Consider the following 72,089-nt stretch of genomic DNA (forward strand, 5'->3'; position numbering starts at 1 on the left):
ACAGCAGCACCATTCACAACAATATGCCCAAAGTAGTCCAATCTGTGAGCAGCAGCACCATTCACAACAATATGTCAAATAGTAGTCCAATCTGTGAACAGCAGCACCATTCACAACAATATGTCCAATAGTATTCCAATCTGTGAACAGCAGCACCATTCACAACAATATGTCCAATATTAGTCCAATCTGTGAACAGCTTCACCATTCACAACAATATGTCCAATATTAGTCCAATCTATGAACATCACCATTCACAACAATATGTCTAATATTAGTCCAATCTGTGAACAGCAGCATCATTCACAACAATATGTCCAATAGTATTCCAATCTGTGAACAGCAGCACCATTCACAACAATATGTCCAATATTAGTCCAATCTGTGAACAGCTTCACCATTCACAACAATATGTCCAATATTAGTCCAATCTGTGAACAGCAGCACCATTCACAACAATATGTCCAATAGTGGTCCAATCTGTGAACAGCAGCACCATTCACAACAATATGTCCAATAGTAGTCCAATCTGTGAAAAGCAGCACCATTCACATCAATATGTCCAATAGTAGCCCAATCTGTGAGCAGCCGCACCATTCACAACAATATGTCCAATAGTAATTCAATCTGTGAACAGCAGCACCATTCACAACAATATGTCCAATCATAGTCCAATCTGTGAACAGCTTCACCATTCACAACAATATGTCCAATAGTAGTCCAATCTGTGAGCAGCAGCACCATTCACAACAATATGTCTAATAGTAGTCCAATCTGTGAGCAGCAACACCATTCACAACAATATGTCCAATCATAGTCCAATCTGTGAACAGCTTCACCATTCACAACAATATGTCCAATAGTAGTCCAATCTGTGAGAAGCAACACCATTCACAACAATATGTCAAATAGTAGTCCAATCTGTGAGCATCAGCACCATTCACAACAATATGTCCAATAGAAGTCCAATCTGTGAGCACCAGCAACATTCACAACAATATGTCGAATAGTAGTCCAATCTGTGAACAGCAGCACCATTCACAACAATATGTCCAATAGTAGTCCAATCTGTGAACAGCAGCACCATTCACATCAATATGTCCAATAGTAGTCCAGTCTGTGACCAACAGCACCATTCCCAACAATATTTCCAATACTAGTCCAATCTGTGAACAACAGCACCATTCACAACAATATGTCCAATAGTAGTCCAATCTGTGAGCAGCAGCACCATTCACAACAATATGTCCAATAGTAGTCCAATCTGTGAACAGCAGCACCTTTCACAACAATATGTCCAATATTAGTCCAATCTGTGAGCATCAGAACCATTCACAACAATATGTCTAATAGTTGTACAATCTGTGAACAGCAGCACCATTCACAACAATATGTTTAATAGCAGTCCAATCTGTGAACAGCAACACCATTCACAACAATATGTCCAATAGTAGTCCAATCTGTGAACAGCAGCACCATTCACAACAATATGTGCAATAATAGTCCCATCTGTGAACAGCAGCACCATTCACAACAATATGTCTAATAGTAGTCCAATCTGTGAACAGCAGCATCATTCACAACAATATGCCCAATATTAGTCCAGTCTGTAAATAGCAGCACCATTCACAACAATATGTCCAATAGTCGTCCAATTCTGTGAACACCAGCAACAGTCACAACAATTTGTCCAATAGTAGTCCAATCTGTGAACAGCAGCACCATTCACAACAATATGTCTAATAGTAGTCGAATCTGTGAGCAGCAGCATCATTCACAACAATATGTCCAATATTAGTCCAATCTCTGAGCAACAGCACCATTCACAACAATATGTCCAACATTAGTCCAATCTATGAACATCACCATTCACAACAATATGTCTAATCAGAGCCCAATCTGTGAACAGCTTCACCATTCACGACAATATGTCCAATATTAGTCCAATCTGTGAGCAACAGCAGCATTCACAACAACATGTCCAATAGTGGTCCAATCTGTGAACAGCAGCACCATTCACAACAATATGTCCAATGGTAGTGCAATCTGTGAAAAGCAGCACTATTCACAACAATATGTCCAATAGTAGTCCAATCTGTGAGCAGCAGCACCATTCACAACAATATGTCCAATAGTAGTCCAATCTGTGAGCAACAGCACCATTCACAACAACATGTCCAATAGTGGTCCAATCTGTGAACAGCAGCACCATTCACAACAATATGTCCAATGGTAGTCCAATCTGTGAACAGCAGCACCATTCACAACAATATGTACAATAGTAGTCCAATCTGTGAGCAGCAGCACCATTCACAACAATATGTCCAATAGCAGTCCAATCTGTGACCAGCAGCACCATTCACAACAATATGTCCAATAGTAGTCCAATCTGTGAACAGCAGCACCATTCACAACAATATGTCCAATAGTAGTCCAATCTGTGAACAGCAGCACCATTCACAACAATATGTCTAATAGTAGTCCAATCTGTGAACATCAGCACCATTCACAACAATATGTCCAATATTAGTCCAATCTGTGAGCAGCAGCACCATTCACAACAATATGTTCAATAGTAGTCCAATCTGTGAACAGCAGCACCATTCACAACAATATGTCCAATAGTAGTCCAATCTGTGAGCATCAGAACCATTCACAACAATATGTCTAATAGTTGTCCAATCTATGAACAGGAGCACCATTCACAACAATATGTCGAATAGTAGTCCAATCTGTGAACAGCAACACCATTCACAACAATATGTCCAATAGTAGTCCAATCTGTGAACAGCAGCACCATTCACAACAATATGTCCAATAGTAGTCCAATCTGTGAACAGCAGCACCATTCACAACAATATGTCTAATAGTAGTCCAATCTGTGAGAAGCAACACCATTCACAACAATATGTCTAATAGTAGTCCAATCTGTGAGCAACAGCACCATTCACAACAATATGTCCAATAGAAGTCCAATCTGTGAGCACCAGCAACATTCACAACAATATGTCGAATAGTAGTCCAATCTGTGAACAGCAGCACCATTCACAACAATATGTCCAATAGTAGTCCAATCTGTGAACAGCAGCACCATTCACATCAATATGTCCAATAGTAGTCCAGTCTGTGACCAACAGCACCATTCCCAACAATATTTCCAATACTAGTCCAATCTGTGAACAACAGCACCATTCACAACAATATGTCCAATAGTAGTCCAATCTGTGAGCAGCAGCACCTTTCACAACAATATGTCCAATATTAGTCCAATCTGTGAGCATCAGAACCATTCACAACAATATGTCTAATGGTTGTACAATCTGTGAACAGCAGCACCATTCACAACAATATGTTTAATAGCAGTCCAATCTGTGAACAGCAACACCATTCACAACAATATGTCCAATAGTAGTCCAATCTGTGAACAGCAGCACCATTCACAACAATATGTCCAATAATAGTCCCATCTGTGAACAGCAGCACCATTCACAACAATATGTCTAATAGTAGTCCAATCTGTGAACAGCAGCATCATTCACAACAATATGCCCAATATTTGTCCAGTCTGTAAATAGCAGCACCATTCACAACAATATGTCCAATAGTCGTCCAATTCTGTGAACACCAGCAACAGTCACAACAATTTGTCCAATAGTAGTCCAATCTGTGAACAGCAGCACCATTCACAACAATATGTCTAATAGTAGTCGAATCTGTGAGCAGCAGCATCATTCACAACAATATGTCCAATATTAGTCCAATCTATGAGCAACAGCACCATTCACAACAATATGTCCAACATTAGTCCAATCTGTGAACATCACCATTCACAACAATATGTCTAATCATAGCCCAATCTGTGAACAGCTTCACCATTCACAACAATATGTCCAATATTAGTCCAATCTGTGAGCAACAGCACCATTCACAACAACATGTCCAATAGTGGTCCAATCTGTGAACAGCAGCACCATTCACAACAATATGTCCAATGGTAGTCCAATCTGTGAAAAGCAGCACTATTCACAACAATATGTCCAATAGTAGTCCAATCTGTGAGCAGCAGCACCATTCACAACAATAAGTCCAATAGTAGTCCAATCTGTGAGCAACAGCACCATTCACAACAACATGTCCAATAGTGGTCCAATCTGTGAACAGCAGCACCATTCACAACAATATGTCCAATGGTAGTCCAATCTGTGAACAGCAGCACCATTCACAACAATATGTACAATAGTAGTCCAATCTGTGAGCAGCAGCACCATTCACAAGAATATGTCCAATAGCAGTCCAATCTGTGACCAGCAGCACCATTCACAACAATATGTCCAATAGTAGTCCAATCTGTGAACAGCAGCACCATTCACAACAATATGTCCAATAGTAGTCCAATCTGTGAACAGCAGCACCATTCACAACAATATGTCTAATAGTAGTCCAATCTGTGAACAGCAGCACCATTCACAACAATATGTCCAATATTAATCCAATCTGTGAGCAGCAGCACCATTCACAACAATATGTTCAATAGTAGTCCAATCTGTGAACAGCAGCACCATTCACAACAATATGTCCAATAGTAGTCCAATCTGTGAGCATCAGAACCATTCACAACAATATGTCTAATAGTTGTCCAATCTATGAACAGGAGCACCATTCACAACAATATGTCTAATAGTCGTCCAATCAGTGAACAGCAACACCATTCACAACAATCTGTCCAATAGTAGTCCAATCTGTGAACAGCAGCACCATTCACAACAATATGTCCAATAGTAGTCCAATCTGTGAACAGCAGCACCATTCACAACAATATGTCTAATAGTTGTCCAAACTGTGAACAGCAGAACCATTCACAACAATATGTCTAATAGTCGTCCAATCTGTGAACAGCAGCACCATTCACAACAATATGTCCAATAGTAGTCCAATCTGTGAACAGCAGCACCATTCACACCAATATGTCCAATAGTAGTCCAATCTGTGAACAGCAGCACCATTCACAACAATATGTCCAATAGTAGTCCAATCTGGGAACAGCAGCACCAGTCACAACAATATGTCTAATAGTTGTCTAATCTGTGAACTGCAGTACCATTCACAACAATATGTCCAATAGTAGTCCAATCTGTGAACAGCAGCACCATTCACAACAATATGTCTAATAGTTGTCCAATCTGTAAACAGCAGCACCATTCACAACAGTATGTCTAATAGTAGTCCAATCTGTGAACAGCAACACGATTCAGAACAATATGCCCAATAGTAGTCCAATCTGTGAGCAGCAGAACCATTCACAACAATATGTCTCCAAGTAGTCCAATCTGTGAACAGCTGCACCATTCACAACAATATGTCTAATAGTAGTCCAATCTGTGAGCAGCAGCACCATTCACAACAATATGTTCAATAGTCGTCCAATCTGTGAACAGCAGCACATTTCACAACAATCTGTTCAATAGTAGTCCAATCTGTGAACAGCAGCACCATTCACAACAATATGTCCAATAGTAGTCCAATCTGTGAACAGCAGCACCATTCACAACAATATGTCCAATCATAGTCCAATCTGTGAACAGCAGCACCATTCACAACAATATGTCCAATAGTAGTCCAATCTGTGAGCAGCAGCACGATTCACAACAATATGTCTAATTTTAGTCCAATCTGTGAATAGCACCATTCACAACAATATGTCCAAAAGGTAGTCCAATCTGTTAACAGCAGCACCATTCACAACAATATGTCCAATAGTAGACCAATCTGTGAGCAGCAGCACCATTCACAACAATATGTCCAATCATAGTCCAATCTGTGAACAGCAGCACCATTCACAACAATATGTCCTATCGTAGTCCAATCTGTGAACAGCAGCACCATTCACAACAATATGTCCAATAGTCGTCCAATCTGTGAGCAGCAGCACCATTCACAACAATATGTTCAATAGTAGTCCTATCTGTGAACAGCAGCGCCATTCACAACAATATGTCCAATAGTAGTCCAATCTGTGAGCAGCAGCACCATTCACAACAATATGTTCAATAGTAGTCCAATCTGTTAACAGCAGCACCATTCACAACAATATGTTCAATAGTATTCCAATCTGTGAACAGCAGCACCATTCACAACAATATGTTCAATAGTAGTCCAATCTGTGAACAGCAGCACCATTCACAACAATATGTCCAATAGTAGTCAAATATGTGAGCAGCAGCACCATTCACAACAATGTGTCCAATAGTAGTCCAATCTGTGAGCAGCAGCACCATTCACAACAATATGTCTAATAGTAGTCCAGTCTGTGAGCAACAGCACCATTCACAACAATATGTCCAATCGTAGTCCAATCTGTGAGCAGCAGCACCATTCACAACAATATGCTCAATAGTAGTCCAATCTGTGAACAGCAGCACCATTCACAACAATATGTCAATAGTAGTCCAATCTGTGAACAGCAGCACCATTCACAACAATATGTCCAATAGTAGTCCAATCTGTGAACAGCAACACGATTCAGAACAATATGCCCAATAGTAGTCCAATCTGTGAGCAGCAGAACCATTCACAACAATATGTCTCATAGTAGTCCAATCTGTGAACAGCTGCACCATTCACAACAATATGTCTAATAGTAGTCCAATCTGTGAGCAGCAGCACCATTCACAACAATATGTTCAATAGTCGTCCAATCTGTGAACAGCAGCACATTTCACAACAATCTGTTCAATAGTAGTCCAATCTGTGAACAGCAGCACCATTCACAACAATATGTCCAATAGTAGTCCAATCTGTGAACAGCAGCACCATTCACAACAATATGTCCAATCATAGTCCAATCTGTGAACAGCAGCACCATTCACAACAATATGTCCAATAGTAGTCCAATCTGTGAGCAGCAGCACGATTCACAACAATATGTCTAATTTTAGTCCAATCTGTGAATAGCACCATTCACAACAATATGTCCAAAAGGTAGTCCAATCTGTGAACAGCAGCACCATTCACAACAATATGTCCAATAGTAGACCAATCTGTGAGCAGCAGCACCATTCACAACAATATGTCCAATCATAGTCCAATCTGTGAACAGCAGCACCATTCACAACAATATGTCCTATCGTAGTCCAATCTGTGAACAGCAGCACCATTCACAACAATATGTCCAATAGTCGTCCAATCTGTGAGCAGCAGCACCATTCACAACAATATGTTCAATAGTAGTCCTATCTGTGAACAGCAGCGCCATTCACAACAATATGTCCAATAGTAGTCCAATCTGTGAGCAACAGCACCATTCACAACAATATGTCCAATCGTAGTCCAATCTGTGAGCAGCAGCACCATTCACAACAATATGCTCAATAGTAGTCCAATCTGTGAACAGCAGCACCATTCACAACAATATGTCAATAGTAGTCCAATCTGTGAACAGCAGCACCATTCACAACAATATGTCCAATAGTAGTCCAAACTGTGAGCAGCAGCACCATTCACAACAATATGTATAATAGTAGTCCAATCTGTGAGCAGCAGCACCATTCACAACAATATGTCCAATAGTAGTCCAATCTGTGAGCAGCAGCACCATTTACAACAATATGTCCAATAGTAGTCCAATCTGTGAGCAGCAGCACCATTCACAACAATATGTCCAATAGTAGTCCAATCTGTGAGCAGCAGCACCATTCACAACAATATGTTCAATAGTCGTCCAATCTGTGAGCAGCAGCACCATTCACAACAAGATGTCCAATAGTAGTCCAATCTGTGAACAGCAGCACCATTCACACCAATATGTCCAATAGTAGTCCAATCTGTGAACAGCAGCACCATTCACAACAATATGTCCAATAGTAGTCCAATCTGGGAACAGCAGCACCAGTCACAACAATATGTCTAATAGTTGTCTAATCTGTGAACTGCAGCACCATTCACAACAATATGTCCAATAGTAGTCCAATCTGTGAACAGCAGCACCATTCACAACAATATGTCTAATAGTTGTCCAATCTGTAAACAGCAGCACCATTCACAACAGTATGTCTAATAGTAGTCCAATCTGTGAACAGCAACACGATTCAGAACAATATGCCCAATAGTAGTCCAATCTGTGAGCAGCAGAACCATTCACGACAATATGTCTCCAAGTAGTCCAATCTGTGAACAGCTGCACCATTCACAACAATATGTCTAATAGTAGTCCAATCTGTGAGCAGCAGCACCATTCACAACAATATGTTCAATAGTCGTCCAATCTGTGAACAGCAGCACATTTCACAACAATCTGTTCAATAGTAGTCCAATCTGTGAACAGCAGCACCATTCACAACAATATGTCCAATAGTAGTCCAATCTGTGAGCAGCAGCACGATTCACAACAATATGTCTAATTTTAGTCCAATCTGTGAATAGCACCATTCACAACAATATGTCCAAAAGGTAGTCCAATCTGTTAACAGCAGCACCATTCACAACAATATGTCCAATAGTAGACCAATCTGTGAGCAGCAGCACCATTCACAACAATATGTCCAATCATAGTCCAATCTGTGAACAGCAGCACCATTCACAACAATATGTCCTATCGTAGTCCAATCTGTGAACAGCAGCACCATTCACAACAATATGTCCAATAGTCGTCCAATCTGTGAGCAGCAGCACCATTCACAACAATATGTTCAATAGTAGTCCTATCTGTGAACAGCAGCGCCATTCACAACAATATGTCCAATAGTAGTCCAATCTGTGAGCAGCAGCACCATTCACAACAATATGTTCAATAGTAGTCCAATCTGTTAACAGCAGCACCATTCACAACAATATGTTCAATAGTATTCCAATCTGTGAACAGCAGCACCATTCACAACAATATGTTCAATAGTAGTCCAATCTGTGAACAGCAGCACCATTCACAACAATATGTCCAATAGTAGTCAAATATGTGAGCAGCAGCACCATTCACAACAATGTGTCCAATAGTAGTCCAATCTGTGAGCAGCAGCACCATTCACAACAATATGTCTAATAGTAGTCCAGTCTGTGAGCAACAGCACCATTCACAACAATATGTCCAATCGTAGTCCAATCTGTGAGCAGCAGCACCATTCACAACAATATGCTCAATAGTAGTCCAATCTGTGAACAGCAGCACCATTCACAACAATATGTCAATAGTAGTCCAATCTGTGAACAGCAGCACCATTCACAACAATATGTCCAATAGTAGTCCAATCTGTGAACAGCAACACGATTCAGAACAATATGCCCAATAGTAGTCCAATCTGTGAGCAGCAGAACCATTCACAACAATATGTCTCATAGTAGTCCAATCTGTGAACAGCTGCACCATTCACAACAATATGTCTAATAGTAGTCCAATCTGTGAGCAGCAGCACCATTCACAACAATATGTTCAATAGTCGTCCAATCTGTGAACAGTAGCACATTTCACAACAATCTGTTCAATAGTAGTCCAATCTGTGAACAGCAGCACCATTCACAACAATATGTCCAATAGTAGTCCAATCTGTGAACAGCAGCACCATTCACAACAATATGTCCAATCATAGTCCAATCTGTGAACAGCAGCACCATTCACAACAATATGTCCAATAGTAGTCCAATCTGTGAGCAGCAGCACGATTCACAACAATATGTCTAATTTTAGTCCAATCTGTGAATAGCACCATTCACAACAATATGTCCAAAAGGTAGTCCAATCTGTGAACAGCAGCACCATTCACAACAATATGTCCAATAGTAGACCAATCTGTGAGCAGCAGCACCATTCACAACAATATGTCCAATCATAGTCCAATCTGTGAACAGCAGCACCATTCACAACAATATGTCCTATCGTAGTCCAATCTGTGAACAGCAGCACCATTCACAACAATATGTCCAATAGTCGTCCAATCTGTGAGCAGCAGCACCATTCACAACAATATGTTCAATAGTAGTCCTATCTGTGAACAGCAGCGCCATTCACAACAATATGTCCAATAGTAGTCCAATCTGTGAGCAACAGCACCATTCACAACAATATGTCCAATCGTAGTCCAATCTGTGAGCAGCAGCACCATTCACAACAATATGCTCAATAGTAGTCCAATCTGTGAACAGCAGCACCATTCACAACAATATGTCAATAGTAGTCCAATCTGTGAACAGCAGCACCATTCACAACAATATGTCCAATAGTAGTCCAAACTGTGAGCAGCAGCACCATTCACAACAATATGTATAATAGTAGTCCAATCTGTGAGCAGCAGCACCATTCACAACAATATGTCCAATAGTAGTCCAATCTGTGAGCAGCAGCACCATTTACAACAATATGTCCAATAGTAGTCCAATCTGTGAGCAGCAGCACCATTCACAACAATATGTCCAATAGTAGTCCAATCTGTGAGCAGCAGCACCATTCACAACAATATGTTCAATAGTCGTCCAATCTGTGAGCAGCAGCACCATTCACAACAAGATGTTCAATCGTAGTCCAATCTGTGAACAGTAGCACAATTCACAACAATATGTCCAATAGTAGTCCAATCTGTGAGCAGCAGCACCATTCACAACAATATGCTCAATAGTAGTCCAATCTGTGAACATCAGCACCATTCACAACAATATGTCAATAGTAGTCCAATCTGTGAACAGCAGCACCATTCACAACAATATGTCCAATAGTAGTCCAATCTGTGAGCAGCAGCACCATTCACAACAATATGTTCAATAGTAGTCCAATCTGTGAACAGCAGCACGATTCACAACAATATGTTCAATAGGAGTCCAATCTGTGAGCAGCAGAACCATTCACAACAATATGTCCAATATTAGTCCAATCTGTGAACAGCTGCACCATTCACAACAATATGTCCAATAGTTGTCCAATCTGTGAGCAGCAGCACCATTCACAACAATATGTCCAATAGTAGTCCAATCTGTGAACAGCAGCACCATTCACAACAATATGTCCAATAGTAGTCCAATCTGTGAACAGCAGCACCATTCACAACAATATGTCCAATCATAGTCCAATCTGTGAACAGCAGCACCATTCACAACAATATGTCCAATAGTAGTCCAATCTGTGAGCAGCAGCACGATTCACAACCATATGTCTAATTTTAGTCCAATCTGTGAATAGCACCATTCACAACAATATGTCCAAAAGGTAGTCCAATCTGTGAACAGCAGCACCATTCACAACAATATGTCCAATAGTAGATCAATCTGTGAGCAGCAGCAACATTCACAACAATATGTCCAATCATAGTCCAATCTGTGAACAGCAGCACCATTCACAACAATATGTCCTATCGTAGTCCAATCTGTGAACAGCAGCACCATTCACAACAATATGTCCAATAGTCGTCCAATCTGTGAGCAGCAGCACCATTCACAACAATATGTTCAATAGTAGTCCAATCTGTGAACAGCAGCGCCATTCACAACAATATGTCCAATAGTAGTCCAATCTGTGAGCAGCAGCACCATTCACAACAATATGTTCAATAGTCGTCCAATCTGTGAACAGCAGCACCATTCACAACAATATGTTCAATAGTAGTCCAATCTGTGAACAGCAGCACCATTCACAACAATATGTTCAAAAGTAGTCCAATCTGTGAACAGCAGCACCACTCACAACAATATGTCCAATAGTAGTCAAATCTGTGAGCAGCAGCACCATTCACAACAATGTGTCCAATAATAGTCCAATCTGTGAGCAGCAGCACCATTCACAACAATATGTCTAATAGTAGTCCAGTCTGTGAGCAACAGCACCATTCACAACAATATGTCCAATCGTAGTCCAATCTGTGAACAGCAGCACCATTCACAACAATATGTCCAATAGTAGTCCAATCTGTGAACAGTAGCACCAGTCACAACAATATGTCTAATTTGTCCAATCTGTGAACTGCAGCACCATTCACAACAATATGTCCAATAGTAGTCCAATCTGTGAGCAGCAGCACGATTCACAACCATATGTCTAATTTTAGTCCAATCTGTGAATAGCACCATTCACAACAATATGTCCAAAAGGTAGTCCAATCTGTGAACAGCAGCACCATTCACAACAATATGTCCAATAGTAGACCAATCTGTGAGCAGCAGCACCATTCACAACAATATGTCCAATCATAGTCCAATCTGTGAACAGCAGCACCATTCACAACAATATGTCCTATCGTAGTCCAATCTGTGAACAGCAGCACCATTCACAACAATATGTCCAATAGTCGTCCAATCTGTGAGCAGCAGCACCATTCACAACAATATGTCTAATAGTTGTCCAAACTATGAACAGGAGCACCATTCACAACAATATGTCTAATAGTAGTCCAATCTGTGAACAGCAACACCATTCACAACAATATGTGCAATAGTAGTCCAATCTGTGAACAGCAGCACCATTCACAACAATATGTCCAATAGTAGTCCAATCTGTGAACAGCAGCACCATTCACAACAATATGTCTAATAGTTGTCCAAAGTGTGAACAGCAGAACCATTCACAACAATATGTCTAATAGTCGTCCAATCTGTGAACAGCAGCACCATTCACAACAATATGTCCAATAGTAGTCCAACCTGTGAACAGCAGCACCATTCACAACAATATGCCCAATAGTAGTCCAATCTGTGAACAGCAGCACCTTTCACACCAATATGTCCAATAGGAGTCCAATCTGTGAACAGCAGCACCATTCACAACAATATGTCCAATAGTAGTCCAATCTGTGAACAGCAGCACCAGTCACAACAATATGTCTAATAGTTGTCCAATCTGTGAACTGCAACACCATTCACAACAATATGTCTATTTGTAGTCCAATCTGTGAACAGCAGCACCATTCACAACAATATGTCTAATAGTTGTCCAATCTGTAAACAGCAGCACCATTCACAACAGTATGTCTAATAGTAGTCCAATCTGTGAACAGCAACACGATTCAGAACAATATGCCCAATAGTAGTCCAATCTGTGAGCAGCAGAACCATTCACAACAATATGTCTCATAGTAGTCCAATCTGTGAACAGCTGCACCATTCACATCAATATGTCTAATAGTAGTCCAATCTGTGAGCAGCAGCACCATTCACAACAATATGTTCAATAGTCGTCCAATCTGTGAACAGCAGCACATTTCACAACAATCTGTTCAATAGTAGTCCAATCTGTGAACAGCAGCACCATTCACAACAATATGTCCAATAGTAGTCCAATCTGTGAACAGCAGCACCATTCACAACAATATGTCCAATCATAGTCCAATCTGTGAACAGCAGCACCATTCACAACAATATGTCCAATAGTAGTCCAATCTGTGAGCAGCCGCACGATTCACAACAATATGTCTAATTTTAGTCCAATCTGTGAATAGCACCATTCACAACAATATGTCCAAAAGGTAGTCCAATCTGTGAACAGCAGCACCATTCACAACAATATGTCCAATAGTAGACCAATCTGTGAGCAGCAGCACCATTCACAACAATATGTCCAATCATAGTCCAATCTGTGAACAGCAGCACCATTCACAACAATATGTCCTATCGTAGTCAAATCTGTGAACAGCAGCACCATTCACAAGAATGTGTCCAATAGTAGTCCAATCTGTGAGCAGCAGCACCATTCACAACAATATGTCTTATAGTAGTCCAGTCTGTGAGCAACAGCACCATTCACAACAATATGTCCAATCGTAGTCCAATCTGTGAGCAGCAGCACCATTCACAACAATATGCTCAATAGTAGTCCAATCTGTGAACAGCAGCACCATTCACAACAATATGTCAATAGTAGTCCAATCTGTGCACAGCAGCACCATTCACAACAATATGTCCAATAGTAGTCCAAACTGTGAGCAGCAGCACCATTCACAACAATATGTATAATAGTAGTCCAATCTGTGAGTAGCAGCACCATTCACAACAATATGTCCAATAGTAGTCCAATCTGTGAGCAGCAGCACCATTTACAACAATATGTCCAATAGTAGTCCAATCTGTGAACAGCAGCACCATTCACAACAATATGTCCAATAGTAGTCCAATCTGTGAGCAGCAGCACCATTCACAACAATATGTTCAATAGTCGTCCAATCTGTGAGCAGCAGCACCATTCACAACAAGATGTTCAATCGTAGTCCAATCTGTGAACAGCAGCACAATTCACAACAATATGTCCAATAGTAGTCCAATCTGTGAGCAGCAGCACCATTCACAACAATATGCTCAATAGTAGTCCAATCTGTGAACATCAGCACCATTCACAACAATATGTCAATAGTAGTCCAATCTGTGAACAGCAGCACCATTCACAACAATATGTCCAATCATAGTCCAATCTGTGAGCAGCAGCACCATTCACAACAATATGTTCAATAGTAGTCCAATCTGTGAACAGCAGCACCATTCACAACAATATGTTCAATAGTAGTCCAATCTGTGAGCAGCAGAACCATTCACAACAATATGTCCAATATTAGTCCAATCTGTGAACAGCTGCACCATTCACAACAATATGTCCAATAGTTGTCCAATCTGTGAGCAGCAGCACCATTCACAACAATATGTCCAATAGTAGTCCAATCTGTGAACAGCAGCACCATTCACAACAATATGTCCAATAGTAGTCCAATCTGTGAACAGCAGCACCATTCACAACAATATGTCCAATCATAGTCCAATCTGTGAACAGCAGCACCATTCACAACAATATGTCCAATAGTAGTCCAATCTGTGAGCAGCAGCACGATTCACAACCATATGTCTAATTTTAGTCCAATCTGTGAATAGCACCATTCACAACAATATGTCCAAAAGGTAGTCCAATCTGTGAACAGCAGCACCATTCACAACAATATGTCCAATAGTAGACCAATCTGTGAGCAGCAGCACCATTCACAACAATATGTCCAATCATAGTCCAATCTGTGAACAGCAGCACAATTCACAACAATATGTCCTATCGTAGTCCAATCTGTGAACAGCAGCACCATTCACAACAATATGTCCAATAGTCGTCCAATCTGTGAGCAGCAGCACCATTCACAACAATATGTTCAATAGTAGTCCAATCTGTGAACAGCAGCACCATTCACAACAATATGTTCAATAGTAGTCCAATCTGTGAACAGCAGCACCATTCACAACAATATGTTCAAAAGTGGTCCAATCTGTGAACAGCAGCACCACTCACAACAATATGTCCAATAGTAGTCAAATCTGTGAGCAGCAGCACCATTCACAACAATGTGTCCAATAATAGTCCAATCTGTGAGCAGCAGCACCATTCACAACAATATGTCTAATAGTAGTCCAGTCTGTGAGCAACAGCACCATTCACAACAATATGTCCAATCGTAGTCCAAACTGTGAGCAGCAGCACCATTCACAACAATATGTCCAATAGTAGTCCAATCTGTGAGCAGCAGCACCATTCACAACAATATGTCCAATAGTAGTCCAATCTGTGAGCAGCAGCACAATTTACAACAATATGTCCAATAGTAGTCCAATCTGTGAGCAGCAGCACCATTCACAACAATATGTCCAATAGTAGTCCAATCTGTGAGCAGCAGCACCATTCACAACAATATGTTCAATAGTCGTCCAATCTGTGAGCAGCAGCACCATTCACAACAAGATGTTCAATCGTAGTCCAATCTGTGAACAGCAGCACAATTCACAACAATATGTCCAATAGTAGTCCAATCTGTGAGCAGCAGCACCATTCACAACAATATGCTCAATAGTAGTCCAATCTGTGAACATCAGCACCATTCACAACAATATGTCAATAGTAGTCCAATCTGTGAACAGCAGCACCATTCACAACAATATGTCCAATAGTAGTCCAATCTGTGAGCAGCAGCACCATTCACAACAATATGTTCAATAGTAGTCCAATCTGTGAACAGCAGCACCATTCACAACAATATGTTCAATAGTAGTCCAATCTGTGAGCAGCAGAACCATTCACAACAATATGTCCAATATTAGTCCAATCTGTGAACAGCTGCACCATTCACAACAATATGTCCAATAGTTGTACAATCTGTGAACAGCAGCACCATTCACAACAATATGTCCAATAGTAATCCAATCTGTGAACAGCAGCACCATTCACAACAATATGTCCAATAGTAGTCCAATTCTGTGAACAGCAGCACCAGTCACAACAATATGTCCAACAGTAGTTCAATCTGTGAACAGCAGCACCATTCACAACAATATGTCTAATAGTCGTCGAATCTGTGAACAGCAGCACCATTCACAATAATATGTCCAATAGTCGTCCAATCTGTGAGCAACAGCAACATTCACAACAATATGTCCAATAGTAGTCCAATCTGTGAGCAACAGCACCATTCACAACAATATGTCCAATTTTCGTCCAATCTATGAACATCACCATTCACAACAATATGTCTAATCGTAGCCCAATCTGTGAACAGCTTCACCATTCACAACAATATGTCCAATAGTAGTCCAATCTGTGAACAGCTGCACCATTCACAACAATATGTCCAATAGTAGTCCAATCTGTGAAAAGCAGCACCATTCACAACAATATGTCCAACAGTAGTCCAATCTGTGAGCAGCAGCACCATTCACAACAATATGTCCAATAGTAGTCCAATCTGTGAACAGCCGCACTATTCACAACAATATGTCCAATCATAGTCCAATCTGTGAACAGCTTCACCATTCACAACAATATGTCCAATAGTAGTCCAATCTGTAAGCAAGAGCACCATTCACAACAATATGTCCAATCGTTGTCCAATCTGTGAGCAGCAGCACCATTCACAACAATATGTCCAATAGTAGTCCAATCTGTGAACAGCAGCACCATTCACAACAATATGTCCAATAGTAGTCAATCTGTGAACAGCAGCACCATTCACAACAATATGTCAGATAGTAGTCCAATCTGTGAGCAGCAGCACCATTCACAACAATATGTCCAATAGTAGTCCAATCTGTGAGCATCAGAACCATTCACAACAATATGTCTCATAATTGTCCAATCTGTGAACAGCAGCACCATTCACAACAATATGTCTAATAGTAGTCCAATCTGTGAACAGCAACACCATTCACAACAATATGTCCAATAGTACTCCAATCTGTGAACAGCAGCACCATTCACAACAATATGTCCAATAGTAGTCCAATCTGTGAACAGCAGCACCATTCACAACAATATGTTCAATAGTAGTCCAATTTGTGAACAGCAGCACCATTCACAACAATATGTTCAATAGTAGTCCAATCTGTGAACAGCAGCACCATTCACAACAATATGTCCAATAGTAGTCCAATCTGTGAACAGCAGCACCATTCACAACAATATGTCCAATAGTAGTCCAATCTGTGAACAGCAGCACCATTCACAACAATATGTCTAATAGTAGTCCAATCTGTGAGCAGCAGCTCCATTCACAACAATATGTCAATAGTAGTCCAATTTGTGAACAGCAGCACCATTCACAACAATATGTTCAATCGTCGTCCAATCTGTGAACAGCAGCACCATTCACAACAATATGTCCAATATTAGTCCAATCTGTGAGCAGCAGCACCATTCACAACAATATGTTCAATTGTAGTCCAATCTGTGAACTACAGCACCAATCACAACAATATGTCCAATAGTAGTCCAATCTGTGAGCAGCAGCACCATTCATAACAATATGTCCAATAGTAGTCCAATCTGTGAGCAGCAGCACCATTCACAACAATATGTTCAATAGTAGTCCAATCTGTGAACAGCAGCACCATTCACAACAATATGTCCAACAGTAGTCCAATCTGTGAGCAGCAGCAACATTCACAACAATATGTTCAATAGTAGTCCAATCTGTGAACAGCAGCACCATTCACAGCAATATGTCCAATAGTAGTCCTCTCTGTGAACAGCAGCACCAGTCACAACAATATGCCCAATAGTTGTCCAATCTGTGACCAGCAGCACCATTCACAACAATATGTCCAATAGTAGTCCAATCTGTGAGCAGGAGCACCATTCACAACAATATGTCCAATAGTAGTCCAATCTGTGAGCAGCAGCACCATTCACAACAATATGTCTAATAGTAGTCCAATCTGTGAACAGCAGCACCATTCACAACAATATGTCTAATAGTAGTCCAATCTGTGAGCAGCAGCACCATTCACAACAGTATGACCAATAGTAGTCCAATCTGTGAACAGCAGCACCATTCACAACAATATATCTAATAGTAGTCCAATCTGTGAACAGCAGCACCATTCACAACAATATGTCCAATAGTAGTCCAATCTGTGAACAGCTGCACCATTCACAACAATATTCTCAATAGTAGTCCAATCTGTGAACAGCAGCACCATTCATAACAATATGTCTAATAGTAGTCCAATCTGTGAACAGCAGCACCATTCACAACAATATGCTCAATAGTAGTCCAATCTGTGAGCAGCAGCACCATTCACAACAATATGTTCAATCATAGTCCAATCTGTGAACAGCAGCACCATTCACAACAATATGTTCAATAGTAGTCCAATCTGTGAACAACACCATTCACAACAATATGTTCAATCATAGTCCAATCTGTGAACAGCAGCACCATTCACAACAATATGTCCAATAGTAGTCCAATCTGTGAGCAGCAGCACCATTCACAACAATATGTTCAATAGTAGTCCAATCTGTGAACAGCAGCACCATTCACAACAATATGTTCAATAGTAGTCCAATCTGTGAACTACAGCACCATTCACAACAATATGTCTAATAGTAGTCCAATCTGTGAACAGCAGCACCATTCACAACAATATGCTCAATAGTAGTCCAATCTGTGAACAGCAGCACCATTCACAACAATATGTCTAATAGTAGTCCAATCTGTGAACAGCAGCACCATTCACAACAAAATGCTCAATCGTAGTCCAATCTGTGAGCAGCAGCACCATTCACAACAATATGTTCAATCATAGTCCAATCTGTGAACAGCAGCACCATTCACAACAATATGTTCAATAGTAGTCCAATCTGTGAACAGCAGCACCATTCACAACAATATGTCTAATAGTTGTCCAATCTGTGAAAAGCAGCACCATTCACAACAATATGTCCAATCGTAGTCCAATCTGTGAACAGCAGCACCATTCACAACAATATGTCTAATAGAAGTCCAATCTGTGAACAGCAGCACCATTCACAACAATATGTATAATAGTAGTCCAATATGTGAACAGCAGCACCATTCACAACAATATGTCCAATAGTAGTCCAATCTGTGAGCAGCAGCAACATTCACAACAATATGTCCAATATTAGTCCAATCTATGAACATCACCTTTCACGACAATATGTCTAATAGTAGTCCAATCTGTGAACAGCACCATTCACAACAATATGTCCAATAGTAGTTCAATCTGTGAACAGCAGCACCATTCACAACAATATGTCTAATAGTAGTCCAATCTGTGAACAGCACCATTCACAACAATATGTTCAATAGTAGTCCAATCTGTGAGCAGTAGCACCATTCACAACAATATGTCCAATAGTAGTCCAATCTGTGAACAGCAGCACCATTCACAACAATATGTCTAATAGTAGTCCAATCTGTGAGCAGCAGCACCATTCACGACAATATTTCCAATAGTGGTCCAATCTGTGAGCGGCAGCACCATTCACAACAATATGTCTAATAGTTGTCCAATCTGTGAACAGCAGCACCATTCACAACAATATGTCCAATAGTTGTCCAATCTGTGAACAGCAGCACCACTCTCAGGAACAATGATTGTACTTGACAAAGCTCATAGCTTTTTTGTGCAGGTAACAGACACGGTAGATTGGAGAATTAAGGATATAAGAAATAGGAGCAGGAGAAGTTTATTCTGCCCCTAGAGCCTGCTCCGCCATTCCATTCTATCATGGCTGACCTTCTCCCTCAGTACTACTCTCCTGCACTATTCCCATCTCTCTTGATTCCATTTATACCCATAAATCTGCCACTCTCTGTCTTGAATTTAATCAACGCGTCCACAACTGCCATGTAGAGAATTCCAAATATTCCCCAATTTCTGAGTGAAGAAATGTAATCTCATCTTAATCCTAAATGTCCGTCTCCTTATTCTGAGACGTTGCGCCTTGTCCTGGACTCTGCAGCCAAGGGAAACATCGTCCTTGTATCTATCCTGTAGAAACCTGTAGGAATTTTACATTTTTTAATGAGATCACCTCTCATTCTTCTTAACTCTAGTGACTATAGGCCTAGTTTGTTCGCATAAAATCATTTCTCCATTCAGGATTGAGTCTGGGGAATGTTCGTTGCACTCACTCAATGGCAAGTTATTCTTCCATAGGTAAGGAGACCACTACTGAACACAATACTCCAAGCGTGGGCTCATCAGGACCCTACGTAATGACAGAAATACATTTTTACTCTGACACTCGAATCCTGCTGTAATAATGGCAAACATACTATTTGCTTTCTTACAAGTTGCAGTACTGGCAATGATAACTGTCAGTCGAACACCCAAGTCCCTCTGAACACCATTTCCAAATCTCTCACCACTTAAGTAATACTCTGCTGTTCTATTTTTGCTACCTAAGTGGCCTTATACCAGAAGGAAAACTACTCATGTCTTCGAATAGCATGGCAGTGTCTCTTGAAATTGCACACAGCATTTATTACACAAAGAACCACGGTATCGGGTGTGGTGGGTAGAGGGCGGAATGTGCAATGCGAAATAAGATGGATTTCTGCCCCGAAACAGACCGCCTTACAGCCTTATAGCTTCCTGACTGGAATGCCATAATGCGCTCCACTGATAGCTGTGAATCGGTGGATGGCACCACAAGGGAGAGAGTCCCATCAGAGCAGGTCCTGGAGACAACAGCTTCAAATCAAGCTGCGCCCCGGGAATCGCATGGAGTTCATGAAATTGTCGATCAAGTAGCCTCTTTATCGACCATTTCTCTGAAAACTTTGCGTGCGCCAAACGTATTGTGGTCCTTGACTTAGAGAATGTAGAGTATGGGGGCGTGGTGAACCGCGATCAGACGGGAAAATGTACGAAGCCAAATCGCAGAGGTTCATGGGTCGGCCGACTCCACGATCTCAGTTGTGAGCCTGGTGCCTATTCTACCAGAGCGCTACAAAGCCAATTGATGTTGGAGCAAATACCGACAGGGCTGCGCGAATTAGGAAATGAATTCACCAGTTGTCGGACCGCAGCCACTTTAGTTAACTGCGAGCAGTGGGTGTAACACTCACATGCCTTGGTTCTGGGCGATTTGTGCATGGACACGACAAAACCGGAAACAGGAGAGCCGATTTGATGACAGCAGAAGCAATGGTCAGACGGTGAAAGGGCAGACAGTGTACAAGGCCTGAACTTCCCTGGAGAAGGCAGCTCGGAGGTGGCTGGTAAGAGATACGGTGTGGAGGACCTGAGTCCGGATGTGGACCAAGATATAGTGGACTGGCGCCTTTGTTTTGATGTCACTATTGCTTTGAGATATGGGGGCCGCGAACCAGTGGGTATTCGAAGCGCATTGATGATTGCCAGATTTCAGGGATCCCTTTATGTGAAAGTGCAAGGGGGTTCGATATGGTCAGAGGTCAACCAGGATTCCACAAACAAGTTCTTCCCCCGCAGGAATCCCAAACAACTCGGTCATAAACAGAACAAATAGAACATTGCAGCTCGGATAGAACACGAACAACACGACCGTGAACCTCTCCAGGAATCAGAAACACCCCTCTCCTCTTCACCTTCCGCCCCACGTGTAGACTCAGCCACTCCCTCCCCGCGGATACCGACTACACCTCTCCCATATATCTGCTGCTCTTTCCTGCTGCTTATTACCCGGACATCCGACTGAATTTGCACCTCCCCGCCCCCCCGTGACAAACCCCTTCCCAAGGAGCGAATTATCCATTCCCTCCGCATCCATTTTGGGGGAAAAAACATGAAGGCAGAATATTATCTGAATGGTGGCAGATTAGGAACAAGGGGAGGTGCAACGAGACCTGGGTGTCATGGTACATCAGTCATTGAAAGTTGACATGCAGGTACAGCAGGCGGTGAAGAAAGCAAATGGTATGTTGGCCTTCAAAGCGAGAGGATTTGAGTATAGGAGCAGGGAGGTCTTACTACAGTTGTACAGGGCCTTGGTGAGGCCTCACGTGGAATATTTTCAGTTTGGTCTCCACATCTGAGGAAGGACATTCTTGCTATTCAGGGACTGAGCGAAGGTTCGCCAGACTGATACCCGGGATGGCAGGACTGACATATGAGGAGAGACTGGATCAACTTGGTCTTTATACATTGGAGTTTAGAAGGATGAGAGGGGATCTCATAGAAATATATAATATCCTGACAGGCCGGAACAGGTTAGATGTGAGTAGAAGGTTCCCGATGTTGGGGAAGTCCAGAAGGAGGGGACAGAGTCTCAGGATAAGGGGGAGGCCATTTGGACAGAGATGAGGAGTAACTTCTTCACTCAGGGAGTTGTTAACTTACAGAATTCCCTTCCACAGAGAGTTGTTGATGCCAGTTCATTGAATATATTCAAGAAGGAGTTAGATATGGCCCTTACGGGTAAGGGGATCAAGGGGTATGCAGAGAAAGCAGGAAAGTGGTACTGAGGTAATGATCAGCCATGATCATAGTGAATGGCTGTGCAGGCTCGAAGGGCCGAATGGCCTACTCCTGCAACTATTTTCTGTGTTTTTATGTCCCAGTACTGAACCCTGGGGAAAATCACTCTATACCTCACATAGACTGGAAAACAGCAGCTGTCTCAGTACTGAACCCTGGAACACTGTATACCTCCCATAGACTGAAAAACAGCAGCTGCCCCAGTTCTGAACCCTGGAACACTGTATACCTCCCATAAACTGAAAAACAGCAGCTGTCCCAGTACTGAACCCTTGGGAACACTGTATACCTCCCATAAACTGAAAAACAGCAGCTGTCCCAGTACTGAACCCTGGAGCACTGTATACCTCCCATAAACTGAAAAACAGCAGCTGTCCCACTACTGAACCCTTGGGAACATCACTGTATACCTCCTATAGACTGAAAAACAGCAGCTGTCCCAGTACTGAACCCTTGGAAACACTGGATACCTCCTATAGACTGAACACAAGCAGTTGTCCCAATACTGAACCCTGGGGAACATCACTGTATACCTCCCATAGACTGAAAAACAGGAGCTGTCCCAGTACTGAACGCTGGGGAACATCACTGTATACCTCCCATAGCCTGAAAAACAGCAGCTGTCCCAGTACTGAACCCTGGGGAACATCACTGTATACCTCCTATAGACTGAACAACAGCAGCTGTTCCACTACTGAACCCTGGGGAACATCACTGCATATCTCCCATCGACTGAAAAACAGCAGCTGTCCCAGTACTGAACCCTGGAGCACACTGTATACCTCCCATAGACTGAAAAACAGCAGCTGCCCCAGTATTGAACCCTGGGGAACATCACTATATACCTCCCATAGACTGAAAAACAGCAGCTGCCCCAGTACTGAACTCTGGAGAACATTGTATACCTAACATAGACTGAAAAACAGCAGCTTTCCCAGTACTGAACCCTGGGGAACATCATTGTATATCTCTCATAGACGGAACAACAGCAGCTGTCCCAGTACTGAACCCTCGGGAACACTGTATACCTCCAATAGACTGAAAAACAGCAGCTGCCCCAGTACTGAACCCTGGAGAACACTGTATACCTAACTTAGACTGAAAAACAGCAGCTGTCCCAGTACTGAACCCTGGGGAACATCACCGTAACCTCCCATAGACTGAAAAACAGCAGCTGTCCCAGTACTGAACCCTCGGGAACACTGTACACCTCCCATAGACTGAAAAACAGCAGCTGTCCCAGTATTGAACACTGGGGAACATCACTGTATACCTACCATAGACTGAAAAACAGCAGCTGTCCCAGTACTGAACCCTGGGGAACACTGTATACCTCCCATAGATGTTAATACGGATTCTTTTTCCCTCAATCTGTTTCAGTTAATACACTGACACACGAACACCTTGCTGCCTTTTCTGTAAAAGTCCTTTATTGAAGATTCTCCGGCCGGGACTTGTCAAGACAAAGGAACACTCTCAATCAGAGCTTGTTCAGCTTCCTCAGGACAAGCCCCTTTACAGCGCGAAAACACAGCAGTTATATATTTTCAAAATATAACACATTCGATTAGCACTTAGTCTATCCACTCCCATTCTTCCTCCCCCCACCCCCCGCCCCGAGTATGTCCAATGGCAGGCGAGGAGGATCCTAATTAGGGCTCGCCCCGAGGTCAGCTTGTTCATTGCTTCATTAAATTATCCTTCCTTAACAGTAAAACCTATTTCCTTCTTATCAGTAAAAACCATTACGTTACCCTCTCCTATCCATGATTACTTTTTCTGTCCCTTGACCCGTGTTTAACCTCAACTCTCAGTAACCCCGTTTTTTCTGTTGATTCAGCAATTATCCACATCTTGACATTTCTTTAGCTTTTTTACCATGATTCCCTATCTCCATTCCTCTGCCACATTCACAATCTTTCTGCACACTTTCTCATTCCCCTCTTTTATCATTCCCTGATAAACCTGGTGACTATTCCAGGAGTATCGCATTCAGCCATTCGCATTCTCTTTCCTGGTCTGCCTCGAGCCTCTTCGCAAGGTGTTATCAATGTCTGTTTAGGTTCTCACATCGTATCCTGTCGGAATATTATTGAATTGATAACTCCTGGAGCCTTGATACAAGGCCAAAGAGAGGCCTTTTACTTCCTTATGGGCCCAGTGCAGAACCAGCACTTTAACCCTTGTCCCGCTGGTACCCCGAATGGCAAATTTATCTTGCAATTCCTCCCTTTTGGCCCTTGGCTATACACCAAGCTAGCCATATTTCACGATAACTATCTCCCTGTAGGCGAGTTCCAGAGAGGTTCGTTCACCTCGGTGGCCATCTCCCAAGCTTCGGGACCTCCTGAAACCTTCCCACAGAGTTATATAAGGTAACTCCTTCCTGTAGGACTGTTTAAATTTTCATGCCTTATGGCATTAATCATAGTGCGTGCCCTGACTTATCATTTGGCCTGTTTAAATCGTGCACATGTTAATCCCATCATGACCATCAGAACCAGACCCTGTAATACTACAAGTACATTAAGTCCAATTTCCCACAGCTTTGTGTTCCACGGATGATCAGCCAGCATTGCGTTAGTGTCTCTCTGTAAGTTGTCTATTTCTTCCATCAGTCGGACATACTGTCGTCTTTGATTCTGGATTCCTTGCACCAAACGTAATTGTTCCTCATTTCATTCCAGTATTTGTTTGCCTTGCGGTTCCCATAACGCGTCTACTTGCCCTTCTCGCAGGGTATCCGTGATTGTTCCGTGGATGATTTTCCTATTGTCTCGGGATATATGTGGTATGCATTTACGTCTATTTTTCCCTTGGGCATGAACCAGAAGTTAGGGTTGGTGATGACACAGGGGGTGACTCCTCCCCTGGTGTTAATCGTCGGGTTGGCTGTTCATGTGCTCCATTCCCTTGTGGAGCAGCGATTGTTTCGGGATCGTGTTCGAGAGGAGTGATACTCAGCATGCATCCGTTTGTTTGGTGGAATCTGCAATCATCATTCGTCATTAATGGCGTACCTCGACGTAAAACCACTTGGTTAATTTTATAGCAGTCAGTTATGTCAATGCCTTTGTTACTATTGTTAATTTTAACCACCCGTCTGACAGGCTGATGGTAACCTAACCGAGTTTGGTTTCTCACTTCACCAATATTATCGATCTGATATAAGGGGTCTCCCTTTGTTACATCATACTGTGGTATGGACAACATAAATCCGATCATGTTGATCCGCCCAGCAATAAATCTGAATTTTGGCACCCATGCGTGACTATTCCTTCGTACCTCGCATGTGTTATTCATTTTTTTATCCAGAGTCCAATTGTTAAGTATGCTGTTCGGAATCCAATCTGGTATGTCTCCATTCTGGAGTTGCTCCAAGTTATGTTGTACCTCACTTAATATCCAGGCCACATACCCGGAGCAAACTATCTCAGCCTGTAATCGTTTACTTATATCTTTCCCCATTGCGTGGATCAATTTTATTGTCTTGGCATTTCGGCAATGTATGGGCCAGCTGTAAAAGTTCCCCTCCGCGCCATCTCACAACCGCGCTTGGTTATCCAAGTCCCTCCTGAGTAAACCCCTCAAGACTATGCCTTTAAGTTGTTAACCCTGTCGTGTATTGCATACAGGCCTCTGGAATTCATCATCGTAACCCCTGCCGCATAACCCGTGCCTCGTGTTTCCAGTATTCCCCTTTTTGTTCGACCTTGCTCTGTTCCATTTCTGACATTACATCTCAGGGTTATGGGTTCCGGGCCTTCGAGGATCAGTTGTGCCAGGTCCTGGTATAGACTTACAGTTTCATTCCCACAGAAGCTAGGAAGAATGATATCCATTAGCTTTAGGATAAGCAGTCGCTGACGCACCCCAAATTATATCCTTTCTTTAGATTATTTTATTACTCGCCCCCCCTTTGGCTCCATTCTTTATGGACGGGCATGTGGGTGGAGGGTGTGTGGTGGTACCATAAAGAGTTGTAGTTCCCAGAGTGGTTGTTGCAGCAACGGTGGTGTATGTATTCCGGACTCGAATGTCCCAACACCACTGATCTGTAACCACATACGGGGAGGACGGGCATGTTCTCCAACTGGTATCCCCTGGTTGTGGTCTCCCTGGGCAAAGACAGGCGCGCACCTTATATTCCAGAAACTTGCTTTGGTCTGAATTTTATCCCACTGGCCAGTTTTCCGAAACATCCTGGGGTCCCACCCCTCATTGCTCCGTTCTGTTCCCACCCTTCTGTTTCTTGCTGCTGGATTTGACTGCTTGTTTGCAGCTTGGTCCGCCCAGGCATGAGCTTCTAGAACTGAAATTCCATCCAGTTGGATTTCTGCGTCCTTCCCCTTTTGGTCCTATGAACTTGCTCCTGTCCTCGGAATCTACTGGCGCCCATGGAATCGGCAGCCTGCTACATTACAACGTTACTTAATACACTATACATAGCCATGCGTTGAAATAAGTCCTTGGCTGCTGGGATGCAAATTTCGGCAGTCAAATTAAACAAAGCTAGTTCATGTCGTTGTGTCTTTCCTGTGTGTGCTATATCTCTCGTAGTCCATCTGTATTATCAGTGCTTGCGTGGGCCTTAAGGTTCCCAGTGTCCTGAGTCTCCAGAGTCGAAGTAGCCGCTGCGGTCACATCTCGGTGAGTGTTTTATCTGCAAATTTTAAACATATAGCCTGGTCATCACCAGGTGTTAGGTTCTGGTCTACTCATCTTTTATGCATGCATGTTGCGGTCACTCTGTGAAATCGGAGGTAAGGTTAGGTTGGGTTTGTGGACTACACTTACCCACCGTGGTGTACATTGGCTCGATTGCCAGAGGTGATGGTGCTATGGCTGCGCACTGCAGTATCCGTCTGGTCCCATTAAAAAAAAATCTCTTCCAGTTTATTTATCTTAGCTTTTAATTCTTGAATTTGTTTTATTTGAGTATTTTTCTTCTATTTATATCAGGCGAGCATTATTACATAGGCTAGTTCTGTTTTTGTTTTTATTATGACTATCGCACCACTTCTTCTGTTCGGTGAGTCTTTTTTTATCTATTAAGAAATCCAAATTAATAATGTCCAGTATACAACAGCTGTCAATGGAAAGGGTTAACTCCTTTACAGGTTTGTAAGAAAGCCTGATGTAATTACGTGACTTCACGTAATCATCCGAAAAAAAATTTTCTTTTAAGTCTTTGTGCCTTCAAAACTTGCTTAGAATTTGGAATTCGTTAAAGAAGCAGAAATCATTAGTAAAGCCATCATAATAAAAGTCTTCTCATCAGGGAAGACGGCATTTTAGAGTAAACTCCAATGTTTTCTTAACTTCTAATTGCCAAAGATTTTTTTTTATTTATTTAAAACGAGACCACACATTTTTAATAGCTATTTTGTTTGCTGAAATCCAATTTTCACACACGCTGTGTACATTCTAACATTTCGTTTTATTTTACGGTCCTGTTCACTGGGCAAATCTTGTATTTTATTTCTCTCTCAGCACAAAATCTAAACATCCATGCCAGTTCCATTTTCTATAAGAATTTTAAAATTCGGTAAGATTCTCTAATTCCCAGTTTTTTTTCTGTGCTGAGTTCGCATAGCTTCTATCTTTTCTCCTCGTTATTTTCAAAACCCACTTGCTTGTTTAGACTGTTCGGGACTTGTCTTGATAAACATCGTCAATTTTGGAAATCTTTCAAACTGGAGTGAAACTTTCTCATAATATCAATCAGTATCACTGTAGAGTGTCTTTTACCTCTTCCAATTTGTTTTTCCTTTTCCTAATTAAACCAATATCTTTTTCACAGCAAACATCAACTAGTATTTAGTAAGTTATGTAATTTTCCATCACAAACACATTTTTTTCAGAACTTATTTAGTACGTTACATCTTTTTTAACAGATCTCCTTTCTTCAATTGGTTTTGTATTTTACACGGAGGGCTTGTGACTCCATAATTTTTTTAATTTAAAATCATTTGTTCACTTTCAAAGTGGCGCCTTAATCTTTTTCTTTTCTCCATAACTAGAATGGAGTCAGCATTAGGCTTTGAGGGCTGCTTTTCGTTATCCCAAAATGCTCTAGTTTCAAAGTCGTTAAAATGTCTCTTCTAAACTGCTAAAGCTTGCTGTTTTTAACATTTTTCAAAAGTCCTTTTTAGACCTTCGTAGATAGCTCGCCCAGGAGTTTGACCTGATCCCTGAAGGTATTTCTAGATTGTTTCCAAATCTTTTAGTTTTATATCTCCATTTTTCTTTAAGAGGTCAGATTTAATTTAACAATTTTTTTTTTAATCCACCTCAGTATTTTGTTGTGCCTTCTCTGAATATCACAAAATCCCAATTCAAACTTTGTAATTTCAATCTTTATTTAAAACCTTTTTTTTGAGCTAGAAGCTTTTTTTAAAAAGGCATTCTTTATATCATTCCAAGTCAAAATTTATGTCTTTCAACCCAATGTGAACAATCTTTGCATGTTTTCTTTTGAAAACTAAGTGAGCGTGTCAAAGAAATTCTTTTTTTTCAGCCACCGGGACCTTGTATTTGTTATCTTTTACTCAACAACCCTATCCTTTGGGCATTTCCTAGCTCCGTAACTTATCATCCGAATAAATCCACACCTGCGTTTCTAACTTAAAATGTCTTAAAACTTCCCACATACAGGACAACACTACAAAGGGTTGAAAAAACATTCACTCTGTTTGGAGAAGTCGGTGGAGCTAAAATAAGCAACCACCTGCTCCACTCCTTCAAACAGGCTTTTTAAAAAAATCATGAAAACATAAAAATTCATTCCGTAGTCAAAAAATAACACAAGTACACTCATTCAAAACAGACATTCACAAAAGTCTCTCTTCATTCAACAAAGCTTATTAATTATTTTTTTTCTTTGGCCGGCACTATTTTTGGATCCATGATTACCCATTCCCACGTTGCCCCGTGGTAAAGAAATAATTTATCCTTACACAGTTCCTTTTATCCTTACACAATTCCTCATGTCGCCCCGTGATTTAGTTCTACACAATTACTCGCTTCGCCCCGCGGTTTAGTTCTACACAATTTCCATTTTCTTCCGTGTTGCCCCATGGTTTTCCTATTCGTGTCGCCGCGCGATTGTCTATTTCCCTATCCTCCGCATCGCCGCGTGGTTCCTGTCGCCGCGCGATTGTCTATTTCCCAATCCCTCTGCGTCGCCGCGCGGTTCGCGTCGCCGCGCGATTTAAGTCCAATCAGTGCCTAGATGGACGAAGTGATATACAAAGTCAACGTCGTACCTGGCTTGGACACTTATTTCCGAAGTTAAAAGGTATTTGCCAGGTTGACCTGGATCTCGTTCAGACGCGACCTGAGAACCAGCGAGTGGCCAAACTTTCCTCAGACTGTTGAAACTGAAGGAAACTGAAGTGGTATTTTAAAGGGTACACACTCCAGTGGCCACTTTCCTTCCGTCTCGTCCAAGGCTAGTCTGTCTCTTAATTCACAAGCTTTCGGCAGCCGTCCGTTGAGATCCCACTTCTGACACCAAATGTAAATACGGATTATTTTTCCCTCAATCTGTTTCAGCGAATACACTGACACGCGAACACCTCTTGCCTTTTCTGTAAAATACCTTTATTGAAGATTCTCCGGCCGGGACTTGTCAATACAAAGGGACATTCTCAATCAGAGCCTGTTTATCTTCCCCTGGACAAGCCCCTTTTCAGCGCGAAAAGCACAGGAGATATACATTTTTATTGGTCTATCCAATCTCTTTCTGCCTCCCCCCCGAGTACGTCCAATGGCAGGCAAGAAATTCTCCCAATTAGGGCTGGTGTCAGGTAGATTAGTTATAGCTTTGCTACACTGTCTTCCCTCATCAGTAAATAACCCAATTAGTTTCACTTCCTCCTTATCAGTAAAAGCTATTACTTTTCCCTTCCTATCTAGAATTGCTTTCTTTCGTTGTGCTGCCTTGGGCTTTCCAATGACCCGTGTCTAACCTCAACTTCAGCTCTTCATAACCCCTTTTTTTCTGTTGATTCTGCCGTTGTCTGCATCTTGATCATTTCTTTAGCTATTTTCCCATGATTCCCGATCTCCATCCTTTTGCCACCTTCTCCAGCCATATACCACTTTCACAACCCTTTTACACATTCTCATTTCCCCCTTTTATCATTCCATGATAACCCTTGTGCTTATTCCAGGAGTATTGCTTTTAGCCGTGCGCATTCTCTTTCCTGATCCTCCTTGTTGTCTGTGAGTCTGCCTCGAGCCTCTTCGCAAGGTGTTATCAATGTCTGTTTCGGTTCTCACATCGTATCCTGTCGGCATATAATAGTATTGATAACTTCTGGAGCCTTGATACAAGACCGAAGAGAAGCCTTTTACCTCCTTATGGGCAGTGCAGGACCCAGCAGTTTAACCCTTGTCCCACTGGTACCCCTAATGCCAAATTTTTCTCTTGCATTTCCCCCCTTTTGGCCCTTGGCTATACGCCAAGCTGTCCATATTTCCCAATAACTATCTCTCTGTAGGCAAGTTCCAGATAGGTTCGTTCACCTGGGTGGCCATCTCCCAAGCTTTGGGACCTCCTGACACCTTCCCACAGAGCAATATAAAGTAAGTCCATCCTGTAGGACTGCTTAAATTTGCATCCCTTATGGCCTTAATCATAGTGCGTGCCCTGACTTATCATTTGGCCTGTTTAATTCATGCACCTGTTAATCCCATCATGACCATCAGAACCAGACCCTGTATTACTACAAGTACATGTGATATTATTCTTATACATGGGGGAATTTGAATATTAAGTCCAATGTCCCACAGCTTTGAGTACCAGGGCTGATCATCCAGCATTGCGTTAGTGTCTCTCTGTAAGTTGTCTATTTCTTCCATCAGCCGGACATACTGTCGTCTTTTGATTCTGGATTCCTTGCACCAAACGTAATTGTTCCTCATTTAGTTCCAGTATCTGTTTGCCTTGCGGTTCCCATACCATCTCTTCGTACCCCTCTCGGAGGGTATCCATGATTGTTCCGTCGATGATTTCCGTTGTCTCGGGATGTATATGATATCTGTCTATGTCTATTTCTCCCTTGGGTCTGAAGCAGAAGTTAGGAGTAATGAGGACACAGGGGGTGACTCCTCCACTGGTCTTAATGGTTAAGTTGGCTGCCCCCGTGCTCACGCATCACTCTCCGTTCCCTTGCGGGGCAGCGATGGTCTCAAGATCGTGTTCGAGAGGAGTGATACTCAGCATGCATCCGTTTGTTTGGTGGAATCTGCAATCATCATTCGTCATTCATGATGTACCTCGACATAAAACCACTTGGTTAATTTTATAGCAGTCAGTTATGTCAATGCCTTTGGTATTATTGTTAATTTTAACCACCCGTCTGGCAGGCTGATGGTAACATAACCGAGTTTGGTTTCTCACTTCACCAATATTATCGATCTGATATAAGGGGTCTCCCTTTGTTACAGCATACTGTTGTATGGACAACACAAATCCGATCATATTCACCCGCCCATTAATACATCTGAATTTCGGCACACATGCGTGACTATTCCTTCGTACCTCGCATTTGTTATTCATTGTTTTTATATCTCGAGTCCAATTGTTAAGTATGCTGTTCGGAATCCAATCTGGTGTGTCTCCATTCTGGAGTTGTTCCAAATTATGTTGTACCTCACTTAATATCCAGGCCCCATACCCGGAGCAAACTATCTCAGCCTGTAATAGTTTACTTATATGTTTCCCCATCGCATGGCTCAATTTTATTGTCTAGGCATTTCGGCAATGTATGGGCCACTTGTAACAGTTCCCTTTCCGCACCATCTCCCCACCGCAAATGTAGGGCTTGGTTATCCAAGTCCCTCCCCTGTAAACTACTCAAAACTACGCCATTAATTTGTTAACCCGGTCGTATATTGCATACAGGCCTATGGAATTCATCATCATAACCCCTGCCGCATAACCAATGCGTAGTGTTTCCAGTATTCCTCTTTTATTTTTTGACCGCGCCCTGTTCCATTTCTGACATTAAATCACAGGGTAGTGGGTTCCGGGCCTTCAAGGATCCGTTGTGCGAGGCTCTGGTATAGACTTATAGTTTCATTCCCACAGAAGCTAGGAAAAAATGATATCCATTAGGTTTAGGATAAATATTCGCTGCCGCACCCCAAATTATATCCTTTCTTTAGATTATTTTATTACTACCCACCCTCCATTTGCTCCGTTCTGTTCCCACCCTTCTGTTTCTTGTGGGGTGCATTTGGCTGCTTGTTTGCAGCTTGGTCCGCCCAGGCATGAGCTTCTAGAACTGAAATTCCATCCAGTTGGATATCTGCGCCCTTCCCCTTTTGGTCCTATGAACTTGCTCCTGTCCTCGGAATCTACTGGCGCCCATGGCATCGGCAGCCTGCTGCATTAGAACCTTACTTAATACACTATACATAGCCATGCGTTAATACAAGTTCTGTCCTTGCTCCAGTCCTTGGCTGCTGGGATGCATATTTCGACAGTCAAATTAAACAAGGCTAGTTCATGTAGTTGTGTCTTTCCTGTGTGTGCTATATCTCTCGTACTCCATCTGTATTATCAGTGCTTGTTTGGGCCTTAAGGTTCCCAGTATCCTGAGTTTCCAGAGTCGAAGTAGCCGCTGCGGTCTCATCTCGGTGAGTGTTTTATCTGCAAATTTTAAACATATAGCCTGGTCGTCACCAGGTGTTAGGTTCTGGTCGACTCATCTTTTATCCATGCATGTTGCGGTCACTCTGTGAAATCGGAGGTAAGGTTAGGTTGGGTTTGTAGACTACACTTACCCACCGTGGGTTACATTGGCTCTATTGCCAGAGGTGATGGTGCTATGGCTGCGCACTTCACTATCCGTCTGGTCACATTTAAAAAAAAAATCTCTTCCATCTTATTTATCTTAGCTTTTAACTCTTGAATTTGTTTTGTTTGAACATCTTTCTTTGATTTGTATCAGGCGAGTATTATTACATAGGCTAGTTCTGTTTTTGTTTTTATTCTGACTATCCTACCATTTCCTCTGTTAGGTGAGTCTTTTTTATTCTATTAAGAAATCCAAATTAATAATGTCCAGTATAAAACAGCTGTCAATGGAAAGGGTTAACTCCTTTACAGGTTTGTAAGAAGAGCTGATGTCATTACGTGATTTAGCGTAATCATCCGGAAATTTTTTTTTTAAAGTCTTTGTGCCTTCAAAACTTGCTTAGAAATTCGGAATCGGTTAAAACAGCAGAAATCATTAGTAAAGCCGTCATAATAAAAGTATTCTCATCAGGAAAGGCGGCATTTTAGAGTAAACTCCAATGTTTTCTTCTAATTGCCAAAGATTTTTTTTGATTGATTGAAAACGAGACTACACATTTTTAATAGCTATTGTGTTTACTGAAATCCAATTTTCACACACGCTGTGTACATTCTAACATTTCGTTTTATTTTACGGTCCCGTTCACTTGGCAAATCTTGTGGGTTTTTTTTCTCTCTCAGCACAAAATCTAAACATCTGTGCCAGTTCCATTTTCTATAAGAATTTAGAAATTCAGTAAGATTCTCCAATTCCCAGTTTTTTTTCTGTGCTGAGTTCGCATAGCTTAGATCTTTTCTCCTCGTTATTTTCAAAACCCTCCTGCTTGTCTAGACTGTTCGGGACTTTTCTTGATAAACAACGTCCATTTTGGAAATCTTTCAAACTGCAGTGAAGCTTTCTCGTAATTTAAAATCATTATCAATGGAGTTTGTCTTTTACTACTTCAAATTCTTTTTTTTTTCCAATTAAACCAATATCTTTTTCACAGCCGATATCAACTCGTATGTCTTTCCATCGCAACGTAGGCTTTCAGGGCTGCTTTTCATTATCTCAAAATCTCCAGTTTAAAAGTCTTTAAAATGTCTCTTCTAAACTGCTAAAGCTTGCTGTTTTTAACATTTTTCAAAAGTCCTTTTTAGACCTTCGCAGATAGCTCGCCACTCACCCAGGAGTTTGACCTGATCCCTGAAGGTATTTCTAAATTGTTTCCAAACCTATTAGTTTTATATCTCCTTTTTTCTTTAAGAGCTCAGATTTAATTTAATAATTTTTTTTTCAATCCACCTCAATATTTTGTTGTGCCTTCTCTTAATATTTCAAATTTTGTAATTTCAATCTTTATTTAAAACTTTATTTTTGAGCTGGAAGCTTTTTTTTTAAAGTCATTCTTTATCTCATTCCTAGACTAAATTTACGTCTTTCAACCCAATGTAATCAATCATTGCATGTTTTCTTTCAACAAGTGAGTGAGCATGTCAAATAAATTATTTTTTTCAACCACCAGGACCATGTATTTTTTACCTTTTACTCAACAAATCTATCCTTTGTGCATTTCCTAGCTCCGTAACTTATCATCCGAATATATCCACACCTGCGTTCCCAACTTAAAATGTCTCAAAACTTCCCACATACAGGACAACAATACAAAGGGTTAAAAAAAACTTTCACTCTGTTTCGAGAAGTGGGAAGATCCTACATTAATAAGCAGCTGCACCACTTTTCCAAACAGGCTTTTAAAAAACATGAAAAGATAAAAATTCATTCCCCAGTCAAAAAATCACACAACGACTCTCACTCAACGACAAACATTCACAAAAGTCTCTCTTCATTTAACAAAGCTTATTCATTTATTCTTTTCTTTGGCCGGCTCTATTTTTGGGTCCATGATTGCCCATTCCTGCGTCGCCCTGTGGTAAAGAAATATATTATCCTTACACAATTCCTTTTATCCTGACACAATTCCTCGCATCGCCCCGCGATTTAGTTTTACACAATTCCTCGCGTCGCCCTGCGATTTAGTTTTACACAATTACTCGCGTCGCCCCGTGGTAAAAAGGTAGTTTATCTTATCCAGAGCCTAGGCGGGCCAAGTGATATACAAGGTCGACGTCGTACCTAACTTGGACACTTATTTTCTAAGTTTAAAATGTATTCGACAGATTGACCTGGATCTCATTCAGACGCTACCTGAGAACCAATGAGTGGCCAAACGTTCCTCAAACTTTTGGATGCGAGAAAACCGACGTGATATTTAATGAATACCTACTCCAGTGGCCATTTTCCTCCCGTCTCATCCAAGGCTAGTTTAGTTCTTAATTCACAAGCTTCCGGCAGTCGTCCGTTGGGATCCCACTTCTGACACCAATTGTTGCTCCGGATTCTTTTCCCTCAATCTGTTTTAGCGAATGCACTGATTCGAACACTTTAAAGTTTCGTTCAGACTGACGTTATTCAGACTTCATCGATGAAGGGTCTTGCTCTGATAAAGGGGCACCGACTTAATGAGTCTGTCAAATTCATCAGAGCAAGCAAATATCATTACAAATTCAATACATTAATAAAGTTCGTGAATGGTACAACCCCTTTTTATTTGTCCTATCACATCAGCTACCGTGGCATAGATACAAGCTAAATTAGTTATTTACACAGTTAATTAAGCAATGCCCCTAATCATGAGAGAAGGTTAAGTCATCTCCAGCTTATCTTTGTTTTGCAGTCAAGGAAGACACAGTTCTGCTTCTCTGGGTATTCCCACAGTTTAGCTCCAACATCTGTTGCTACATTCCCATGATCAGACGGTTCCTCAAGGTTGTTTAACAAAGACAAGTCACTCATTGTTTTCCCCGACACTGAAATCGAAAGAGTCAGCAATAACATGAGCAGCCATTTAAGAAAGAGTTAATACATTTGAAATTAGTACGGATAAGACATATAAAGTTGGTAGCTACAGTGATACAGGTTCTCATGATCTCACTGGGCCCCGGGTGACACACTGTCTGATCTCACTGGGCACCGGCTTACACACTGTCTGATCTCACTGGGCCCACCCCCGGGTTACACACTGTCTGATCTCACTGGGCCCACCCCGGGGTTACACACTGTCTGATCTCACTGGGCCCACCCCCGGGTTACACACTGTCTGATCTCACTGGGCTCTCGGGTTACACATTGTAGAATCTCACTGGGCCCACCCCCGGGTTACAAACTGTCTGATCTCATTGGGCCCACCCACGGTTTACACACCGTCTGATCTCACTGGGCCCACCCCCGGGTTACACACTGTCTGATCTCACTGGGCCCCCGGGTTACACAGTCTGATCTCACAAGCCCACCACCGGGTTACACACTGCCTGATCTCACTGGGCCCACCCCCGGGTTACACACTGTCTGATCACACTGGGCCCACCCCCGGGTTACACACTGTCTGATCTCACTGGGCCCACACCCGGGTTACACACTGTCTGATCTCACTGGGCCCACCCCCGGGTTACACACTGTCTGATCTCATTTGGCCCACCTACGGTTTACACACTGTCTGATCTCACTGGGCCTACCCCCGGGTTACACACTGTCTGATCTCACTGGGCCCACCCCCGGGTTACACACTGTCTGATCTCACTGGGCCCACCCACGGTTTACATACTGTCTGATCTCACTGGGCCCACCCCCGGGTTACATACTGTCTGATCTCACTGGGCCCCCGGGTTACACACTGTCTGATCTCACTGGGCCCACCCCCGGGTTACATACTGTCTGATCTCACTGGGTCCACCCCCGGGTTACACACTGTCTGATTTCACTGGGCCCACCCCCGGGTTACACACTGTCTGATCGCACTGGGCCCACCCCCGGGTTACACACTGTCTGATCTCACTGAGCCTACCCCCGCGTTACACACTGTCTCATCTCACTGGGCCCACCCCCGGGTTACACACTGTCTGATCTCACTGGGCCCACCCCCGGGTTACACACTGTCTGATCTCACTGGGCCCACCCACGGTTTACACACTGTCTGATCTCACTGGGCCCACCCACGGTTTACACACTGTCTGATCTCACTGGGCCCACCCCCGGGTTGCTCACTGTCTGATCTCATTGGGCCCACCCCCCGGGTTACAAACTGTCTGATTCCATGGGACCCCGCGTTACACACTGTCTGATCTCCCTGGGCCCCCGGTTACATAATGTCTGGGCCCAGTGATGGTATCAGTATCTCCCACATGTCCCAAAGCCCCAGCTCCGGGCCTGTGTTAAGTTCTGGATTTCAGTTCACAGTAAAATCCCGGCTCCCCGCCTGAGATTGCACATTGTGAGCGGTGCGGCTGGGACTTTACTGCGCCACTTTCTCCGCCAGCTGCAGACTGGGCCCCCGCCCTCCCTCCATCCCTGGGCCGTGCCCTGTATTGTGAGCCGGGATCTGATGCTGACAGTATGCGGCCCGCTTTCGCCGCTCAGTTACAGCCCCTTACTGTTAGTTTACAGTCCCTGGGTGTGTGATAGAAAGCCTCAGACCTGACACCGCGCCATTTGCTTCGCTGTCCCGGCCCCGCCCACACAGCCCCTGAGCCCAGCAGCAGGAATGCTTCAATGTGAGAGAATAAAGAGAGAAGGTGCTGGGAACAGTCAGCCTGAGAGCTCAGGCAGTGTGTGTGGGTGGAGAGAGAATGGATCTGAGGGAAGTTCTTTGTCATTGGCCTGACATTCAGGGGTACGGGACTTTAGCTGCTGCTGGGGGCAGTGCAGCTCAACCCTAACATCTGTGCTTGGGCACAAGATGAAAGTTTACGGGTTTGGGTTAATATATTAGCACGGATAGAGGATTGGGTGACAAGCAGAAAACAGAGAGTCGGGATAAATGGTTAATTCTCTGGTTGGCAATCAGTAACTCGTGGAGTGCCGCAGGGATCAGTGCTGGGACCCCAACTATTTACAATCTATAGTAATGACTTGGAAGATGGGACTAGGTGCAGCGTAGCCAAGTTTGCAGATGATACAAAGAATGGAGGAAGGGTAATGTGTGAGGAGGACATAAAGAGACTGCAGGAGGACATAAGCAGGCTAAGTGAGTGCGCAAGGATTTGGAAGATGGAGTATAATGTTGGAAAGTGTGAGGTCATGCACTTTGGCAGAAAAAAATGAAAGAGCAAGTTATTATTTAAATGGAGAAAGATTGCAAAGTGCTGCAGTACAACGGGACCTGGGGGTACTTGTGCATGAAACACAAAAGGATAGTATGCAGGTACAGCAAGCTATCAGGCAGGCCAATGGACACTTGGCCTTTATTGCAAAGTGGATGGAGTATAAAAGCAGGGAAGTCTTGTTACAACTGTACAGGGTATTGGTGAGGCCACACCTGGAATACTGTGTGAAGTTTTGGTTTCCATATTTACGAAAGGATATACTTGCTGTGGAGGTAGTTCAGAGAAGGTTCACTCGGTTGATTCCAGAGATGAGGGGATTGACTTATGAGGAAAGGTTGAGTAGGTTGTGTCTCCACTCATTGGAATTCAGAAGAATGAGAGGTGATCTTTACGAAACGTACAAGATTATGAGGGAGCTTGACAAGGTGGATGCAGAGATGATGTTTCTACTGATGGGGGAGACTAGAACTAGCGAGCATGATCTTAGAATAAGGGGCCGCCCATTTAGAACTGAGATGAGAAATTTCTTCTCTCAAAGGGTTATGAATCTGTGGAATTCGCTGCCTCAGAGAGCAGTGGAAGCTGGGATATTAAGAAACTGACTATTTCTGTCTAAATTTATTTAAGCGATAAGGGGATAAGTGGTTATGGGGACCGTGCAGGGAAGTGGAGCTGAGTCCATGATTGGATCAGCCACGATCATATTAAATGGTGGAGCAGGTTCAAGGGGCCTTATGGCCTACTCCTGCTCCTATTTCTTATGTTCTTCTGTTCTTATTTATTGAAAATATACAGGACTGTTTCCTGACTGAACATGTTAATGAAGTAGCTGAGGAAAATCATATTTTGTATGTGGTGTTTAGTCGTGAGCCTCAGAACTATCAAAGACTGTATTGGGCCACTGAATGGTGTTCAAGGACAGGTTGCAAAGCACTCTCTGAGTATGGCGGTAATACCGTGCATCAGTCTTCACCCTTGAAGATCATGCTCAAATATTAGAATTTAATAATGCTAGTTTTTCTCAGTAACATTAACAAAGATAAGCATATTGTTTTTGAAAAAATTAAGAACTTAAACATATATAGAGCAGCCACCCGAGAGTCCTCCGGGAGATGGGACATGTGCTGTGTGAGGATCCTCCGGGAGATGGGAGATGTGCTGTGTGAGCCCCTCCGGGAGATGGGGCATGTGCTGTGTGAGCCCCTCCGGGAGATGGGACATGTGCTGTGTGAGGGTCCTCCGGGAGATGGGACATGTGCTGTGCGAGCCCCTGGCCGATATGTTTAATAGCTCACTGCACTATGGAATGGTTCCTGCAGATCGGAAGGAGGTTAAATAATCCCCATTTTTAGAACAATGTGACAAGGCAGACCTGGGTAACTATAAGTCCATCAGTTTAACATCAGTAATAGGTAAGATGCTTGAAAGAATCATAAGGGATGCAATACATTAATTGGATAGGGGGGGACATATTAGGGACACCCAACATGGCTTCATTAAAAAAAAAGGTCATATCTCACAACTCTAATTGTATTTTTTGAAGAAGTTACAAAGTTGGTTGATGAGGGAAGCCCAGTGGACATTGTCGACTTAGATTTCCAAAACCCTTTTGACAAGGTACCGCACAAGATGCTTCTCGATAAGATTGGAGCCTCTGGTATTCGTGAAATATATTGAGCTGGATACAGAACTGGCTGGCAGGATGTATGTAAAGAGCAGTTATAGATGGATATGGATCTGTTTGGAGTACAGTCACCAGTGGTGACCTGCAGGAATCAGTGCTGGGACCGTTGCTTTTTACTATTTTTATTTATGATCTGGATTTTGGGGTTGGGGGCACAATTTTGAAATGATACCAAGATCTGTGCGAGTGCTCGAACTGTAGAAGTGGCTCGTCTGATTCAGGCAGATCTTAAAGTGTTGGGACACAGGCCTCATGACTGGAAAATGATGTATAACTTAGATAAGTTCAGTGTTATGCATGTGGGCAGGGCAAATGCTCAACATTCATAAACCTCCAGGGAAAGGCATTAAAGATGGTGGAGATAGAAAGAGATTTAGACATTCTAGTGAATACATCTTTAAAGGTACACGAGAAATGCAGTGTAGCGACAGTTAGAGCAAATAGGGTGTTTGGGTGTATCCATAGGACAATTGAGTATAAGGTGAGGCGTACTGTTTTGTCCGAGTACAAGATCTTAGTCAGGCCACACTTGGAATGTTGTGTCCAGTTTTGGTCTCCTCACATGGTGGGTGATATTGAGGTTCTGGAAAGGGCCACTCGACTAATTCCAAGTTACCAAGGTAGGTTAAAAGAGTTGGGACTCTTTACCATAGAGCAGCGTAGACTTACGGCGATATGATTGTGGTTTATAAGATAATGAAGGTGAAAGGGAGTGTTCCAGCTGACCGTTTATTTCAATTAAGTAGGTTAGACAGGACCAGGGAAACAAATTTCAGTTGCACAATGCTAGATCGAGGTTAGACATCAGGAGGTGGTTCTTTTCCCAGAGAACAGTAGACCTCTGGAACAAGCTGCCCTCTCATGTGGTGGATGCAGACTCACTGAATTCCTACAAGTAAAAGCTGGATTTGTTTCTGGCTGCGGCGGAGATTAACACTTACAGAAGATAGGTACTGCAGGGAGTTTAATGGCCAGAGTGATCTCCTGAACTAGTTTCGATCACTTCGATGACTTGAAGAGGAATTTCCAACATTTTATTTTCCCAAATTGTCCGAAGTTTGTTTTTAATCAGTACTTTTGCCTCTCCCAGGAGATCACATGGATTCGGGTGGAGTGGAGTGTATACGCTGTGACAGGATTGATGGACCAGATGGTCTTTACCTGTGCATCACTTATCGTATGTATTAAAACGTTTCCCCTACACTGTCCCATCGAACAATCCCAGGGAAGGTACAGCACTGATTAGATTCAAAGTAAAGCACCTCTACACTATCTCAGCAAACAATCCCAGGGCATGTACATCAGGTACAGCACGGCTTAGATACAGAATAAATCTCAGGCCCCGAATTAGAGCCCACAGGCCCCGTGGTGACCGGCCCGGGTGAGCGGGGTCACTGGCGTTCATCTTGCACATGGCGGGATCAGGGCGCATGCACGGCCATCTTGGTTCAGGAACAGAGAGTGGGTGGGGCTTCAGGTCTCTGTTCCCAACTGGGTCCCAGTGCCCGGGAGATGGAGCATACTGGGCAACACATTTTTCATCATCATAGATTCAGAGACTGGTTACAACATGGAAGGGGGCCATTTGGCCCATCGAGCCCATGCCGGCTATCTACAAGAGCTTCTACTAATCCCACTCGAGCTACTCTGTCCACACCTCTCATGATTTTGAACACCTCTCTCAAATCTCCTCTCAATCTTCTCTGTTCTGAGAACAACCCCAACTTCTCCAGACTATCCACGTAACTGAAGTCCCTCATCCCTGGAATCATTCTCGTAAATCTTTTCTACACGCTCTCAAAAGGCCTTCGTATACTTACTAAAATGCCGTAACCAGAATTTCTCCACCTCAGTCAACAAGCTCCCCGCTGGAGAGGAACTAAACTACAGAACCAGTGGGATCCTGTTCAACCTTCATCGTCTCCAGGCCAGGTCCAAGACCACCCCAATCTCTGTCGTTGAGCGACCGAAAGCTGACAATACATGTGTCTGCTCACATACAGAGGCTGAACTCCAAGTCATAGTCAACGTATTTACGGATGTTTAGGGCCTTACACTAAACGTCCGTAAGACAAAGGTCCTCCACCAACCTGTAATCTACCACAAAGCACTCCCGACCCGCCCCGCCCCTCCACAGTCAGCAAGATCCACGGCGCGGCCCTGGACAACGTGGACCATTTCCCATACTTCAGGAACCTCCTATCAACAAGAGCACACATTGATGACGAGAATCAACACCGACTCCAGTGCAGCCTTCGGCCGCCTGAGGAAAAGAGGGTTTGAAGTGCACGCCCTCAAATTTGCGACTAAGCTCATGGTCTACAGGGCTGTAGTAATACCCACCTCCTGTATAGCTCAGAGACATGGACCATGTACAGTAGGTATATCACCCCCAGCACCAGCTCATGGTCTACAGGGCTGTAGTAATACCCACCCTCCTGTATGGCTCAGAGACATGGACCATGTACAGTAGGTATATCACCCCCAGCACCCAGCTCATGGTCTACAGGGCTGTAGTAATACCCACCCTCCTGCATGGTTCAGAGACATGGACCATGTACAGTAGGTATATCACCCCCAGCACGCAGCTCATGGTCTACAGGGCTGTAGTAATACCCACCCTCCTGTATGGCTCAGAGACATGGACCATATACAGTAGGTATATCACCTCCAGCACCCAGCTCATGGTCTACAGGGCTGTAGTAATACCCACCTCCAGTATGGCTCAGATACATGGACTATGCACAGCAGTTTTCTCACCCCCAGCACCCAGCTCATGGTCTACAGGGCTGTAGTAATACCCACCCTCCTGTATGGCTCAGATACATGGACTATGTACAGTAGGTATCTCACCCCCAGCAGCCAGCTCATGGTCTACAGGGCTGTAGTAATACCCACCCTCCTGTATGGCTCAGAGACATGGACTATGTACAGTAGGTATCTCACCCCCAGCACCCAGCTCATGGTCTACAGGGCTGTAGTAATACCCACCCTCCTGTATGGCTCAGAGACATGGACTATGTACAGTCGACACCTCAAGTCGCTGGAGAAATACCACCAACGATTTCTCCGCAATATCCTGCAAATTCCCTGGGAGGACAGACACACCAACGTTAGAGTCGTCGACCAGGCCAACATCCCCAGCATTGAAGCACTGACCACATTTGATCAGCTCTGCTGGGCAGGCCACATTGTCAGCACGCCAGACATGAGACTCCCAAAGCAAACACTCCACTCGGAACTCCTTCACAGCAAATGAGCCAAAGGTGTGGCAGAGGAAACGTTACAAGGACACCCGCAAAGTCTCCCTGATAAAGTGCAACATCCCCATCGACACCTGGGAGTCCCTGGCTAAAGACCGCCCTAAGTGGAGGAAGATCATCCAGGAGGGCGCTGAGTACCTCGAGTTTCATCGCCGAGAGCATGCAGAAATTAACCGCAGGCATCAGAAAGAATGTGCGGCAAACCTGTCCCACCCACCCCTTCCCTCAACGACTATCTGTCCCACCTGTGACATGGACTGTGGCTCTCGTTTTGGACTGTTCAGCCACCTAAGGACTCAATTTTAGAGTGGAAACATGTCTTCCTCGATCCGAGGGACTGCCTATGATGATGATGATGAACCAGAATTGGACACAATACTCCAGTTGAGGCCGAACCAGAGTTTTCTGCAGGTTCAACATAATATCCACACTTCTGTACTCTATACCTCTATTCATGAGCCGAGGGTCCCGAAAGTTTTTGTAACCACTTTCTCAACCAGTGCTGCCACCTTCAGTGATTGGTGCACATATACTCCTGGGTCTCTCTGCACCCCTTTAGTTTATATTTACTCTCCTCTTTCTTCCTCCCAAAATGTATCACTTTTGAACTTTTTTGCATTAAATTTCATCTGCCACATCTGCCCATTCCACCAGCCTGTCTATGTCTTTCTGAAGTCTATCAGCATCCTCCTCACTGTTCACTGTACTTCCAAGTTTTGTGTGAGCTGTAGATTTGGAAATTGTGCCCTGTACATCCAAGTCTAGGTCATTAATATAGATTTAAAAAAGCAGTGGCCCCAATACCGACCCCTGGGGAACACCACTTCCTCCAGTCTGAAAAACAACCGTTCACCACTACTCTGTGTGTGTCACTTAGCCACTTTCATATCCATCCTGCCACTGTCCCCGTCATTCCATGGGCTTCGATTTTGCTGGTATTGGTAACACGCCTGGGATCACTAAACACAAAACCCAGTCTGTTAATCACTTTCAGCTACTGGACTTAGCATGTGTCTCACAGCATCTCTTCTACCTTCAATATGTGAATAGAGCATCACGCCTGTAAACCTGGTTTACGTTTATATCCACTCAGCAAATCGATTTAAGAAACCCTGTAGACCAATGAGACACTGTTAAGGTGCCAGTGTGCTACTAGTTTGATTGGCATTTTGCCTGTAATGGACTCTGTATCTTGGTCTCCAAGGAAGGATATACCTGCATTGGAGGCAGTTCAGAGAAGGTTCACGAGGTTGATTCCGGAGATGAGGGAATTTACTTATGAAGATAGCTTGAGTAGGTTGGGCCTAAGCACATTGGAGTTCAGAAGAATGAAAGGTGATTTTATCAAAACATAAGATAATGAGGGGGCTTGACAAGGTGGATGCAGACAGGATATTTCCACTTATATGGGAAACTAAAACTAGGGGACATAGTCTTAAAATAAGGGGCCACCCAATTAAAACTGAGATAAGGAATTTCTTCGCTGAGGGTTGTAAATCAATGGAATTCTCTGCCCAGGAGAGCTGTGGAGGCTGTGTCTTTGAATATATTTAAGGCGGAGATAGAGAGATGTTTGAGCGATAAGTGAGTAAAGGCTTATGGGGAGTGGGCAGGGAAGTGGAACTGAGTCCATGATCAGATCAGCCATGACCTTATTGAATGGCGGAGCAGGCCCGAGGTGCCAAATGGCCTACTCCAGCTCCCATTTCTTATGTTCTCATGTTCTAATTGAACATTTCTCCCAGGGTAACCTTATCTGTAATGAAATATGTGTCTTTTAATAAGCCTCAGGTCCTTGCTCATGTCTGCTGCAGATTCCGGAGTTGATGGGATTGACTTATGACGAGAGGTTGAGTAGGGTGGGCCTATACACATAGGAGTTCAGAAGAATGAGGTGATCTCAGTGTGTCCCTGAAGGACTGTGTCCAGGCTGAATTTCTGTTCCCCCGAGTAAGATCCTCCCCATAGATTGTCCTTTCTCAACTCCAGCCAGGTGATGCTAAACACTCAGGTGGGAAAGACAAAAAACCACAGCAACGTGTTTAAAGCAACACTAATTTATATGTCTGTATCCCAAATATTAAACCCCTTTCCAGTTACAGGATTTATTAACATCAGCGTTACAGGAGTTATAAACCCCAACTATCAAAATGAAGTCAATGCAGTCCAGAATGCGATTAACAGCAGAATCCAACCCCTGCGTTCACTTGTGAACTCGCTGGTGTGTCAGCAGGTCGGATGATGTAGAGAATCCCTTCCCACAGTCGGAGCAGGTGAACGGCCTCTCCCCAGTGTGAACTCGCTGGTGTATCAGCAGGTTGGATGACCGAGTGAATATCTTCCCACAGTCGGAGCAGGTGAATGGCCTCTCCCCAGTGTGAACTCGATGGTGTATCAGCAGGTTGGATGACTGAATGAATCCCTTCCCACATTCGGAGCAGGTGAACGGTCTCTCCCCAGTGTGAACTCGCCGATGTGTTTCCAGCTGGGATGGCTAGTTGAAACGTTTCCCACAATCCCCACATTTACACAGTTTCTCCCCAGTGTGACTGCACTTGTGTCTCTCCAGGTTGGATGACTGACTGAAGCCTTGTCCACACACAGAGCACGTGTACCGTTTCTCCCCACTGTGAACGGTGCCTTCTGCTTCCATGGTCAAAAGCTGATGATATTCCAGTCCCGATGTACCGAGTGACCGTCAGATCTTGAGGTGATGTTTGGTTTGAGCTTCCAGTCTACAAATCCTCCCCTTTTAACACCCTGTAAAGTGAATTTCAAACAGGAAAAGGGAGTGTGAGAGAGAACCCACAAAAACACAAAGGCAGGTTGTGAAATTGAGCTTAATGAATCTGTTCATTTGTGGGGCCGGCACTAGAAAAAAGTGAACATGAAAGCTGCCGGATTGTCGTAAAAACACATCTGGGTCACTGCTGTCCTTCAGGGAAGAGAACCCGGGGACCGAGAGCCGCACTTGGTGTTGCCCGGGGACTGAGAGCCACACTCGGTGTTGCCCGGAGACTGAGAGCTCACTCGGTGTTGCCCGGGGACTGAGAGCCACACTCGGTGTTGCCCGGGGACTGAGAGCCACACTCGGTGTTGCCCGGGGACTGAGAGCCGCACTCGGTGTTGCCCGGGGACTGAGAGCCGCACTCGGTGTTGCCCGGGGACTGAGAGCCACACTCGGTGTTGCCCGGGGACTGAGAGCCACACTCGGTGTTGCCCGGGGACTGAGAGCCACACTCGGTGCTGCCCGGGGACTGAGAGCCACACTCGGTGTTGCCCGGGGACTGAGAGCCACACTCGGTGTTGCCCGGTGACTGAGAGCCGCACTCGGTTAAAAAGAAGGCAGACAAAAAGCAGGAAACTATAGACCAGTTCGCCTAACATCTGTGGTTGGGAAAATGTTGAAGATTTCATTCTTAAAGAAGCATTAGCACGACATTTGGAAAAGCATAATTCAGTCAGGCAGTCAGCATGGATTATGAAGGGGAAGTTAAGTTTGACAAATTTGCTGGAATTCTTTGAGCATGTAATGAACAGGGTGGATAAAGTGGGTGTGGTGTATTTGGACTCCCAGAAGGCATTTGACAAGGTGCCATATAAAAGATTACTGCACAAGATAAAAGTTCACGGGCTGGGGGTAATATATTAGCATGGATCGAGGTTTGGCTAACTAACAGACAGCAGAGAGGTTGGGTGAATAGTTCATTCTTGGGTTGGCAATCAGTAACTAGTGGGGTGCCGCAGGGATCAGTGCTGGGACCCCAACTATTTACAATCGATATTAACGACTTGGAAGAAGGGACCGACTGTCACGTAGCCAAGTTTGCTGGCGATATAAAGATGGGAGGAAAAGCAATGTGTGAGGAGGACACAAATAATCTGCAAAAGGACACAGACAGGCTAAGTGAGTGGGCAAAAATTTGGCAGATGGAATATAATGTTGGAAAGTGTGAGGTTATGCATTATGGCAGAAAAGAAATCAAGGATCAAGTTATTATTTAAATGGAGAAAGATTGCAAAGTGCTGCAGTACAGCGGGACCTGGGGGTACTTGTGCATGAAACACAAAAGGTTGGTATGCAGGTACAGCAGGTGATCAGGAAGGCCAACTGAATCTTGGCCTTTATTGCAAAGGGGTTGGAGTATAAAAACAGGGAAGTCTTGCTACAGTTATACAAGTTATTGGTGAGACCACACCTTGAATACTGCGTGCAGTTTTGGTTTCCATATTTATAAAAGGATATACTTGCTTTGGAGGAAGTTGAGAGAAGGTTCACTCGGTTGATTCCGGAGATTAGGGGGTTGACTTATGAGAAAAGATTGAGGAGGTTGGGCCTCTACTCATTGAATTCAGAAGAACGAATGAGAGGTGATTTATCAAAACGTATAAGATAATGAGGGGGCTTGACAAGGTGGTAGCAGAGAGGATGTTTTCACTGATCGGGGAGACTACAACTAGGGGGCATAATCTTAGAATAAGGAGCCCCCATTTAAAACTGAGATGAGGAGGAATTTCTTCTCTCAGAGGGTTATAAACCTGTGGAATTCGCTGCCTCAGAGACCTGTGGAAGCTGGGACATTGAATATATTTAAGACAGAGATAGACATTGTCTTAACTGATAAGGGAATAAGGGGTTATGGGGAGCGGGCAGGGAAGTGGTCCTCAGTCCATAATCGGATCAGCCATGATCGTATTAAATGGTGGAGCAGGCTCGAGGGGCCGTATGCCTACTCCTGCTCCTATTTCTTATGTTCTTATTTTCTTATATAGTGGGTGTCTGGTATGGGAGTGTGGATTTGATTCTGTTTCTGTCCATCTCTGGTATGTGGATGAGGGTTTTACTCTGTATGTTAGTTTCTGATACGAGAGCGTGGGTTTTATCCAGTACCTGTCAATTTCTGGTAATTGTCTGTGGGTTTCATTCTGTAACAAAAAGGGCCACATTACAACAATAAGAGTGTTTAAAAAAAACAAGCCTGAAGGCTCTGAGTCTCAAAGCGAGGAGCATTCGTAATAAGGTGGACGAATTAACTGCACAGATAGCTGTTAACGGATATGATGTAATTGGGATTACTGAGACATGGCTCCAGGGTAACCAAGGCTGGGAACATAACATCCAGGGGTATTCAATATTCAGGAAGGATAGCCAGAAAGGAAAAGGAGGTGGGGTAGTGTTAATGGTTAAAGAGGAGGTTAATGCAATAGTAAGGTAGGACATTAGCTGGGATAATGTGGAATCTATATGGGTAGAGCTGCGAAACACCAAAGTGCAGAAAACGTTAGTTGGGGTTATGTACAGACCACTAAACAGTAGTAGGGAGGTTGGGGATGGCATCAAACAGGAAATTAGGCATGCGTGCAATAAGGGTACAGCAGTTATCATGGGTAACCTTAACCTCGATATTGATTGGGCTAACCAAACTTAGCAATACTGTGGAGGAGGTTTTTCTGGAGTGCCTCAGGGATGATTTTCTAGACCAATATGTTGAGGAACCAACTGGAGAGCAGGCCATCCTAGACTGGGTCTTGTGTAACGAGAGAGGATTAATTAGCAATCTGGTCATGCGTGGCCCCTTGGGGAAGAGTGACCATAATATGGTAGAATTCTTCATTAAGCTGGAGAGTGACACAGTTAACTCAGAGACTAGGGTCCTGAACTTAAAGGAAACTTCAATGGTATGAGACGTGATTTGGCTAGGATAAACTGGTGAATGATACTTAAAGGGTTGACGGTGGATAGGCAATGGCAGACATTTAAAGATCACATGGATGAATTACAACTACTGCACATCCCTGTCTGGCATAAAAATAAAACCGAAAAGGTGGCTCAACCGTGGCTAACAAGAGAAATTAGGGACAGTGTTAAATCCAAGGAAGAGGCATATAAATTGGCCAGAAAAAGCAGCAAACCTGAGGACTGGGAGAAATTTAGAATTCAGCAGAGGAGGACAAAGGGTCTAATTAGGAGGGGGAAAATAGAGTATGAGAATAAGCTTGCAGGGAACATAAAAACTGACTGCAAAAGCTTCTATAGATATGTGAAGAGAAAAAGATTGATGAAGACAAACATGGTCCCTTGCAGTCAGAATCAGGTGAATTCATAATAGGTAACAAGGAAATGACAGACCAATTGAACAAATACTTTAGTTCTGTCTTCACGAAGGAAGACACGAATAACCTCCCAAAATTACTAGGGGACCGAGGGTCTAACAGGAAGGAGGAACTGAGGGAAATCCTTATTAGTCAGCAAATGGTTGTTGGGAAACTGATGGAACTGAAGGCCGATAAATCCCCAGGGCCTGATAGTCTGCATCCCAGAGTAGTTAAAGAAATGGCCCTAGAAATAGAAGATGCATTGGTGGTCATTTTCCTGAATTTCATGGACTATGGATCAGTACCTGTGGATTGGAGGGTAGCTAATGTAACCCCACTTTTTAAAAAAAGGAGGGGGAGAGAAAACGGAATTATAGACCGGTTTGCCTGACATCGGTGTGGGGAAAATGCTGGAATCAATTATTAAAGATGTAATAGCAGAGCATTTGGAAAGCAGTGACAGGATCAGTTCAAGTCAGCATGGATTTATGAAAGGGAATTCATGCTTGACATATCTTCGAGAGTGTTTTGAGGATGTAACTAGTAGAGTGGATAAGGGAGAACCAGTGGATGTGGTGTATTTGGAATTTCAAAAGACTTTTGACAAGGTCCCACACAAGAGATTAGTGTGCAAAATTAAAGCACATGGTATTGGGGGTAATGTATTGACGTGGATAGAGAACTGGTTGGCAGACAGGAAGCAAAGAGTAGGAATAAACGGGTCTTTTTCAGAATGGCAGACAGTGACTAGTGGGGTGCTGCAAGGTTCAGTGCATTGATCCCAACTATTTACAATATATATTAATGATTTAGACGATGGAATTGAAGGTAATATCTCCAAGTTTGCAGATGACACTAAGCAGGGTGGCAGTATGAGCTGTGAGTAGGATGCTAAGAGGCTGCAGAGTGACTTGGACAGGTTAGGTGAATGGGCAATTGCATGGCAGATGCAGTATAATGTGGATTATTGTGAGGTTATCCACTTTGGTGGCAAAAACAGGAAGGCAGATTATCTGAATGGTGAGAGATTAGTAAGATGGGAGGTGCAAATAGACCTGGGTGTCATGGTACATCAAGTCACTGAAGGTAGGCATGCAGGTCCAGCAGGCAGTAAAGAAAGCAACTGGCATGCTGGCCTTCATAGCGAGGGGGTTTGAGTATAGGAGCAGGGAGGTGTTACTGCAGTTGTACAGGGCCTTGGTGAGGCCACACTTTGGGTATTATGTGTAGTCTTGGTCTATTAATCTGAGCAAGGACTTGCTTGCTATTGAGGGAGTGCAGCGAAGGTTCACCAGACTAATTCCCGGGATGGCAGGACTGACATATGAAGAAAGACTGGATCAGCTAGGCTTACACTCACTGGAATTTAGAAGAATGAGAGGGGATCTCATAGAAACATATAAAATAATGACGGGACTGGACAGGTTAGAGGCAGGAAGAATGTTCCTGATGTTGGGGAAGTCCAGAATCAGGGTCACAGTCTAAGGATAAGGGATAAGCCATATCGGACTGAAATGAGGAGAAACTTTTTCACCCAGAGAGTGGTAAACCTGTGCAATTCTCTACCACAGAAAGTTGTGTAATCCAGTTGGTTGGATATATTCAAGAGGGAGTTAGATGTGGCCCTTACGGCTAAGGGGATCAGGGGGTATAGAGAGAAAGCGGGAGTGAGGTACTGAAGTTGCATGATCAGATTGAATGGTGGTGCAGGCTAGAAGGGCCGAATGGCCTACTCCTGCACCTATTTTCGATGTTTCTTTCCATTCTTGGTGTGTGAGTGTGTTCTGCGCTGTATCTGTCCATCTCTGTTATGTGAATGTCAGTTCCACTCCATACCCGTCATTCTCCAGTATGTTAGTATTGTTTTACTGTGTACCACCAATTCCTGATAGAGTATTGGTTTTACTTTCGAACTGTCAATTTGTGTTATGGAGGTGAGTATTTATGCTGAATCTGTCGGTCTCTGGTAAATGAGTCTGAGTTTTACTCTGTATCTATCTGTCTCTGGTATGTGAGTGTGGGCCTTTATCTGTATCTCTCCATTTCTGTTATGGGAGCCTGGGTTTTATTCTGTACCTGTCAAGTTCTGATCTGTGATTGTGGGCCTCACTCTATACCTGCCAGTTTCTGTTTAATTGTGAGTGTACATACCTTTGTACCTGTTAGTTTCTGGAATGAAAGAGAGATCTTTACCCTGTACCTGTCAATTACTGGTTCGTGAGTCTGGGCATGTCACTGTATGTCAATTTATGTTAAGGGAATATGGATTTTAACATGTCAGCCTCTGATATGTGAGTATGGGTTTTATACTGTATCTCCTAGTCTCTGATATGTGAGTGTGGGTTTTATACTGTATCTCTCAGTCTCTGATATGTGAGTGTGGGTTTTATACTGTATCTCTCAGTCTCTGATATGTGAGTGTGGGTTTTATACTGTATCTCTCAGTCTCTGATATGTGAGTATGGGTTTTATACTGTATCTCTCAGTCTCTGATATGTGAGTGTGGGTTTTATACTGTATCTCTCAGTCTCTGATATGTGAGTATGGGTTTTATACTGTATCTCTCAGTCTCTCATATGTGAGTGTGGGTTTTATACTGTATCACTCAGTCTCTCATATGTGAGTGTGGGTTTTATACTGTATCACTCAGTCTCTGATATGCAAGTGTGTGTATTTTTCTGTAATTGTCAGGTTTTGGTGTGTGTTGAGGTTTAATCTGTGCCTCTCAGTTTCTGCTGTGGTAGTCTGAGTTTAATCTGTATTTTCCAGTCTCTGGTATGTGAACGTGAGAATCAATGTTAATTTTTACCTGTATTTCTCTGATATGTGAGTGAAGATTTTGCGTTCTCCATGTCATTGTTCAGATGTGTGTGTGTGGGTTTTACTCTGCCCCGATCAGTTCCTGCGATGCAAGTAACAATTTTACTTACTGCCTTTCAGTTTTCCGATATGTGCCCATGGGATTAACACTTTACCTGTCACTCTCTGGTATGTAAGTGGGGATTTTATTCTGTTACTGTCACTTGCATATATGTGGGTGTGTGTTGTATACTGTATCTGTCAGTCTATGGTACGGGAATGTGGGTTTTATTCTGCACCTGTCATCTTCTGGTATGTTCGGGGGGTTAAATACTGAATCCGTCAGATTCTGAAACATGAATATGGCTTTTGCTCTGTACCCGTCAGCTTCTGATATGCGAGTGTGGTTTATACTTTCTGTTTGTCATTTTTTCTGATAGATGATTGTGTTTTATTCTCTACCTGCCAGTTTCTGGCAAGTGTGTGTGAGTGTTTAATGTACCTGTCAGTGTGATCTGTTTCAATGGTGAAACAGTATCTGATTCTACTGCTCCATGTGGCTGTAAGATTCACAATGTAACTCTGCCACTTCAGATCACTGTGGGACTGACAGCTTCTGCTGTCTGTGACAATAGGATTGAGGCCAGTTCTGTGTCTCTGCGCTCTGTGAGTGATAATCTACTTACTGTGTGTGAGAAGGAGCTGTTCCTTGTATTCTGCGTCGAGGAATGATCACATTTGTTCTGGCTAGTTGAAGAATTTTGCTGTGAGAATAATAATACGAGAACATTATTAGCTCTAAGATATGGATGCGGGGACAATACGATGTATCTGAGGGAGTGACAATGTAGCTCTCGATCATCAGCAATACGGTTTTGGGGAACTCAGTTCACCGAAATATAACGCGTCTTTAAAATATCTTCTCCCACACTTCTCTCCTGGTACCTGCAATAGATGCACTTTGTGAAATTCCCCACATCCTCACTGTCAGACTGTTTTTCCACTGCTCACTGCCCAAGAACAACAGACACGGTGAGATTGGAACTGAATCAGGAACACTCACTACTGATTTGGGAAAGAAAGCAGCAATGATTTGAAAGAGCGAGTGGTTTACTTTCTCTGTTATCTTACACTGTCCACACACAGCCTGAGAATGGCCTCTCCCTTCCCCCACTCACACCATGTCCCGGAACTAGTTCCTGCTCCACTCTGCCTCTTACACACAGCCCCCGAGGGAACTAAACCAGGAACGTTCACTCCTGGTTTGGAGAGAGAAAGCAGCAGATTGTAAATAGCGGATTCTGCCCATTCTGTCTCCCTTACTCTGGACACACACTGTCCACACACAGCCCGAGAATGGCCTCTCCCTTCCCCCACTCACACCACACACTGACACTGGTTCTTGGTCCACTCTGCCCCTTACACACAGCCCCCGACTCCCCCTGAACTCCCCCCGGACTCAATGCTGATCTCTGAGCCTTACCCCGGGGTCGTGGTGTCTCCAATCCCGGCTGTTTTAAACCATCTTCTTCCACTCACTGAGTGAATGGTGATCCCAGGCAGGGCTGGGGCAGGGGAGGGTGCATGTGCTATTCTGCTCACTGGGAATGACACAGGGGGCGGGGCTGAACCGCGCATGCGCAGCTCTCTGTATTAATTCAATCTGTAAAATCCAATTTCCTTTTATCAGAATCTGAGCAAAGGAACTCAGCTGTTCCTTTACCAAGATGGCCGCGCATGCGCTTTGCTGCTCACTGAACAAAGATGGCGGAGGACTGACCCTGCCTTCCTGTACAAAGATGGCCGCCGTTACCCGGGGCCTGTGACCGGGATAAAGCCTCGAGGCTGCAGCCGCCGATATTCCGGTTGTTATTCCGGGCTTCCGGCGGGCACCGGTTGTTTCTGAAGCCTCCCCGGCTCCCCGCTGGTCCTTTACTCCCCTCCGCCCCGCGGAGAATGGACTGTTTTGAGGAACAGATGTTCACCATGTCCTTTCCGCCATTACACGCACCGCGCATGCTCCAAACACAGCTCGGTCTCGCACCTGCGCACCGGGCCCCTGTAGTCTGGGCTCGGCACATTCTCCATCGCGGAGAATGCTGGGTAAACAGGAATGGAACGTCATGACTGGGACAGGATTTACTGGGCCCCCATTGGGCACTGAACATGGTCATTCTGGCCCTCAGTCATTGTTCCTGCTGCTCTGTATAACCCTGTCCCTGAGCTGGACAGTAATGTTCTGTCTCAGGATTGTTTCAAACACCCTGTGTCCAATATTGGATTTCTCCACAAAAATAGACTCATTAATGTTCCCGTCCCTTCCATTCTGGGCCTTTTCTTACTCTAGATTGTTTCACTTCTCACATAATTCATCTTTTCCCACATCAAATCCCAAACTTGTTTCATTTGAGTATCCGGCTTGTGGATGTCTCAGACTGAACCGGCGTGTCTCACTTTACACTCATTTAACGTTCCTTTCAACCAACCCTTGAAAGAACTATCTTTCTTAAAACTGTAAATCTGTTATTTCCTGTATTTAACGATTTTTAAATGCGGTTAACAGATCTTCACACATACTGCATGTGATCAACTTTGAAATGTTCTGACCTTTGTAATTGTCTTTGCTAATTTTGATGGGTTAGTTGATTACAATTACTTGTTACTAACATACCTTGCAGTATTTCTTGCATCAAAATAATTGTTTAAATACTTCCTTTATCAGGTCTTTGGCTTCCCCACTGATCTCTGTTTCTTCTTGTGGGAGAATCGAGAACTCGGTGGCAAAGCCTGAACATAAGGGGGCGCCCAATTAAAATGGAAATGAAGAGGAATTTCTTCTCTCAGAGGGTCGTGAATCTTTGAAATTCTCTACCCCAAAGAACAGTGGAGTCTGGGTCTTTGAAATTATTTAAGTTGCAGATAGCGTGCTTTTTAAAGAGAGTGGAGTCAAGGTTTATGGGGAGAGGGCAGGGAAGCGGAATTGATGCCAAGATCAGATCAGCCAAGATCTTATTGAATTGCGGGTTGGGCTGAATGGGCCTGATGGCTGCTGCTGCCCCTATTTCTTATGTTGTTAGCGTTGGTTAGGGGCTGGGCTCAGATGTAGGTTTAGTGGTTGTGGTTTGTGGTTATTTGTTCGCATTGGGATTAGTGATTGAGATACTCAATAGGAGATTCGGCTTAGGATATAATGATTAACTTAGAAAGCACTATTGGCAATATAAGTGTTACTGGATGTGCCCTTTTCCATTTCATGTTTTTAACCTCACAGAGACGAGTCACAAAACAGCCTCAAAATATGTTCATTCAAAGAACCTTCTTTCCTGCGCAAGCCTCGTTTCCTTCTGTATAAAACACATCGTAATCTCGACATTTCTCATGGAAAAATAAATTAGTGACATTAGATTTGGGTATTTTGGAACAATAACAGATGGATACAGTTGTTGCACTGGTTACATCTAATCATCAAACTGCCTGAAAAGGACTTCTGGCAATAATCTGTCACCAGGCCTCAACACTCACTGTCTGATTCCTCCATCGTCTCTTCATTCATTATCCACCATTCCCCCAAACTGGAGCTGCTTTCACCGGCATGACCATTCTCCATACTGAGGCTATCTCAAGCAGATCATAATCACCGGCACAGACAGGTTAGTCCGAGTGGCTCATTTCTGTGTAATTCTGTAATTTTGTAGTCTCATTGTAAGTGGTCCCTGGATTTGATGATTCATTGTAACTGGTCCCTGGATTTGGTGCCTCAGTGTAAGAGGTCCCTGGATTTGATGCCTCAGTGTAAGGGGTCCCTGGATTTGATGCCTCAGTGTAACGGGTGCCTGGATTTGGTGCCTCAGTGTAAGGGGTCCCTGGATTTGGTGCCTCAGTGTAAGGGGTCCCTGGATTTGGTGTCTCAGTGTAAGGGGTCCCTGGATTTGGTGCCTCAGTGTAAGGAGTTCCTGGATTTGGTGTCTCAGTGTAAGGGGACCTTGGATTTGGTGCCACAGTGTAAGGGGACCCTGGATTTGGTGCCTCAGTGTAAGGGGTCCCTGGATTTGGTGCCTCAGTGTAAGGGGTCCCTGGATTTGGTGCCTCAGTGTAAGGGGTCCCTGGATTTGGTGCCTCAGTGTAAGGGGTCCCTGGATTTGGTGTCTCCGTGTAAGTGGTCCCTGGATTTGATGTCTCAGTGTAAGGGGTCCCTGGATTTGATGCCTCAGTGTAAGGGGTCCCTGGATTTGGTGCCTCAGTGTAAGGGGTCCCTGGATTTGATGTATCAGTGTAAGGGGTCCACTGATTTGGTGTTTCAGTGTAAGGGGTACCGGGATTTGATGCCTCAGTGTAAGGGGTCCCTGGATTTGGTGTCTCAGTGTAAGGGGTCCCTGGATTTGATGTCTATTGTAAGGGGTCCCTGGATTTGATGTCTCAGTGTAAGGGGTCCCTGGATTTGATGTCTCAGTGTAAGGGGTCCCTGGATTTGATGTTTCAGTGTAAGGGGTTCCTGGATTTGATGCCTCAGTGTAAGTGGTCCCTGGAATTTAGTGTCTCAGTGTAGGGGGTCCCTGGATTTGGTGCCTCAGTGCAAGGGGTCCCTGGATTAGATGCCTCAGTGTAAGCAGTCCCTGGATTTGGTGTCTCAGTGTAAGGCGTCCCTGAATTTGGTGCCTCAGTGTAATGGGTCCCTAGATTTGGTGCCTCAGTGTAAGGGGTGCCTGGATTTGATGTCTCAGTGTAAGGGGTCCCCGGATTTGGTGCCTCAGTGTAAGGGGTCCCTGGATTTGGTGCCTCAGTGTAAGGGGTCCCTGGATTTGATGCCTCAGTGTAAGGGGTCCCTGGATTTGATGTCTCAGTGTAAGGGGTTCCTGGATTTCATGCCTCAGTGTAAGGGGGCCCTGGATTAGATGTCTCAGTGTAAGGGTCCCTGGATTTGGTCCCTCAGTGTAAGGGTTCCCTGGATTTGATGCCTCAGTGTAAGGGTTCCCTGGATTTGATGCCTCAGTGTAAGGGGTCCCTGGATTTGGTGCCTCAGTGTAAGGGGTCCCTGGATTTGGTGCCTCAGTGTAAGGGGTCCCTGGATTTGATGCCTCAGTTTAAGGGGTCCCTGGATTTGATGCCTCAGTGTAAGGGGTCCCTGGATTTGATAACTCAGTGTAAGGGGTCCCTGGATTTGGTGCCTCTGTGTAAGTGGTTCCTGGATTTGATGCCTCAGTGTAAGGGGTCCCTGGATTTGGTGCCCCATTGTAAGGGGTCGCTGGATTTGGTGCCTCAGTGTAAGGGGTGCCTGGATTTGATGTCTCAGTGTAAGGGTTCCCCGGATTTGGTGCCTCAGTGTAAGGGGTCCCTGGATTTGGTGCCTCAGTGTAAGGGGTCCCTGGATTTGATGCCTCAGTGTAAGGGGTCCCTGGATTTGATGTCTCAGAGTAAGGGGTTCCTGGATTTGATGTCTCAGTGTAAGGGGTTCCTGGATTTCATGCCTCTGTGTAAGGGGTTCCTGGATTAGATGTCTCAGTGTAAAGGGTCCCTGGATTTGGTGCCTCAGTGTAAGGGTTCCTTGGATTTGATGCCTCAGTGTAAGGGGTCCCTGGATTTGGTGCGTCAGTGTAAGGGGTCCCTGGATTTGGTGCCTCAGTGTAAGGGGTCCCTGGATTTGATGCCTCAGTATAAGGGGTCCCTGGATTTGATGCCTCAGTGTAAGGGGTCCCTGGATTTGATACCTCAGTGTAAGGGGTCCCTGGATTTGGTGCCTCTGTGTAAGTGGTTCCTGGATTTGATGCCTCAGTGTAAGGGGTCCCTGGATTTGGTGCCCCATTGTAAGGGGTCGCTGGATTTGGTGCCTCTGTGTAAGTGGTCCCTGGATTTGATGCCTCAGTGTAAGTAGTCCCTGGATTTGGTGCCTCAGTGTAAGGGGTCCCTGGATTTGGTGTCTCAGTGTAAGGGGTTCCTGGATTTCATGCCTCAGTGTAAGGGGGCCCTGGATTAGATGTCTCAGTGTAAGGGTCCCTGGATTTCGTCCCTCAGTGTAAGGGTTCCCTGGATTTGATGCCTCAGTGTAAGGGTTCCCTGGATTTGATGCCTCAGTGTAAGGGGTCCCTGGATTTGGTGCCTCAGTGTAAGGGGTCCCTGGATTTGGTGCCTCAGTGTCAGGAGTTCCTGGATTTGGTGTCTCAGTGCAAGGGGACCTTGGATTTGGTGCCACAGTGTAAGGGGTCCCTGGATTTGGTGCCTCAGTGTAAGGGGTCCCTGGATTTGGTGCCTCAGTGTAAGGGGTCCCTGGATTTGATGCCTCAGTGCAAGGGGTCCCTGGATTTGATGTCTCAGAGTAAGGGGTTCCTGGATTTGATGTCTCAGTGTAAGGGGTTCCTGGATTTCATGCCTCTGTGTAAGGGGTTCCTGGATTAGATGTCTCAGTGTAAGGGGTCCCTGGATTTGGTGCCTCAGTGTAAGGGTTCCTTGGATTTGATGCCTCAGTGTAAGGGGTCCCTGGATTTGGTGCGTCAGTGTAAGGGGTCCCTGGATTTGGTGCCTCAGTGTAAGGGGTCCCTGGATTTGATGCCTCAGTGTAAGGGGTCCCTGGATTTGATGCCTCAGTGTAAGGGGTCCCTGGATTTGATACCTCAGTGTAAGGGGTCCCTGGATTTGGTGCCTCTGTGTAAGTGGTTCCTGGATTTGATGCCTCAGTGTAAGGGGTCCCTGGATTTGGTGCCCCATTGTAAGGGGTCGCTGGATTTGGTGCCTCTGTGTAAGTGGTCCCTGGATTTGATGCCTCAGTGTAAGTAGTCCCTGGATTTGGTGCCTCAGTGTAAGGGGTCCCTGGATTTGGTGTCTCAGTGTAAGGGGTTCCTGGATTTCATGCCTCAGTGTAAGGGGGCCCTGGATTAGATGTCTCAGTGTAAGGGTCCCTGGATTTCGTCCCTCAGTGTAAGGGTTCCCTGGATTTGATGCCTCAGTGTAAGGGTTCCCTGGATTTGATGCCTCAGTGTAAGGGGTCCCTGGATTTGGTGCCTCAGTGTAAGGGGTCCCTGGATTTGGTGCCTCAGTGTCAGGAGTTCCTGGATTTGGTGTCTCAGTGCAAGGGGACCTTGGATTTGGTGCCACAGTGTAAGGGGTCCCTGGATTTGGTGCCTCAGTGTAAGGGGTCCCTGGATTTGGTGCCTCAGTGTAAGGGGTCCCTGGATTTGATGCCTCAGTGCAAGGGGTCCCTGGATTTGATGTCTCAGAGTAAGGGGTTCCTGGATTTGATGTCTCAGTGTAAGGGGTTCCTGGATTTCATGCCTCTGTGTAAGGGGTTCCTGGATTAGATGTCTCAGTGTAAGGGGTCCCTGGATTTGGTGCCTCAGTGTAAGGGTTCCTTGGATTTGATGCCTCAGTGTAAGGGGTCCCTGGATTTGGTGCGTCAGTGTAAGGGGTCCCTGGATTTGGTGCCTCAGTGTAAGGGGTCCCTGGATTTGATGCCTCAGTGTAAGGGGTCCCTGGATTTGATGCCTCAGTGTAAGGGGTCCCTGGATTTGATACCTCAGTGTAAGGGGTCCCTGGATTTGGTGCCTCTGTGTAAGTGGTTCCTGGATTTGATGCCTCAGTGTAAGGGGTCCCTGGATTTGGTGCCCCATTGTAAGGGGTCGCTGGATTTGGTGCCTCTGTGTAAGTGGTCCCTGGATTTGATGCCTCAGTGTAAGTAGTCCCTGGATTTGGTGCCTCAGTGTAAGGGGTCCCTGGATTTGGTGTCTCAGTGTAAGGGGTTCCTGGATTTCATGCCTCAGTGTAAGGGGGCCCTGGATTAGATGTCTCAGTGTAAGGGTCCCTGGATTTCGTCCCTCAGTGTAAGGGTTCCCTGGATTTGATGCCTCAGTGTAAGGGTTCCCTGGATTTGATGCCTCAGTGTAAGGGGTCCCTGGATTTGGTGCCTCAGTGTAAGGGGTCCCTGGATTTGGTGCCTCAGTGTAAGGAGTTCCTGGATTTGGTGTCTCAGTGCAAGGGGACCTTGGATTTGGTGCCACAGTGTAAGGGGTCCCTGGATTTGGTGCCTCAGTGTAAGGGGTCCCTGGATTTGGTGCCTCAGTGTAAGGAGTCCCTGGATTTGGTGCCTCAGTGTAAGGGGTCCCTGGATTTGGTGCCTCACTGTAAGGGGTCCCTGGATTTGGTGTCTCCGTGTAAGGGGTCCCTGGATTTGATGTCTCAGTGTAAGGGGTCCCTGGATTTGATGCCTCAGTGTAAGGGGTCCCTGGATTTGGTGCCTCAGTGTAAGGGGTCCCTGGATTTGATGTCTCAGTGTAAGGGGTCCACTGATTTGGTGTTTCAGTGTAAGGGGTACCGGGATTTGATGCCTCAGTGTAAGGGGTCCCTGGATTTGGTGTCTCAGTGTAAGGGGTCCCTGGATTTGATGTCTATTGTAAGGGGTCCCTGGATTTGATGTCTCAGTGTAAGGGGTCCCTGGATTTGATGTCTCAGTGTAAGGGGTCCCTGGATTTGATGTTTCAGTGTAAGGGATTCCTGGATTTGATGCCTCAGTGTAAGTGCTCCCTGGAATTTAGTGTCTCAGTGTCGGGGGTCCCTGGATTTGGTGCCTCAGTGTAAGGGGTCCCTGGATTAGATGCCTCAGTGCAAGCAGTCCCTGGATTTGGTGTCTCAGTGTAAGGCGTCCCTGAATTTGGTGCCTCAGTGTAATGGGTCCCTAGATTTGTTGCCTCAGTGTAAGGGGTGCCTGGATTTGATGTCTCAGTGTAAGGGGTCCCCGAATTTGGTGCCTCAGTGTAAGGGGTCCCTGGATTTGGTGCCTCAGTGTAAGGGGTCCCTGGATTTGATGCCTCAGTGTAAGGGGTCCCTGGATTTGATGTCTCAGTGTAAGGGGTTCCTGGATTTCATGCCTCAGTGTAAGGGGGCCCTGGATTAGATGTCTCAGTTTAAGGGTCCCTGGATTTCGTCCCTCAGTGTAAGGGTTCCCTGGATTTGATGCCTCAATGTAAGGGTTCCCTGGATTTGATGCCTCAGTGTAAGGGGTCCCTGGATTTGCTGCCTCAGTGTAAGGGGTCCCTGGATTTGGTGCCTCAGTGTAAGGGGTCCCTGGATTTGATGCCTCAGTTTAAGGGGTCCCTGGATTTGATGCCTCAGTGTAAGGGTTTCCTGGATTAGATGTCTCAGTGTAAGGGGTCCCTGGATTTGGTGCCTCAGTGTAAGGGTTCCTTGGATTTGATGCCTCAGTGTAAGGGGTCCCTGGATTTGGTGCGTCAGTGTAAGGGGTCCCTGGATTTGGTGCCTCAGTGTAAGGGGTCCCTGGATTTGATGCCTCAGTGTAAGGGGTCCCTGGATTTGATGCCTCAGTGTAAGGGGTCCCTGGATTTGGTGCCCCATTGTAAGGGGTCGCTGGATTTGGTGCCTCAGTGTAAGGGGTGCCTGGATTTGATGTCTCAGTGTAAGGGGTCCCCGGATTGGTGCCTCAGTGTAAGGGGTCCCTGGATTTGGTGCCTCAGTGCAAGGGTTCCCTGGATTTGATGCCTCAGTGTAAGTAGTCCCTGGATTTGGTGCCTCAGTGTAAGGGGTCCCTGGATTTGGTGTCTCAGTGTAAGGGGTCCCTGGATTTGGTGCCTCAGTGTAAGGAGTTCCTGGATTTGGTGTCTCAGTGTAAGGGGACCTTGGATTTGGTGCCACAGTGTAAGGGGTCCCTGGATTTGGTGCCTCAGTGTAAGGGGTCCCTGGATTTGGTGCCTCAGTGTAAGGAGTCCCTGGATTTGGTGCCTCAGTGTAAGGGGTCCCTGGATTTGGTGCCTCAGTGTAAGGGGTCCCTGGATTTGGTGTCTCCGTGTAAGGGGTCCCTGGATTTGATGTCTCAGTGTAAGGGGTCCCTGGATTTGATGCCTCAGTGTAAGGGGTCCCTGGATTTGGTGCCTCAGTGTAAGGGGTCCCTGGATTTGATGTCTCAGTGTAAGGGGTCCACTGATTTGGTGTTTCAGTGTAAGGGGTACCGGGATTTGATGCCTCAGTGTAAGGGGTCCCTGGATTTGGTGTCTCAGTGTAAGGGGTCCCTGGATTTGATGTCTATTGTAAGGGGTCCCTGGATTTGATGTCTCAGTGCAAGGGGTCCCTGGATTTGATGTCTCAGTGTAAGTGGTCCCTGGAATTTAGTGTCTCAGTGTAGGGGGTCCCTGGATTTGGTGCCTCAGTGTAAGGGGTCCCTGGATTAGATGCCTCAGTGTAAGCAGTCCCTGGATTTGGTGTCTCAGTGTAAGGCGTCCCTGAATTTGGTGCCTCAGTGTAATGGGTCCCTAGATTTGGTGCCTCAGTGTAAGGGGTGCCTGGATTTGATGTCTCAGTGTAAGGGGTCCCCGGATTTGGTGCCTCAGTGTAAAGGGTCCCTGGATTTGGTGCCTCAGTGTAAGGGGTCCCTGGATTTGATGCCTCAGTGTAAGGGGTCCCTGGATTTGATGTCTCAGTGTAAGGGGTTCCTGGACTTCATGCCTCAGTGTAAGGGGGCCCTGGATTAGATGTCTCAGTGTAAGGGTCCCTGGATTTCGTCCCTCAGTGTAAGGGTTCCCTGGATTTGATGCCTCAGTGTAAGGGTTCCCTGGATTTGATGCCTCAGTGTAAGGGGTCCCTGGATTTGGTGCCTCAGTGTAAGGGGTCCCTGGATTTGGTGCCTCAGTGTAAGGGGTCCCTGAATTTGATGCCTCAGTTTAAGGGGTCCCTGGATTTGATGCCTCAGTGTAAGGGGTCCCTGGATTTGATAACTCAGTGTAAGGGGTCCCTGGATTTGGTGCCTCTGTGTAAGTGGTTCCTGGATTTGATGCCTCAGTGTAAGGGGTCCCTGGATTTGGTGCCCCATTGTAAGGGGTCGCTGGATTTGGTGCCTCAGTGTAAGGGGTGCCTGGATTTGATGTCTCAGTGTAAGGGGTCCCCGGATTTGATGCCTCAGTGTAAGGGTTCCCTGGATTTGGTGCCTCAATGTAAGGGGTCCCTGGATTTGATGCCTCAGTGTAAGGGGTCCCTGGATTTGATGTCTCAGTGTAAGGGGTTCCTGGATTTGATGTCTCAGTGTAAGGGGTTCCTGGATTTCATGCCTCTGTGTAAGGGGTTCCTGGATTAGATGTCTCAGTGTAAGGGGTCCCTGGATTTGGTGCCTCAGTGTAAGGGTTCCTTGGATTTGATGCCTCAGTGTAAGGGGTCCCTGGATTTGGTGCGTCAGTGTAAGGGGTCCCTGGATTTGGTGCCTCAGTGTAAGGGGTCCCTGGATTTGATGCCTCAGTGTAAGGGGTCCCTGGATTTGATGCCTCAGTGTAAGGGGTCCCTGGATTTGATACCTCAGTGTAAGGGGTCCCTGGATTTGGTGCCTCTGTGTAAGTGGTTCCTGGATTTGATGCCTCAGTGTAAGGGGTCCCTGGATTTGGTGCCCCATTGTAAGGGGTCGCTGGATTTGGTGCCTCTGTGTAAGTGGTCCCTGGATTTGATGCCTCAGTGTAAGTAGTCCCTGGATTTGGTGCCTCAGTGTAAGGGGTCCCTGGATTTGGTGTCTCAGTGTAAGGGGTTCCTGGATTTCATGCCTCAGTGTAAGGGGGCCCTGGATTAGATGTCTCAGTGTAAGGGTCCCTGGATTTCGTCCCTCAGTGTAAGGGTTCCCTGGATTTGATGCCTCAGTGTAAGGGTTCCCTGGATTTGATGCCTCAGTGTAAGGGGTCCCTGGATTTGGTGCCTCAGTGTAAGGGGTCCCTGGATTTGGTGCCTCAGTGTAAGGAGTTCCTGGATTTGGTGTCTCAGTGCAAGGGGACCTTGGATTTGGTGCCACAGTGTAAGGGGTCCCTGGATTTGGTGCCTCAGTGTAAGGGGTCCCTAGATTTGGTGCCTCAGTGTAAGGAGTCCCTGGATTTGGTGCCTCAGTGTAAGGGGTCCCTGGATTTGGTGCCTCAGTGTAAGGGGTCCCTGGATTTGGTGTCTCCGTGTAAGGGGTCCCTGGATTTGATGTCTCAGTGTAAGGGGTCCCTGGATTTGATGCCTCAGTGTAAGGGGTCCCTGGATTTGGTGCCTCAGTGTAAGGGGTCCCTGGATTTGATGTCTCAGTGTAAGGGGTCCACTGATTTGGTGTTTCAGTGTAAGGGGTACCGGGATTTGATGCCTCAGTATAAGGGGTCCCTGGATTTGGTGTCTCAGTGTAAGGGGTCCCTGGATTTGATGTCTATTGTAAGGGGTCCCTGGATTTGATGTCTCAGTGTAAGGGGTCCCTGGATTTGATGTCTCAGTGTAAGGGGTCCCTGGATTTGATGTTTCAGTGTAAGGGGTTCCTGGATTTGATGCCTCAGTGTAAGTGCTCCCTGGAATTTAGTGTCTCAGTGTCGGGGGTCCCTGGATATGGTGCCTCAGTGTAAGGGGTCCCTGGATTAGATGCCTCAGTGCAAGCAGTCCCTGGATTTGGTGTCTCAGTGTAAGGCGTCCCTGAATTTGGTGCCTCAGTGTAATGGGTCCCTAGATTTGTTGCCTCAGTGTAAGGGGTGCCTGGATTTGATGTCTCAGTGTAAGGGGTCCCCGAATTTGGTGCCTCAGTGTAAGGGGTCCCTGGATTTGGTGCCTCAGTGTAAGGGGTCCCTGGATTTGATGCCTCAGTGTAAGGGGTCCCTGGATTTGATGTCTCAGTGTAAGGGGTTCCTGGATTTCATGCCTCAGTGTAAGGGGCCCCTGGATTAGATGTCTCAGTTTAAGGGTCCCTGGATTTCGTCCCTCAGTGTAAGGGTTCCCTGGATTTGATGCCTCAATGTAAGGGTTCCCTGGATTTGATGCCTCAGTGTAAGGGTTCCCTGGATTTGCTGCCTCAGTGTAAGGGGTCCCTGGATTTGGTGCCTCAGTGTAAGGGGTCCCTGGATTTGATGCCTCAGTTTAAGGGGTCCCTGGATTTGATGCCTCAGTGTAAGGGTTTCCTGGATTAGATGTCTCAGTGTAAGGGGTCCCTGGATTTTGTGCCTCAGTGTAAGGGTTCCTTGGATTTGATGCCTCAGTGTAAGGGGTCCCTGGATTTGGTGCGTCAGTGTAAGGGGTCCCTGGATTTGGTGCCTCAGTGTAAGGGGTCCCTGGATTTGATGCCTCAGTGTAAGGGGTCCCTGGATTTGATGCCTCAGTGTAAGGGGTCCCTGGATTTGGTGCCCCATTGTAAGGGGTCGCTGGATTTGGTGCCTCAGTGTAAGGGGTGCCTGGATTTGATGTCTCAGTGTAAGGGGTCCCCGGATTGGTGCCTCAGTGTAAGGGGTCCCTGGATTTGGTGCCTCAGTGCAAGGGTTCCCTGGATTTGATGCCTCAGTGTAAGTAGTCCCTGGATTTGGTGCCTCAGTGTAAGGGGTCCCTGGATTTGGTGTCTCAGTGTAAGGGGTCCCTGGATTTGGTGCCTCAGTGTAAGGAGTTCCTGGATTTGGTGTCTCAGTGTAAGGGGACCTTGGATTTGGTGCCACAGTGTAAGGGGTCCCTGGATTTGGTGCCTCAGTGTAAGGGGTCCCTGGATTTGGTGCCTCAGTGTAAGGAGTCCCTGGATTTGGTGCCTCAGTGTAAGGGGTCCCTGGATTTGGTGCCTCAGTGTAAGGGGTCCCTGGATTTGGTGTCTCCGTGTAAGGGGTCCCTGGATTTGATGTCTCAGTGTAAGGGGTCCCTGGATTTGATGCCTCAGTGTAAGGGGTCCCTGGATTTGGTGCCTCAGTGTAAGGGGTCCCTGGATTTGATGTCTCAGTGTAAGGGGTCCACTGATTTGGTGTTTCAGTGTAAGGGGTACCGGGATTTGATGCCTCAGTGTAAGGGGTCCCTGGATTTGGTGTCTCAGTGTAAGGGGTCCCTGGATTTGATGTCTATTGTAAGGGGTCCCTGGATTTGATGTCTCAGTGCAAGGGGTCCCTGGATTTGATGTCTCAGTGTAAGTGGTCCCTGGAATTTAGTGTCTCAGTGTAGGGGGTCCCTGGATTTGGTGCCTCAGTGTAAGGGGTCCCTGGATTAGATGCCTCAGTGTAAGCAGTCCCTGGATTTGGTGTCTCAGTGTAAGGCGTCCCTGAATTTGGTGCCTCAGTGTAATGGGTCCCTAGATTTGGTGCCTCAGTGTAAGGGGTGCCTGGATTTGATGTCTCAGTGTAAGGGGTCCCCGGATTTGGTGCCTCAGTGTAAAGGGTCCCTGGATTTGGTGCCTCAGTGTAAGGGGTCCCTGGATTTGATGCCTCAGTGTAAGGGGTCCCTGGATTTGATGTCTCAGTGTAAGGGGTTCCTGGACTTCATGCCTCAGTGTAAGGGCGCCCTGGATTAGATGTCTCAGTGTAAGGGTCCCTGGATTTCGTCCCTCAGTGTAAGGGTTCCCTGGATTTGATGCCTCAGTGTAAGGGTTCCCTGGATTTGATGCCTCAGTGTAAGGGGTCCCTGGATTTGGTGCCTCAGTGTAAGGGGTCCCTGGATTTGGTGCCTCAGTGTAAGGGGTCCCTGAATTTGATGCCTCAGTTTAAGGGGTCCCTGGATTTGATGCCTCAGTGTAAGGGGTCCCTGGATTTGATAACTCAGTGTAAGGGGTCCCTGGATTTGGTGCCTCTGTGTAAGTGGTTCCTGGATTTGATGCCTCAGTGTAAGGGGTCCCTGGATTTGGTGCCCCATTGTAAGGGGTCGCTGGATTTGGTGCCTCAGTGTAAGGGGTGCCTGGATTTGATGTCTCAGTGTAAGGGGTCCCCGGATTTGATGCCTCAGTGTAAGGGTTCCCTGGATTTGGTGCCTCAATGTAAGGGGTCCCTGGATTTGATGCCTCAGTGTAAGGGGTCCCTGGATTTGATGTCTCAGTGTAAGGGGTTCCTGGATTTGATGTCTCAGTGTAAGGGGTTCCTGGATTTCATGCCTCTGTGTAAGGGGTTCCTGGATAAGATGTCTCAGTATTAGGGGTCCCTGGATTTGGTGGCTCAGTGTAAGGGTTCCTTGGATTTGATGCCTCAGTGTAAGGGGTCCCTGGATTTGGTGCGTCAGTGTAAGGGGTCCCTGGATTTGGTGCCTCAGTGTAAGGGGTCCCTGGATTTGATGCCTCAGTGTAAGGGGTCCCTGGATTTGATGCCTCAGTGTAAGGGGTCCCTGGATTTGATACCTCAGTGTAAGGGGTCCCTGGATTTGGTGCCTCTGTGTAAGTGGTTCCTGGATTTGATGCCTCAGTGTAAGGGGTCACTGGATTTGGTGCCCCATTGTAAGGGGTCCCTGGATTTGGTGCCCCATTGTAAGTGGTCCCTGGATTTGATGCCCCAGTGCAAATAGTCGCTGGATTTGATGCCCCAGTGCAATTGGTCCCTTGATTTGGAGTTACCATGCAAGTGGTTCCTGGATTTGGTGTCTTAATGTAAGTGGTCCCTGGATTTTGTCATGCATTCAACTATCATTGTAACCCATGTATAAGCTGACCTAAGTTGTACACCTTGAGAACATTGATCACAAGTGGGTGAACTTGTGGCAGACACTCCTAACCTGGACTTTCAGGTATAAAAGGGGTAGCTCCACCCACCTTCATCGCTTGAGATCTTGGTAATAAATGCAACTGGTCACAGAGTGACCTTCTCTCACGTATGGGCCTCGTGTCCATTTATACTGTATAGTAAGGACATATCATTGGCGACGAGAAACTGAGATTTAAACCACGCGAGCATGGCCACTAGCATCTCAGAAGAGAGGTACTGTGTTGGTGATGATTGGGACGACTTTATTGAGAGACTACAGCAAAGTTTTGTCACGAAGGAAAGTTTGGGACAGGATTCGGCCCTCAAACGCAGAGCTCATCTCGACGGTTTGTGGATCCAGAATGTAGTTCCTAATGAAGGCCCTTCACCCCCAGAGAAGCCGGGGACAAGACGTTCGAAGAGCTCAGTAAATTGATCGGGGAACACGTTAAACCTGCGAGCAGCATGCGCAAAGTGAGACACCAGTTTTACATGAACTGTCGGTGAGAAGGGCAAAACGTTCCTGACTTCGTGGCAGATCTCCAGCGACTGATGAGCCTATGTAAGTTCACAGATGCAGGCAGAGCAGAGATGATGTGAGACTTATTTATTGAGGGCATCGGGCATGCTGGGGTTTTCAGGAAACTGATTGAGAACAGAGACTTGACCTTGGAAGCGGCTCTGACAGCCCAGACTTTAACTCAGGGCAGGAAGAGACCAGAATGATGTACGACAAAAATCTTGGCTCAAATGCGGCAAATGACCAGGGAGTCTACATTGTTAATGCACACACAGTTCTCTAGACAGACAAGGGCAATCGGACATGTCCCAGCATGCAGTCGAACCCAAAAGGGGAATTCAACAGAGACAATGGCTAGCTGAACGGTGAATCATGCCATTGCAATGGACAATGCAGCCAGTAATGGGGCAATCAACACCTTTTACTGGTGCACTTAAGGACAGTTGCAGAGACAGTCAGAGACGATCGACTGGTAATGGATCTTTTGTTTCCAACAACGGGTCCTCCAGCTCATGCTCGAGGTGTGGAGCCAAATACCCAGCCAGAGCCTGCAGCTATCAGCAATATACCTGCAGAAACTGCAACATCAGCGGTCATTTGGCGCATATGTGCAGGAAGCCTGCAGCCAGGTTGATGTACGAGGAGGACAGGCCCGATGTAAGCCCTACGAGGCCAAATGAATACTGGGGAAAATCACCGGAAGCTGAAGTTCAGCGAGTTCATGTGGAGCACATGTACAGTTCATATGCCAGGACGCCACCAATAATGATGAAAGTGCTCCTCAATGGCATCCCAGTATTAAAGGAGCTAGACACGGGGACCAGCCAGTCCTTGATGAGTATCAACTAGTTTGAAAGGTTGTGGGTGTCCAAGGCCAGGAGGCCAAAATTATTGCCGATTGATGCACAGCTACGGACATATACAAAGGAGATTATTCCGGTTCTAGATTCGGAGAACAGGTTCACACTCTGGATTGTCCTGGGGGACGGTCCCACACTACTGGGGAGGAGTTGGCTTGCTGTCATGAACTGGAAATGGGGCAATGTCAATGCATTTCTTCTGTGGAGCGAGTATCATGCTCACAGGTCCTAGACAAATTTGACTCATTATTTCAACCCGGCATCGGCACTTTCATGGGGGCTAAGGTAGTGATTCACATAAACCTGGACGCCAGGCCAGTACACCACAAGGCCAGAGCGGTGCCATACGTGATGCGGGAAAAAATACAATGCGAATTCGACCGCCTGCTGAGAGAAGGCATCATCTTGCCAGTTGAATTCAGTGACTGGGCGAGCCCGATCGTGCCGGTGCTCAAGGCGGATGGGTCGGTCAGGGTATGAGGCGATTACACGGCCACCATCAATCAGGTCTCACTCCAAGACCAGTACCCGTTACCGAGAGTGGAGGACCTCTTTGTGACACTAAACGCTGGCAAACTTTTTTCAAAATTGGACCTGACCTCAGCTCCCATGACCCAGGAGCTGGCGAGTGATTCAAAAAGGCTGACCACCATCACGACACACAAGGGGTTGTTTGAGTATAACAGATGTCCGTTCTGGATTCGTTCAGCCTCCGTGATCTTTCAGCAAAATACGGAAATCCTCCTCAAGTCGATTCCAAGGACGGTGGTTTTTCAGGACAACATCCTCATCACGGGTCGCGATGCTGAAGAACATCTCCACGACCTGGATGAGGTGCTACGCAGACTGGACCGGGTAGGGCTGCGACTGAAAAAGGCAAAGTGCATCTTCTTAGCTCCAGAGGTAGAATTCCTGGGGAGGAGGGTAGCAGCAGATGGGATCAGACCTACTGTGTCCAAAACGGAAGCGATCTGGAGAGCACCCACACCCCGTAACACGACGGAGCTGCATTAATTCCTGAACTTTTTGGTAACTTTCTTCCCAAATTGAGCATGCTGTTAGAGCCGCTACACCTGTTCCCACGCAAAGGTCGCGATTGGGTCTGAGGGAACAGCCAGGAAAGGGCTTTTGATAGAGCACGCAACTTGTTATGCTCCAACAAACTGTTAACATGACATGACCCATGCTCTACCTGCTTCTCTCTGGAAAGAGAGAAGACTGCCTGGAAGAATCCCAGACTGAGGAAATTCAGAATCACGGTCACCTTCACAGCTAGTAGCAGCACTGTCCTTATCATGGAGTGAGGCTGCAGGTTTGGTTACAAGAGGTGGCAGAGTTCTATGAGCACCTCCTTTGTAAAGAGCAGAAACCTCCCACACTGCTTCTAGCTCAGGCTGAGGTCAAACAATTGCTCTTGGAAGGCCCTAGTTTGGCAGGAAATTTGAGCTGGAGACAGATCACAAATCCCTAACGTCCCTTTTGGCCGACAACAAGGCCATAAATGTGAATGTGTCGGCCCGCATACAGAGGTGGGCACTTAAGTTAGCCGCCTATGACTACACAATTCAGCACAGATCGGGCACTGAACACTGTGCCGATGCACTCAGCAGGCTCCCACTAGCCACCACTGAGGGGGCAACTGAGCATGATGCTGAGATGGTCATGGCTGTTGAAGCTTTCGAAAGTGAAGCTTCACCTGTGACAGCCCGTCAGCTTAAAGTCTGGACAAATAAAGACCCGCTACTGTCTTTAGTTAAGAAATGTGTCCTGAATGGGGAGTGGGTAGCCACGTACAGGGCATGCCCTGAGAAAATTAAACCATTTCATAGGCGCAAGGATGAACTCTCCATTCAGGCCGATTGCCTACTATGGGGAAATCGAGTAGTCATGTCCCAGAGGAGCAGAGAGGTGTTTATCAGAGAATTTCACAATGAGCACCTGGGCATTGTCATGATGAAGGCAATTGCCAGGTCACACATTTGGTGGACAGGAATAGATGCAGACCTGGAACTTTGTGTTCGCAGGTGCAACACATGTGCTCAGCTGGTCAACGCACCCAGGGAAGCCGCCCTTAGCCCTTGGTCCTGGCCCACCAAGCCATGGTGACGCATCCATGTGGACTACGCAGGTCCTTTCATGGGAAAAGTGTATTTGGTTGCAGTAGAATCCTACTGAAAATGGATTGAGTGTGTCATTTTAAATTCAAGCACATCCTCTGCCACGGTCGAAAATCTACGGGCAATGTTCACCGCCCATGGTCTACCGGATGTCATGGTCAGCTGCAATGGTCCAAGCTTCACAAGCATTGATTTCCAAGATTTCATGGCAGGCAATGGAATCAACCATGTCAGAACAGCACCGTTCAAGCCGGCCTCAAATGGCCAGGCAGAACGAGCAGTGCAGATAATCAAACAGGGGATGCTCAGAATCTAAGGGGGTTCCCTTTAAAGCTGCTTTATCACGCCTCCTGTAGGCCAATAGATCCCGACCACACTCGCTCACAGGAATTCCACCCGCAGAGCTGCTAATGAAAAGGACGCTCTAAACCAGGTTATTCCTTATACACCCTGCTATGAAAGAAATTGTTGAGAGCAGGCGCCAGTCACAATGTGACTACCATGACAGAAATGCGAGGGCGCCATTATTGATGTCAATACACTGTTTTTGTCCTTAATTACGCTGCAGGGTCCAAATGCTTCCAGGCAATCTGATTGCCAAAGAGGGGAATTAGGGTTTTGATAGTTAAACTTACCAATGGACAAATCTGCCGCAAACATGTGGATCAAACGAAAAGGAGGTTCAGCAACCCCATAGAAAAAGCAGAGGAA

General features: G+C 45.2%; 1 long non-coding RNA gene across 1 annotated transcript; it reads right to left on the reverse strand.

Annotated features, from left to right (window-relative positions):
* Window positions 1-45,632: 45,632 nt before the first annotated feature.
* LOC139247536 (uncharacterized) lies at window positions 45,633-54,445 on the reverse strand. The gene is made up of 3 exons (XR_011590891.1): window positions 53,970-54,445; window positions 53,173-53,250; window positions 45,633-46,351 (listed from the first exon to the last, which is right to left on the reverse strand). It is a non-coding gene; the product is annotated as an uncharacterized lncRNA (long non-coding RNA).
* Window positions 54,446-72,089: the final 17,644 nt, after the last annotated feature.

This window comes from Pristiophorus japonicus, unplaced genomic scaffold (genome assembly GCF_044704955.1).
Source record: "Pristiophorus japonicus isolate sPriJap1 unplaced genomic scaffold, sPriJap1.hap1 HAP1_SCAFFOLD_271, whole genome shotgun sequence".
Classification (NCBI taxonomy): domain Eukaryota; kingdom Metazoa; phylum Chordata; class Chondrichthyes; family Pristiophoridae; genus Pristiophorus; species Pristiophorus japonicus.